The sequence below is a fragment of the Octopus bimaculoides genome, chromosome 7, assembly GCF_046866305.1.
Source record: "Octopus bimaculoides isolate indiv1 chromosome 7, ASM4686630v1, whole genome shotgun sequence".
In the NCBI taxonomy this organism is placed as follows: Eukaryota; Metazoa; Mollusca; class Cephalopoda; order Octopoda; family Octopodidae; genus Octopus; species Octopus bimaculoides.
The window spans coordinates 90,705,633-90,777,721 of NC_142934.1; the positions used below are offsets into that span (position 1 = coordinate 90,705,633).

The 72,089-nt window shown below is 38.7% G+C and overlaps 1 protein-coding gene across 1 annotated transcript; it reads right to left on the reverse strand.

Annotated features, from left to right (window-relative positions):
* Positions 1–11,628: 11,628 nt before the first annotated feature.
* LOC106870570 (palmitoyltransferase ZDHHC6) lies at positions 11,629–41,713 on the reverse strand. The gene is made up of 9 exons (XM_014916696.3): positions 40,904–41,713; positions 33,541–33,632; positions 32,500–32,656; positions 27,396–27,527; positions 20,436–20,489; positions 19,281–19,442; positions 18,134–18,321; positions 17,037–17,077; positions 11,629–14,011 (listed from the first exon to the last, which is right to left on the reverse strand). Exons 1-9 carry the CDS (start codon positions 41,282–41,284, stop codon positions 13,893–13,895), a joined length of 1,326 nt encoding a protein of 441 aa, XP_014772182.1. The 5' UTR covers positions 41,285–41,713; the 3' UTR covers positions 11,629–13,892.
* Positions 41,714–72,089: the final 30,376 nt, after the last annotated feature.

Below are 72,089 nucleotides of genomic sequence, written 5' to 3' on the forward strand. Positions count from 1 at the left end.
CAGCATCAATCCCCACCAGCGTCTACACGACTTTCTATGTACACCAAACTAAACCACCGCGGCACATCTGTCTCTTCGATTCTGTTAGGTGACTTAGCTTCACCACGATAATAAACAGACAAGAGAAATTCAGCCTGCGATAAACGCCTGTCCTCAAGGCCCTGGCATCAAAGCCAAAACACAACTAGTGATAAGCTCTGCCAAACGACGAACGACGAACATCTGTATAACAAGAATCACGGCCCGGCATCGATGCCACGACATCACAACTAGTGATCAGCTCTGCCACACTCACAGCCTCAACTCACTTCTTTCACATACAGACTCATACTATTGTGTACTAAAGAACTGGTATAATTGCTCACGTGTTATTGACTCTCTTTCCATCTGCTGTAATAACTCACATACACACACATGTATCACTCACATACATACTTTTCTTTGTACGACGGCCTGTCTTTGATTATGTTCTTATATGTCGCATTCACATCCTCACACAGACGTACATCTTTAACGCCATAATAAATATCTCTGTTATTCATCTTATACGGTTGTGGTCTTTCATTACTGGTCATCTATGTTATCGTCGTATAACATTCTGTATATCATCATTTGATATATAATTTTGTGTTCGACCGTGTGACACGTTTAAATAAAAGGAGTCCTCTGTTTTTCCATTCGTCACCATTTCTCCTTTTTTTAGTTCGCACGGTCGTTCCTTACATATATATATATATATATATATATATATATACGTGAGTATTGTAGTTCGCTTGAAGCATTGTGTATTGTTTGTAAAGAATAAAGTGTTTGAGTGGCACAACAATGCACCATAATAATGGCTGACGTGACGCTGCATATTATTTCAGAGAATTTGCGTATGTGCTCATGTCGTTGGCGGTGTAGTCGGTGAATGATTTTTTCTGATAACGTAATACATACATACGTTCGTCATCAGAAAAAATCATTCACCATCTACACCGCCAGTTACGCAAATTCTCTGAAATAATATGCAGCGTCACGTCAACCATTATTATGGTGCATTGTTGTGCCATTCAAAACACCTTATTCTTTACAAACAATACACAATGCTTCAAGCGAACTACAATACTCTCCTATCTCTACGCTTGGGTCAGGCCGAGTTCGCAACCGCTAGGGAGTTAATCAAGCTATCTGAGAAACGTGCTAAAATCGGATGCCAAATAAACTTTCTTAAATGCTGCCTAAAAGACAACATAATTCCCAACACCATCAGGAACATACATCCATCCTCGAGTTTCTGCAGCCTTACCCTTCGACGATCACTGTTGTTGCTGTTATTGTTGTTGTTGTTGTTGTTGTTGTTGTTTCTTTGGATTGAGGTTCTCAGTTTGGATTTATTAAGTTTCACTACGAATTGCTTTTTGCCTTTGTCGTATTGTTGTAAAACCCGATTAAAGTGCTTGGAGTTTAAACTCACCATTATAAGAACTTGATCTTACTCATCAAGTGAGTCTTCATCCACTGCACTCGTAAATTACCATTTTTCTGCGAACTAAACTAAGCACGAGCAACGCTCTACTATTTCTTCTTTTTTTTTCAACCACAACACAAAGACTTGCTGGAGAATTTATCGTTGTAACTTCTCTTACTTCAGAACACATCTTTATCTGATTATGTACAAATACCCCATCCCCGTTCCTCCACAAACACACACACACTTTAAAACTAATTTAGCAATGCCATGGAGAAAACGAAATATCGATTCAAGGTTTGAATTTAGATAAGGATCTGAAGAAGATTCCATAATTTTTCACCTCAGATATTCTGAGATTTCCATCAATCAGTAACGGAACCTTGATAAAAAAAAAATTTTTTTAAAACCTTCATTAATTAATTTCTTCGTTCAATAGTTTAATGTGTATTATTGGTAATGGTCTTCAATCAAAATGATGCGGTCTGATATTTCCTTTCAGAAGAATATTAACCTAAGAACCTCTTCATTTCCTAAATTGTCCTGGCACTTCAATTTCGCGAATTAACTTTGAGTGATTAGCATCCATTACGTCCACAAAAAAGCAAGCCATAATTTTTTACACCTTTTTTTTTCCCCCATTTAGCAACAATAACCCTCAAAACATCTATTTTTATCAGTTTCCATTATTGCATTAAACTTTTCCAAATTCCAATGAGTGGTCCATCAAATCATTTTTGTTAAAGATAATGCTTCTTTTTCATTTTGGTTTATTCAAATCCCATTGATAAATTCTAATGTATAACCTGATTGCCGGTGGCCGTGTGTTAACCTTATCGTTAACATGTTGAGTTTCCCATTGATCAGTAGAGTGTTTTAGGCCATTTTCATAACTATTCGTGGTATCTTCATTTTCAGTTTCTTCGATTACTTCGACCTGAAAATAATTTTTTTTTTTTTTTTTTCCACATTTAAGGCAAATGTTACTAAATACAAAATGTCTCGATTGTGTTTGCGTATATCCACAAAAATGATATTTAGAACCAGGGTTATATCCACAAAAGTGACATTAAGAAGCAAAGTTATATTTTCCTATCAATAGCATGACACACTTTTAGCCTCGAGATCATTCTTACTTTTTCTGTCATCTGAAATTTAGGAATTATTTCAAGTTGGTGAATGAATTCAGTGTATTTGTTAAGCTTCCTTCTACCTGTCTCATGATCTTCAAATGCTGTTATACGATGTTCACATAACTTACATATCGTCTCGAAGTTTCATTTGAATCAGATTTTGTTACTAGTTACTAACAGAAGAAGAATTTACGCCCTGCCCTCCTCTTAAAAAAAAAGACTTTGCTTTGGCAGTCCCTTTCTATAGCGGCATCTTTAAGGAGGAATCTACATGCATCACGACTCCATCCAAAAATCTTCACAGACCAGGAATAGCTTCATAAAATAATCTGCTTCGCAGCTCTTTTCTTTAAACGTTAAGACAAAAAGTTATTAATATGGATCAGCCTTTTATTAGGTTTACGAGGAAGCCTAAAACTGTTAGTTTCTAGGTCTAAGGTATTGTCTATGAAGTTGACCCGAATTAGGAGGTCCGTATTTATAATCTACACGCTGGAGAAATGTAATTACATCCTTCTTGAGTCTACCCAGCTTAATCTCGTTCATAGTACAGGTAACAGTAAGCCCGTCGTCTCTATATATAGCCCCACAAACCTTTTATTACCCTTCAGAACCACAATGTCAGTTTTACGAAAGATTTTATAACCCTACTAAAACTGAAACAACCATAATTAGCAAACACATTTCAGACCCTGTGTTACTTACAATTAGGAATGTTATAAACTCCCCTTAGTAGAACTTCCGCAAGTCTGTTTCTAACCGGTTTAAGAACATTTAGGATAAACGGAGCTGCAAGTTCCTCTAGTTTGATGTAGTCAATTTTTACCCGTCAATAAAAATCAATAAACATAGAAACAAAGGTAAATATACATATATATGTGAATTTGTGTGTTTATAGATGTGTTTTTTCTTTGCTGCCCACAAGGGGCTGCACACAGAGGGGACAAACAAGGACAGACAAACGGATTAAGTCGGTTATATCGACCCCAGTGCGTAACTGGTACTTAATTTATCGACCCCGAAAGGATGAAAGGCAAAGTCGACCTCGGCGGAATTTGAACTCAGAACGCAGTGGCAGACGAAATACCGCTAAGCATTTCACCCGGCGTGCTAACGTTTCTGCCAGCTCGCCGCCGTGTGTATAGATGTGTATGTGTGTGTGTGTGTGTGTGTGTGTGTGTGTGTGTGTGTGTGTGTGTGTATCATGCTTAATGTATATACACCACTGATAGGCCAGTTTCTGTAGTATTTATTCTGAGATAACATCTCTTATGAACTTGTGTTAAAAACACAACAAATACCAGAGGAAGGCGAAAATTCGTCCCAGTAGCGACCATCGAGTGAGTGTGCCCGATGTATATCGGCGTTTTGGGATGCTTTTCAAAGGTTTGTACTCGCAACCAGCGATATATTTGGAGGAGAATTCGTCGCTTCTGATATAGGAAAAAGATGTTGTGAACAGCCACTCGGATGATTCAAAAGTCGGTATACGCAATTGAGCAAGTATTTCTTTAAAATAACCGATTTTAATCAGCCGGTCGGATAATAAGACATAAAGTAATATAAGGATGATCCACAGAGCGAGGAATGACGTTTACTTATCTATCGAAAAAGTAAATTGTCTCTTCCTGTTGTTTCCGTGAATACTCCGGAAAATATCTGGATAATTTACAGACTGGGCACAAAATAGGCACATGTAAAGGGACTAAGCATAATAATAAGGAGTTCAACCCCAGGAATAGTCACAATATTTCATACTTCCATGGGGGAACTAAAATGCATAGAAATAATCATACCAACATTAATTAGGACAACAAATTAAGGAGAAATAGAGTACGCGATAGAAATATTGGTTTCAAATTTCGGCACCGGACCAGCAATTTCAGGAGAGTGGGACTAGTTGGTTACATCAACCCCAGTTTTCAACTGGTACTTATTTTATCGACCCCGAAAGTATGAAAGGCAAAGTCGACCTCGGCGGAATTTGAACTCAGAACGTAAAACGGATGAAATGCCAATAAGCATTTTGTCCGGCGTGCTAACGATTATGTCAAGTCGCCGCCCTCATGCAATAGAAATATTACATGGTATAGTGTTACACACGGAATTCATGTAACCACAGACAACCCAGTGATTTTCTTTAAGGCGTTAGACAAATATTTCCTCCTAACAGGATACAATAAGTCAGATAACAGACATACCGAGAAATTTCCATGTTCCACTACATCTAATTTAGCGGATACTTAACTTTAAAAAGAGTGTGAGTGCATTTCTTTATTCTGCATGCATAGAGCAATCTGGGTCAACCTTTAATGAACACATCTACCAGATGCGGATAACGGAGATAATAATATTTTACTATTTTTGTCTGAATAATAACAATAACACTAATAGAATAAATAAAGCTTCTTGTGCTACATGTCTAACAGAATCTGTAACTGTAGAAACCTTGGCAAATACCACCCCGCCTAGATAACTAGAAAATTAGGTTTGTGCCCTCTTAAGTTTATGCAAGATTTTCTAGATCGTTTACTTTAAGCATACTAACAATATTTCTTCTCTAGAAGTTAAATATCCCTTGGGTAACCAATGCCTAACGAAGAATATAACATATAAGTGCTCGGTCAAAACACATGGGAATCTCGATTGTTGCATAGGCGTTTCCGTAACACAATTCAAGGCCAGGTTATATAATCATGTTTACTCTTTTAAATACAAAAGAAAACTGCACGTCGTTGGCCAAGTTCGTCTGGGACCTCAAGGGAAGAAATACAGATTATTCTATTTCGTGGTCTATTATACAGAGTGCTGTTCCTTAGACGCTGTAACTTATGCTTAGTGGAGATGCTTGAATTACTCAGTTGTAAGTCCAGTCTTATTAACTGACGTAACGAGTTATTAATTCGTTGTTCTCACTTATTTAAAAAAACAGCCTTAAAATAGTCACACAAACTCCTACATAATTATCGTACCAGGGTAAAAATAGAATTAATCGCTACGTTACTTTATTAGGTATTCTCTCTCTCTTTCTTTTTAATTAACTTTTTATGTAATATACCAAGTACTCTTTTCCTAATTAATTTTTAATCTTTAATCTAATTCTTAACTATTGAACCCAATGCAGTTCAGTTTAATTTTTCATTTAATTAATTTAGTTTAGCCATCGATTTCTCGAATGAAAGGGAGATAAGGATAATTAAGTAATAAATTCAACACACACTGACTACACACCCAATTGACCTTCCTCTGATCCTTTTCTTCTGGATATATATATATAGCCATGATAGATCGTTGACCAGGGACTACTCAATTTTTTTCTCCGTGTTTTTCTCCTTGTTTTCTCCGTATTCTTTCTGTTAAAGAGCGTAGCTCGAAACGTTAAAGACTTTCTGTATTCCCGAGTGTCAAACTAATACATCCTTTTGTTATTTACACCACCTGTCCTCGTCTGTTGTTGTTTTTTTTCGTACATTCTCCCATATATATATATATATATATATATATATATATATATATATATATATATATATATATATATATATATATATATATTAAATTCAAATTACGATGAACGTAAACAAACAAACGAAGTTTGCTTTTAGAAGCGCTGTGATGTCTTAGAAAGTCACAGAAGTGATTTTAAATTCTCAAACGCAGGATAATGCTAATAATATAGCCTGAACAGGATAAGCTACCCCTATTTTGCAGAAAAATGTGTAGGCAGCCAGCTATGAGACTCAAACTCACACCTCACTGGATATGCTAACCATCTGTATTGACCTTATTTACCTATCTCTTTTCTTTACAGAATTTGAATGCCCAGGAGTGTTTAGGTAATGATTGTCTTTTTTTCTATTATTAAGAAGGTTGTCTCAGCTATAAGGATTTCCAGTACTTCACTGAAGCATAAACAGCAACTATGTCCCACCTTTTTGTAGAGATCTGCAGTAGATAGTATAGACCACTGTAATTCATAGTCTATATTTCTTACACAAATAAGGAAGCAAATCTGAAATGTTTAAAACAAAATCATTGCTAACAAATAACAGACACAAATAATATACAGAAGAAAATAACAGATAGAAGGGAATAAAATAGAAATAACAAATGCCAAAAGATGTTAATGAGAAATGTTTTACTGTTTTATTTCAAAATGCTGACAGTAATTTAAAGTATTTAGTATGATAATTAATTATAACAGGATTTAAAAATTAACTCTGGGATGAATTAAACCAAAATAACATGATTGGGTTAACTGATTATTAATTGAGTAATCAATTAATAGATTGATTGTTGCCATAACAAACAATATGTACAATTTTATAAATCCTATATATTTTTATATATAAAATGTGTTTTATCTATTTTATTTGTTGCTTCCTCACATGTGGAAACAGCAAGAGGCGCAAATAACATGTGGGTTTCTATCGAATGGAATCTGCTATTATATTTGATTCCCAGTCCTAATTATTTTTTTACCTATTATGGCTAATGCCATTAGGAGAGGCAGGAATGTCAAAACTCTTATTCACTCATCACCTGAAATCAATAACATTAACCATTTTCAAAGATGTCTCAACAAAAAATTGAAAAAAAATTCTATTGATTGCATTCATTTATATAACATCTGTTTATTGCATAAGTCCGTGCTTCATGATTCAAGATGATTGGTTCCTAAACTGTTGGATATGCTAAGTTGTAATAATTTTGTTTCTACCAAGACAATAAAAATTCCAATTAGACACAAGTCTAGAAAACTATGGAGAGGAGTTAAGGTACCATATTAGACATTTTTCTAAGAACAAAATCACCCCTGGTTCTGTATACAGTGCTGGGCCTACATAACATGCTTTAACCCTTCAGCATTCAGGTAACTCTGCCAAAGATAATGCTTATTTTTGTATTTTGTTTTGAATTAATCATGCATTATCTCATAGCTTTGAGATTTTGATGAAGTGATAGTTTATTTTTACAGTGGAATTATAGGCTAAGTGTGAGAGGCCAGATCCGGCCAGTTTGAGCATAAGACTGAATATTTTGGCCAGATATAGCTGGTTTAAATGGTAAAGGGTTAATTTCCTGAACATGCATTGCTGAAACTGGAGTGTGCCTTGTATGCCCAGGTACCTTTTATGCCACCAACTAATGTACTTAAATCAATCCCAGGATCTAGTTGGTACTTTATTGTAGTCAGAAGAATGAAAGGCAAAGTTCAACTTGGTGGGGTTTGAACAAAAAAAGCAAAATAAACACAACTAAAATCCTGCAAGACATTTGTCAGACGCACCAACAATTCTGCTAATTCATCAACTGAAAAAAATCAGTAAAGAATGTGATATGCGATATCTTTTATCAGTTATTGAAACTATATCAAACACTCAATTACAGAGAGCTTATATATTAATTTTCATCCCAGGCAATTTCATGGATGAAATACAGATTTCTTTTAACTAGATTTAGGTGCAACACCAACTTTCTGGATACTGATGGGTCAGAACCTTTTAGAATCCTGACTAATTAACACTAATGAACAGGTAACTGTATTTTACTTAATTATTAAAGTAAACTTAATATTTGTTTAATTTAGAGTGTGTTGGCCAAGGTAACCATGACTGGTTAAAAAAAAAATCAGTCTTGGAAACCAATGTTGTATCTGTAAGTAATGGAGCCATTGTTAGTAATGGAGAATTATCATGAACTGAACAGATCAATACAAAATATAAATATTGATCTTTTAACTGAATAGATCCAGTCTTGATTTATTGACAATGGAGGAATGAAAAACAAAGCCAACATTGGCTGGATTTAATCCCAAAACATAAAAAGGACAAATTGAAATTCTTTAAAACATTGAGACTGATGCTCTGTCAGATTTGCCATTTACGCAACTATTCTTAAAACAAATATGTCTGATATCAGCACCAGAACAAGATATTTTGGAGGTGAACATGGTTGATTTAATCAATCTCATCACTAAAAACGGACACGTTTTACTGAACCCGAAAAAATGAACAGCAAATCTGACCTCAACAGAATCAGAGCTCAGAATGGAAAATTACAAATGATAAACAAATTTGCTTGAAATGGTACCAGTTCTATATTTTGCTGCTCTCTACTTGGTTCTAAATATGGAAACTAATTAGTGACAGAAGAATCACCAAAGTCTCAATTCTATTTGAGGAGACAGAGAGAGAGAAAGAAAAGCATTAGTAGTATGTCTATTTAAGGAGAGAAATTTCAACAGATTAAGTGCCAGGCTATTCTAAGTGCCAGGTTAGCCTAAGTGCCAATCTAGCCTAAGTGCCAAGCTAACCTAAAAGCAGACATAAATGCACTGAAGATGATGATGATAATGATGATGATGTTGATGATACTTTGCAAAAGTGTGAGATCTCAGAATTTTAGAAAGAAGAAGAAAAGAAATAACTTTTTGTGATGCAGATGACATTTTGTTTTGTTTTTTTCCAAAGACCATTAGCAATATAAAGGGAAAAAAAAAAAAAAATTTTTTTAATTATTATGCCATTAAATGATGATGATGATGATGAAGGTTAATGATCCCACAAGAAAATCCTTATCAACTAATACAAATTACACTTTCTACTTAATGAATTTAACAGATGTTGTTGTTGTTGGTTTAAATAATACAGCTACTGGAATAAACACAGAGTTGCCACCTCATTTTCTCTCTGCCCCCCCCCCCACCAACCACTTTATTCTCTTATGTTATCAACCTGTTGACATCACAGACGAATCTCTTCACAACCTTACAGAGAACATATTTTTTCCAGGTTGTGTTAATTAAACGGGGGGGGGGGGAGAGTAGGAGGGGTTAAAATTAAGGATCTCGCTTAAATAAATATTATAACTTTTTGGACAGGGCACAAAATGAGAATTTAATAAACAAAACAGTTTTAAAATTCCTTTTTAAATTCCTTTAATAATTTAATGAATCAGAAATGTAAGAAATCAAATATTACATTAGATAATTAAACAAGTGATAATTAATTAGTCTATATTTCTTCCTTATACAGAATTAACCTCCAGCTTAAACACACTTGATAGGTATCATAATTTAAAATCAGCCCCTAAAGGGGATTTGAAAGTGACTCACCCTCCATCCCTTTTTAAAGAGGATCTATGAACACCCTCCAATCCAGAATTAAAATTAACCCCTAAAAATAAGTCACCTTATAGATGAAAGAATTAGAAACCCATTTCTCCCCCAAATTAAATTCAGCCCCAATGATATGTTTGTTTTTTTTTAATTGGAGTGAAAAGCTGAAGGTAATTACAGGTAAGATATATTTTGCAATAATGATTTTTTTCCTAAAATGTAAATTCCTTTGATAGGAAAGAAAGACAGGTGTATATAGTAGCCCTTTACACTGTCGTATCCTAAAAGAAAATCAGGGGTCTACCACTACTCACATAATACCCCCTTTTTAGACATCTCCTCGTTTATCACCAGTGACACCCCCTAATGACACATACAGGGTAAGTGTGACGTTCCTCTTTCTAAAAGACACCCATGCTACATCCGAGACACAAATAACAAACATTCCACCCTGATACACACCCAGCCAAACCAATATTTCATTCCTCATAGACATGTATGCATATGCATACTTGACTATAGACACACACATGCACAAATACATACACACAAGCATATTATTTCATCATATATATATATATATATATATGGATAGATAGATAGATAGATAGATAGATAGATAGATAGATTCCAGAAAAGAAACAGTATATCACACAAACATTTGTACCACATAGACACACACACACACACACACACACATTCCAGAGTCTGAACTTTCTCCCACATCAGAAATATTTTTCTGAATCTTCTACTTCTGAATACACCAGAAAGACCAGTATTTCATTTTACACACACACACACACACACACACAAGCACACACAGACACACACACACGCATGCGTGCACACACACACACACACACACACAAACAAACAGAACAGGGAATCTTAGTCGTTAGTTGTGTCACTACAAAATCTCCCTTCAAATCCTACAATTTTATTGGAATGACACACATTGAATAATGCAGTCTAATCCTGAATGTAAAAAGAAAAAAAAACAGGATGGTCATGGCTGGAATACTTTGATCATAGCTTTGCTTGATCAGGGATGATCTGGGGCCAAGTAACAATAGAAATCAACACACAGACACACCCAGTTCCCCATTTGACATACAAATGCCAGGAGAAATTTAATCCTTCCTTTTATGAGACACCAGTTCCACACACACACACACACCAACTTCTATACATGTGACAGACCAATGTCACATCCTCCCTCCCTCCCCCTCTCTCTCCCCACCTGACCTCCAGATCAAAGACGGATCATTATACCAAACACAGGATTAAGCCATGTCCAACTTAGAATCCAGATTCAGCAGTAAATGGAATAATCAATAATCAATAATCAATCATCAATAATAAATGATAATAATAAAAAAAAGAGAAAATTTTATTAATATGTTAACAATGATGAGAAGTTCAATCTTTGGTACATGGTCCCAGATTTTGTGGGAGGAATGAAGTCAATATAACTGACCCCACTACCTTGAACTTTTTTACCTGTTTTTAATCAACCTCAGGAGGGTGAAAGCTAAATAATGACCTGATGGGATTTGAACTCAGAATATAGAGAGTCAAATCTAAAAATTGTTTTATCAATTTAGTCAGGGGCTTTGCTACATCTGTCCCCTTAAAAAAAAAAAGTTATAATAATAATAATGATTTCAAATTTTGGCACAAGGCCAGCAATTGTGAGGCGGGGTAAATCAATTACCCCAGTATTCAACTGGTATTTATTTTATCGATCCCAAAAGGATGAAAGGCAAAGTTGACCGTAGCAGGATTTGAGGTCAACATTTAAAGAACTGGAAGAGATGCTACAAGACATTTTGTCTGGTGGGCTAATGATTCTTCCTGCTTTCCATTCTTAATAATAATAATAATAATAATAATAATAATAATAATAATAATAATAATAATAATGGTGATGATGATAATGATAATTTTAATAATTTTTAAAGGAAACATTATTTTATGAAAAACTATCACAGAGATCAGAACCAGTAAATTCTTTACAAAGTTCAACAATTGTTATTACAGATTCTTCAAATATATAAAAACTTAGACTCTAAATTCGAAAAGTCTAAAATTCTTCAACAGTAAAAATTGGATTTATCATAATTATGTTCCATTTCAGAATTTGCTTTGTTTTCTTTTTTCTTTTATTGTTTTTCAATTTTCTTCTGGAAATATTTGTGAGAAGAAGAAATTTTTTGAAGATTTAACAGCATCAGAGCAATAACTCCAGAAGATTCTGTTCCTGCTTCTTGGAACAGTAAAAACCACTCCAGCACTGTGAGTTCACAAGTGATTTATAGTCATGGAATAGCCATAGGAGCAGGGACGTTCCCAGAAAAGACTAAAATGTTTGTAAAATGTTAAAAACCCTTGTAGACCACAGAGCCTTTAAAAGTGGCTTCCATTGTGGCTTAGCTGTGTGGTATTAAGCTGATGAGAGATAAATTTACCTCAGGATAAGATACAGGTCTTTTGCATTCTGAGATAATGAAATCAGATTGGTACCTATGTAGGTGACAGCTCGGTGAAGTGAGGCGTGCAGAATTAAGTGTATGGTTGAAATACTCCAGAAAACATCTGCAGCAGATCAGAATTCTATATCCTCTTGACAGTCCATAACCATTCAGCTCTTTCGGTTCCACAAACATATGACAGCTGTTTATGACTAAAGGATATAACAGAAAGCCATTAATAATCCATGTTTAAAGATGGATGAGAGTTCGGCTAATCCTTTACGGACCACAAGAATCCATAGAATTGGCAAACACTAAGTGAATGAAACATCAATTCCTTCTTGGATCAGATGCTGGAGTATTGCAGGAACCTTTTCTGACTGAATTGAGCATCGTAGACCAAACATTAACACCTATAATATTTCTTTCTACTACAGGCACAAAGCCTGAATTTGAGGGGAGGGGGCTAGCCAATTACATCACCCCTAATATACAACTGGTACTTATTTTAATGACCCCCAAAAGGATGAAAGACAAAACCAGCCTTGACAGAATTTGAACTCAGAACACAACGCCAGAAGAAATACCACAAAGTATTTTGTGTGACAAGTGAAGGATTCTGCCAGCTCACCATGTTTAAGATCTGTAATGCTGCCACTGCCATAACTCTCAACAGTCAATTCCACCCAACCCTCAAAGGATTCAACAAGTTTCTGTAATATAGTCTACAACGGTAAACCATAGGGAAAGTCTGCCTTCAGTTAAACCATTGATGAAGAAGCATGAAAAACAAAAAATCAACAACAGAGAGAGAGAGAGAGAGAGAGAGAGAGAGAGAGAGAAAGAAAGAGAGAGAGAGAGAGGGGGGGGACGAAAATGATGATAGACACTTCGGCTAAATGGAGAAATGAGAACCACTCAATGACTCGCAGACCAGTAGCAGAGTTAGCAAAGATAATTCCTGCCTGTGGTAGAATAACAATAACAATTTGTTGAGCAATTAATATCCACTGATTACATCAACTGACATGTCAGGAGACCATGCTCTGCCCGATTATTAATTGATCACATTAATCGTTCGTCTGTAAGGGAAGCCAAAACAATTCTCTTTGGTTGAACTCTGTGTGTGTCTGTGTGTGCGCTCATGCGCACGCGTGCGTGTTTCTCAACTATAAATGTTCAGAATTTTTTTTTTCTTTTCATAATTCTAACAAATGTTAGAGATCAAAAAACAGGATTCGGCTGATAGCCCAAAAAATATCCAAAAAAATAAAAAAATAAAAAATTATCAGCAGAATTGTCAGCAGAAATATGCAAAAAAAAAAATGCAGAGTGTAATCTTCAACCCTCTTTTGAGATTGGATTACTCTGTAAGAAGCAGTTTAACTTCCACTTCGGACATTTGTGGTCGCCTGCTGGTGTAATAACACCAAATATCTATTGTGAATGAATATCAAGTATCTTATTTAAATAATGTGTTAATATTCAATGAATATTGTACATTCAAATTGTAATTGTATGTTTGAATAAGAAAAATACCAAATATTCATTTCAGCTTTTTGTCTGTGTCAGTCCTGTAAATGACTCCTTTAGAAAATACCACTGAAGACAAAACATTTTGAAAAAAGAAAAAACCATCCTTAGATTTTTCATTAAAACAGGATTGTGATGTGGCATCACATTGCATTTTCTTCTAGATGGAGACAATGGAACTAAGTTTAGTTTTTTTTTTTTTCATTTTCATCTTCAATTTCTGACTTGATGTCTTGTGACATTTCCTTTGTGTTACGTTCACGAGCACAACATCGAGGGAACCATCCTCTCACCCGAGGCTGATCTGAAAGCAAAGAACAATGCTACAAATTAGAAGAAAAAAAGGTAGACCGTTTCAAGGCTGCATGAACAGCTCTTCATACATCTTTGGATAGCACAAACAATATTTTCTATCAATTGTGCAAACATGAACAACAACAACAGAAATAATTTTAACAATGTTTTTAAGGGCAACTCAAAGGTCCCGTGCAGAAAACATGCTTGTCTCTGAGACAAACCTGCTTTAATCTATCCTGATGATAGATTTTCTTGCTATCTTGATCATCATCATCTTCACCATTTAAAAACCATTTTCCATACTGGCAAGGTTTGGATAGCTTGACAGGAGTTGAGGAGCCAGAGGACAACACCAAGCCCCAGTGTCTGTTTTGGCGTGATCTCTACAGCTGGATGCTCTTCCAAGAGTCAACCACTTTACAGATTGGACTGGGTGCTTTTTTATATGGCAATGACACTAGTAAGGTCACCAACTAACTTGCAAGACAAGACACACCTCAACTGAGAGTGATCAAATCCTTTACCAAGCACAACCCAGAAAAAACAAAGTAACACTATTTCTTTTTTAAAATCATACAAAAAAGTTCTTCACATCTGTTCAAATTCCCACATTTTGGGGGCTCATTATTTTTTTTTTCCACCCAGCTTAGATAGGGTTTTTTTCATCAACACTTAGATTTGGGGCTAAAAGCATTATTAACAATTTCTGCAAAAAGAAAAAGTCAGCTTACTTTTAAATTCTGGTAATTGGATAAACCTCTAAAACAGTGACTTACTCTGAGATAAAACTTCCAATAGTTATCATATTTGATGGCCTATAAGACACACCCTTTTTATCCAAAAATGGCTTAAAAAATCCCCGTGTCCAATGCACTCAATGTGGGCTCAAAACTTGCCTACATGTGCTGCCATCTATTGATGAACAATCGCCTACAGAATGTTTATGTGGAATGTGGATGCAATAAATTGCATATAATTAGTGGTAATAACATAAAGTTATACAGGTAAGTGGAGGAATTAAAGCATTATTTTAGTGGTAATTTATTTTACAAAACTAAAGCCTAGGCTGGGATGCGTCCTATGCACTCGTGCGTCTTATAAGCCATGAAATACAGTATTAACTGCACTCACCTTCCTTAATCTAGTAGAAAATAGTGTTTACTTTACAAATTGCTGTAGTTTATTTTAATCTGTATGTTAAAATTATACTAGACGCAGGAGTGGCTGTGTGGTAAGTAGCTTGTTTATTAACCACATGGTTCCGGGTTCAGTCCCACTGCGTGGCACCTTGGGCAAGTGTCTTCTACTATAGCCTCGGGCCGACCAAAGCCTTGTGAGTGGATTTGGTAGAAGGAAACTGAAAGAAGCCCGTCATATATATGTATATATATATATATATATATATATATATATATATATATATATATATGTGTGTGTGTGTGTGTGTGTGTGTGTTTGAGTGTCTGTGTTTGTCCCCCTATCATCGCTTGACAACCGATGCTTGTGTGTTTACGTCCCCGTAACTTAGCAGTTTGGCAAAAGAGACCGATAGAATAAGTACTAGGCTTACAAAGAATAGGTCCTGGGGTCGATTTGCTCGACTAAAGGCGGTGCTCCAGCATGGTCACAGTCAAATGACTGAAACAAGTAAAAGAGTATAGATTCAGGTATAAGAACAAAGTCATCAGCATTGAGAAGCTCCCATGGGCAACTAGTTTTAAATTCTTCTGTTATGGCCTACAGGACTATGATAAATAAGAGGGAACTGAGAGTTATCTTTGATGAATTCCCGTCTGTGCTCTAAATTCGTTACTGTACCAATGCTGACTTTTACCTTGCTGATAGCATCTCTGTCCATGGCTTGGACAGTTCTCACCAGCCACTCATTTACTCCGCGCTTCCAGTCGACTATAATGCTGCTACACCAATCATTGGATATGATTCCTTCCTGGATGACCCAAGGAACTATAATGGGTGACTAGGCCGCGTCCTACTTTGCCAGATATTTTAAGTATCTTGGCAGTAATTTCTGATGGTTCAGCAGCTTTCCCCATCTTCATATCCTTAATTGCTTTATCTTTCAGGCTGCTGTCAACTCAACTGTACCCTTTGTTGGATCCACATTGTCGGGTCCACTCTTCTTTTCTTATGCATTCCCCACCTTTAGCATCCTTTCATAGTAGCACTTCCATGTCTCCTTCTTTTCAGATTCACTAACAGCAAGTGTACCATCATACATTTCAACACATTCCTCTCTTACAACATCATGGTTTTCTCTGATACACTGTCTTCTAGCTACTTAGTTCTGTAGTGGTCTAGGTAGTTAAATAGTTGAATGATCTCCCTTACAAGAAGGATTATAGAGTAACTTCCCTTTACTAAGTTTCTCAAAGCATCTGTGTCATGTGATGTGATTCTTAATTATTCAAGAAGCTTAGTGTTTCTCTTGGAAGTTTCTAGAATGTCTAGTGTTCCATTAATAAAAACAGCTTGCTAACCCTGCTCTTCGCTTCTTAGTCTATTAGACTTAGAGCCATTCACATCACAGCTATGGCCATCTATTTCTCTACGCCACATGGCTGAAAGCCACCACTTAGCTGTTATTTCTTTATTTCCTACATCTGAACTTTCTTGCATAGATTACTTCATTCAACTAAATTCTACATTTCGATTCCATGTATCATCACCGACCAGTAAATAAAATATATTTTTATGTAGTAAATATATAAGTCTTGAATTTATTCTTCATCTCTGTATGAACTCTTGTAATAATATACACACAGCCACATCAACACCTGGTACTGACTATATATATATATATAACCACTACAGTTCTCTGCTACCCCACCCCACTCTCCCAGTTCTTCCAGACCCATTTCTTTGCTCTTATGATATTGTCTGCTTCACTGTTCCATCACCATGTCATCCTGGATCTGATAGCAAGTTGGCACCAGCCACAAATTTGGCCTGTGACTCTTGGTAGAAACAAAAGCAATAAATCAAGTTTTATTAAGAAAGAAATTCCAATTTACCTGTATCCTCTTTGTTGACTTTTGTTCCATATAACCAATATCTGAAACAATTAGAATTTATCAAAGATTATTCATGTCAGATGATAAGAATTAATATTCCTTAGTTCCACCATAACACACTGAGATATTAAAGTACAACTAAAAACCTTGTCAACATATTCCGGAGCATGAGACATTCTGGCACAGTCATTTTAGTACCACCGAAATGGCATCACTGATTTCTCTCAGTGTTTTAGCATCTAGTTATTCATGTATGTACGTGTAAAGTCTCTCTCACTCTCTCTGTATGTGTATATTTCTGTATGTGCATGCATGCATGTATGTGTATGTTTGCCTCCAGCACCCAAAGGCACTGTCACCAAAACAATGACTATCCATTCAGCCATGCCAAATCGCTAGCGCCCAAACAGCAGTGCCAAACTGTCTCATTCCAATATATTGTGTATCTAAGGCAAATCAGCTTTGCAGCTTTTTCCAATCTATAACCTTCCTAAGGTCAATCATTTTACATGGCACATGTGGGGTCACCAGAAACTTGTAAGATAAGACCACTCAACTGAGATGTGTGGGAGGTATGTGAGGAAGGTGGCTTTATCCCAGGTGATGAGAAGTTACAGTATGTTAGAGGGACAGGAACAAATGTTTTGCCGTAGGAAAGATACATGACTACCTCCAATACATATATAATATAATATAGATGCAGTTTCCAAGTTCAATCCCACTGCATGGCACCTTGGGCAAGTGTTTTTCTTTTTTTTTTTGGTGGGACTGACCAAATCTTTGTGAGTGGATTTGGTAAACAGAAACTGAAAAAAGCCCTTCTACACGTGTGTGTGTGTGTGTGTGTGTGTGTGTGCATGTATTTGACCCCCATTACAGCTCTTGACAACTGATGTTGGTTTGCTTACATCCCCATAACTTAGCAGTTCAGCGTAAGACACCAACAGAATAAATACCAGGTTTTGAAAAAAAAGGTGCTGGGGTCAATTTGTTTGACTAAAAAGTCTTCAAGGTGGTGCCCCAGAATGGCCAGAGTCTAACAACTGAAACAAGAAGGTAAAAGAGAATATTACACAATCCACAAAGTCATACAATACCTTCTGCCACGACTAACTTCAACGACATCTCCAACACTAAGAGGAATTCTGGCTTCGTCACTACAAGGAATATTGTAAACCACACGGCATCCTTTGCTGAATGGGAACCAATAACCAGAGTAATTTTGGACAATGTCCAGCAGAACAACACGTTCTTTCTTTTGAGCCTTTTGAATGAGTTGCTCCACCTGATCAGAAGATAAGAACAAAATGGAGGCACAATATTTAATGGATGTCACTGGCAAAGACAACTTTCACCCTTTAACATTCAGATTTCTCTCTCAAATGTAACATTTATTTACATTGCTTTTAATTAATCACGCAGTATCTCGTAGCTTCAAAAGTTTCACAATGTGACTTTTATACATTATTTACATTTGACGGATATTTGTCCTCATCTTGTTTGTTGTTAACACAACGTTTCGTCTGATATATCCTCCAGCCTTCATCAGGTGTCTTGGGGAAATTTCGAACCTGGGTTATCATTCCTAAGGTATTTTTCAATATTATTATTATTATTATTATTATTATTATTATTATTATTATTATTATTCAGATTTGGAATTGAACTACGCCATATGCCCTCTACTTTATGTGTGTGTGTGTGTGTGTGTGTGTGTGTGTGTGCTTGTATGTATAAATGTGTGTGTGTGTGTGTGCATGCATGCTTGATGTATAAATATGCATGTGTGTGTTTTTGTGTGTGTATGCATGCTTGTATGCATAAATGTGTATGTGTGTGTATGCATACTTGTATCTATAAATGTGTGTGTGTATGTGTGTGTGCCCTTATCTTGATGTAATGTTTCTAAACAAGCATAATCATCATACAAGTGAGGTTGTTTGTTTCCAGTCTTCCATGAAAAGCAAGTCTGGTCATGGGAGGGGGGGGGATATTACCTTGCTTGGAAACAGGTGGGGGGGTTGGCAACAGGAAGGACATCCAGCCTCAACAAATTCCATCTGACCCATGCAAGCACAGAAAAGTGGATGTTAAAATGACGATGATGACGATGATGGCATTCAACTGTTTCCAGTAACTTCAATAAACATAACAGTAAAAAGGTAACACCAGCAGCAGCACCAGTGGCAACAACAACAACAGCAACAACAAGAATAATACGTAAAGAGGACCAGAATGCCTTACCGTTAACGTGTATTGATTGCAGGAATCGATGACAGGCCAAGTGATGCCATTCGACTTGATTTCATCAGTCGACCAGAAAACAAGTTTCAGATTGTTTTTCCATCCTAAATTATATGGGTAGATGAATTCGGATTCAGACGGATCCCTTTCACGAGATTTTGCCTGAGAAGAGGAGAACCAATGACATGAGTCAGACAAGAGCCAGAAAAATCAATTTGTCAAAAATATCTCAGTACATATGAGTTTAAAAGGAATGAATTATCCAGGTGGTTACCATGGTAACTCTCGATTTACCCAACAATTTATGTTGTATGACAAACTATAAAATTAAAAGAGAAATTTGATGATGTACCAGTCTCCGTGTTCTTTATAATTCTTTGAAATATATTTACACACAGACCTTCAACCTGTACCTCTTTTGATAAGTGCCAACACACAAAACTCTCGAACCTTGAGTCACTCCGTTGTTTCCGCTAAATGTTAACAAATATATATTACAAAGTTGTAAAAACGGCACCGTAGAAAAAAGACCATTTGCACCGAAAGCATATAGAAAGTTTGTTTACATATAAAAAAACAAACACAAACTATTATAGTTCTTAAATTTGACATAAATGGGGAGGCTGATTCGCTGGTGTAAAGGTAATACACTTAGTCATGTTAACAAAGGGATGTGGGTTCGACTCCCACACAAACAGGAAAGCTTTCTTTTTTCTATCGAAGGCTTACATGCCCCATTATTAGACTATTTTCCTTAGTCATTGCACGGTGATCGCCATAAGAGGCAGTTTCAGCTGGTTGGTATCAAAATGGTTAAGAGTACACTTGTCTGTGGAGCTTTCAGCCACTTTTATATTAATTTCACGAATAGACTGTTCTGCTGAGCAAATCAACTGGAACACTTGTCATCATAACCAAAAGAGAGCCAGAGACAATCCCTCAATGGGCTTCAGTACAGTTTCCGTCAGTCCAATTCACGCCCAAAGTATGAGCCGACCCAAGGAAAACAGAAAATGAGATTTGCCTGAATGCCACACAGTGAGATCAAACCCGGGTCCTTGGGGTTATGAAGCAAACTTCCAACAACAGAGTCACACCTGTCTCTGTAATTTACCATTCCTCTGATTTACTAATTCTTCAAAACTTATTACTTACCTTTTCAATAATCCAAGACTCAATGGCAGTTTCATTCTTCAGAACTTCATGAAACTGTGGAAAGGAAATGTTCAAAAATTAATAATGTGGTACATAAAAAGCACCATTCAAGCGTGGTTGTTGCCAGTGCTGCCTGACTGACCCTCGTGCCGGTGGCACCTAAAAAGCACCCACTACACTCTTGGAATGGTTCACATTAGGAGGAGCATCCAACTGTAGAAACATTGCCAGACCAGACTGGAGCCTGGTGCAGCCTTCTGGTTTGCCAGTCCTCAGTCAAACTGTCCAACCCATGCCAGCATGGAAAACAGACGTTAAACGAAGATGAAGATGAATTTGAATTAATGGTGTTCCCTGTGGGTAAGCCTCAATACATTTCCCACACTATCTACTTCTCTCTCTCTCTCTCTCTCTCTCTCTCCCTGAGTGTCTCTCTCTCTCCCACCTTCCTCTCCTTCCTTGTCCTACTGAGATGGCCCAAGTACCTCCTCTATACTGAGACAACTATCCCTGTCCCTCTGTCAGCCTCTGACCCCATGCCAGGCACACACAGCCACTACCCTCAGTTCCACTCCCTCTATCAACCAAAAGGTCTTTGTCCTGCAAGCAGGACAAAGATGGTAGACATTCAGGGTGGGGAAAGGGTGGGGAATAAGGGAGGAAAGGAAGGGGTGGGTGGGTGCTTTCATGAGTGGAGGAAGAGAGAGTAATAGAGAATTGGGAATGGGGGTAGAGGGGGTATGGAGAGAGGGTAAGGTGGCAGAGGAAGGATAGATCAGAAGGTTGGTGGGGGTGTAAGGGGAGAGGAAAGAGATGCAGAGATGATACATAAGGGTGGCTACAGTGAGTGGGGTGGGGTGGGGCGTGAGGGTATCATCATCATCATCATCATCGTTTAACGTCCGCTTTCCATGCTAGCATGGGTTGGACGATTTGACTGAGGACTGGTGAAACCGGATGGCAACACCAGGCTCCAGTCTGATTTGGCAGAGTTTCTACAGCTGGATGCCCTTCCTAACGCCAACCACTCAGAGACTGTAGTGGGTGCTTTTACGTGTCACCCGCATGAAAACGGCCACGCTCGAAATGGTGTCTTTTATGTGCCACCCGCACAAGCCAGTCCAGGGGCACTGGAAACGATCTCGCTCGAAAATCCTACAGGAGCCAGTCAGGCGGTACTGGCAACGGCCATGCTCAAAATGGTGCATCTCATGTGCCACCCGCACAAGAACCAGTCCAGGGGCACTGGCAACGATCTTACTTGGCTTGCCGGGTCTTCTCACGCACAGCACATTTCCAAAGGTCTCGGTCAGTAGTCATCGCCTCGGTGAGGCCCAATGTACGAAGGTCTTGCCTCACCACCTCAGCCCAGGTCTTCCTGGGCCTACCTCTTCCACGGGTTCCCTCAACTGTTAGGGTGTGGCACTTTTTCACGCAGCTATCCTCCTCCATTCTCACCACATGTCCATACCAGCGCAATCGTCTCTCTTGCACGCCACAACTGATGCTTCTAATGTTCAGCTTTTCTCTCAAGATACTTACACTCTGACGGGTATTCACATTGACATTACACATCCAACGGAGCATACTGGCTTCATTCCTTGCGAGCTTACGTATGTCCTCAGCAGTTACAGCCCATGTTTCACTGCCATGTAGCATGGTTGTTCGTACGCATGCGTCATACAGTCTGCCTTTTACTCTGAGTGAGAGTCCCTTTGTCGCCAGCAGGGGTAAGAGCTCTCTAAACTTTGCCCAGGCTATTCTTATTCTAGCAGCTACACTTTCAGCGCACCCACCCCCACTACTAACTTGGTCGCCCAGATAGCGGAAGCTATCGACTACCTCTAGTTTTTCACCCTGGAATGAGATAGAAGTTGTTTCCTGTTTGTTTGCAGTCTTTATTGCACCTGAACATCTGCCACAAACAAAAACTAACTTGCTAGTTAACCTGCCTTTGATGTTGCTGCACCTCTTATGTGTCCATAGCTTGCACCGGGTACATCTTATAGAGTTACTACCTACTCCTTTTCTACATACTGAGCAGGGCCATCTACCTGAAGGGGTTTGTGTTTTATCTACCTTCCTACTTATTAGGATTTTGGTTTTAGCTAGGTTGACTCTAAGGCCCTTCAATTCTAGACCTTGCTTCCACACCTGAAACTTCTCCTCTAGTTCTGATAGTGACTCCGCAATTAGGGCAAGGTCATCAGCATAGAGGAGCTCCCAGGGGCAACCTGTCTTGAACTCCTCTGTGATTGCCTGGAGGACTATGGTAAATAAGAGGGGGCTGAGGACGGAACCTTGGTGGACCCCTACCTCTACCCGGAATTCATTGCTGTACTCATTTCCAACCCTCACCTTACTGGCAGCATCTCTGTACATGGCTCGCACAGCTCTCACTAACCATTCTTCTATCCCAAGTTTCCTCATTGACCACCAGATAAGGGATCGGGGGACCCTGTCAAAGGCTTTCTCCATGTCAACGAAAGCCAGGTACAGAGGTTTATCCTTAGCTAGGTATTTCTCCTGCAACTGTCTCACTAGAAATAAGGCATCAGTAGTGCTTTTACCTGGCACGAACCCAAACTGCATCTCATCTAAATTGATTCGCTCCCTAATTAGTTGGGCTATGACCCTCTCTGTAACTTTCATAACCTGATCTAACAGCTTGATGCCTCTGTAATTATTTGTATCTAAAGCGTCACCTTTACCTTTGTAGCAGTTGACTATGATGCTGCTACACCAGTCATTGGGTATGACTCCTTCGTGTATCACCTGGTTCGTAATACGGGTGACTAGGCTATAGCCAACACTGCCAGATATTTTGAGCTGCCAGATATTTTGAGCTATATATATATATAAGAAGGGGCTTGGGAAGGAAAGCAGATGCATGAGAAATAACATGGAATATGGCTGAGGAGAGAGATAACTGAAGGCAGAGGAGGAAGGAGGTGGTTGGTGAAAATAATGCGGGTGGGGAGGGGAGGAGGTAAGTGGAGGTGCAAAGAAAGGGGAAGGAGAGAGAAGGCACCCGGTATTTAGTACAAGTCATCATGAACAACACACAGGAGAGTTTCTTTTATCTTCATTATTGCTCTCAACTAGTCTTCTCTATGGAAAGGGCCATAGCTATTAGTTCATCAATGAACTAGAAGCTTACACACACACACACACACACACACACACACACACACAGAGAGTTTAGTCAACCTTTCTCACTGGCCAACAGTATGACAGAAACAGTAACTTAACCACCTCTGCTGTAGCTGGGCTGTTTCCAGGAGCAAGTACCTAGCTTCCTCCCAACACACATAACACCTCTCCACCCAGGGACACACCATGAAAGAAAAACAAGTCAATACATTCACAGCATTATGGAGCTTCAGAGGATGCCAGATATTGGTTAAATATAACTGGACATATCTGCTTTAGGATCCCTCTCTCTGGATTATCTGTAAGGGGTTTACTTCTTTAGCCCCTTTTTTAAAATGCCCACTAAATTACAGCCCTCAACTATGGTTTTTTTCATAATGAGAAGCACAACACAGAACAAGAAGCATACATATACATGCACACACTCACACACAGACACACACAAATGTACCATATACGTCCAAGTGTATGCATGAAGTACACTCTGTGAAGTGGATGGTCCTTGACCCATCTTGACGACTATAAGTGCAAATAGAAACTTTTGTGGGTGTGAGTGCAAATAGCTCAACATTATAAACACACAAATATATATAGAAGAGTTGTGTCCCACCCACATGTAGCAACACACTTTTCACCCACTCTACCCTAAGAAACTGAACTACATCTCCTCTTCTAAATTGCATCTTTCTCTTCCTCACATAAATTCCTCTTCATAAATTATGATTGTTTTCCAATCCCCTTTCTTGCCCTCATTGCTATGCTCACTGTATTACTGCTCCACACACCCCACCACTCACACCCTGTTTTTCTAACCACATTCTACGCCCATATTCTTGTTACTTGTGAGTATACCCTAGCACTACACCATCTCTCTCTCATACTTTTGCTGCTTCCTACACACACACTCTCTCTCCCCTTCTCTTGTTTTCCCTCTGACCAGGTAACCAAATATCTCCTTTACATCAGCACACTTCTTGTTTCTCACCTCTTTCTTGTACCTCTCTCTCTCTCTTTCTCTCACTCATGTACCTCCTCCTCTATAGCCAGACACCTATTTCTGTCTCTCTATTTCCCTGTTACACTCTCACCTTTCATCATTTGATACTGGATCACCTCCTTTAATGACTCCCCTATGTTGTGGCAAGACACCTGCTTCTGTCTCTCTGTCTCTTTGTCACACTCTAACCTTTCATCCTCTGACACAAGCTCCCCTCCTCAAATGTCCCTTCCCCTCTCATAATTCCTTGTCTTGTGAGTTACTTGGTGACCTTGTCAGTGCTGGTGCCACGTAATTGGGCATCCAGTCCACACTGTAAAGTGGTTGACATCTGGAAGGGCATCCAGCTGTATAAACCCTGCCAAAACTAACTTCACCTGTGCTAGTAACACATAAAAAGCACTGAGTCCACTCTACAGAGTAGTTGGTGTTAGGAAGGGCATCCAGCCGTAAAATCCCTGCCAAAACAGACACAGTAGCCTTGGGTAGATTTTTTAAACGAGGGCCAGCTCCTATCAACTGTCCCCACCAGGCATGCATGGAAGATGGACATAAGATGATGATGATGATATATATGTATGTATGTATGTATATATACGGAAGATATGAGGAATTTAGGTCAAGGTAACCCAAACTAACAAGTATGCATTCTGATTGCTCAAAAGGGTGTGTCACCAAAATTCCATTCAGAGCAGTGGCTGAAGTTGCGGTCATGAGAATGTCCTGTTTGAAAACAACTGGCAATTGGCAGTTTCCCATTGAATCAGTAATTATCGGTCAAAGTAACAAGGAAGGCAAACAATTAGTCACGGCAGAACTATGACATTTAAATTCATTTAATTCAATCTACTATAATAATACTCTTGTCACTTTCTTCATCACAATATTATAGAAAAGAAGGCTTATTTTTATCCTCATAGCATTTTTTGGTAATAAAGTTATTATCTATTATTAGGAAACAACTTCTATCTCATTCCAGGGTGAAAAACTAGAGGTAGTCGATAGCTTCCGCTATCTGGGCGACCAAGTTAGTAGTGGGGGTGGGTGCGCTGAAAGTGTAGCTGCTAGAATAAGAATAGCCTGGGCAAAGTTTAGAGAGCTCTTACCCCTGCTGGCGACAAAGGGACTCTCACTCAGAGTAAAAGGCAGACTGTATGACGCATGCGTACGAACAGCCATGCTACATGGCAGTGAAACATGGGCTGTAACTGCTGAGGACATACGTAAGCTCGCAAGGAATGAAGCCAGTATGCTCCGTTGGATGTGTAATGTCAATGTGAATACCTGTCAGAGTGTAAGTATCTTGAGAGAAAAGCTGAACATTAGAAGCATCAGTTGTGGTGTGCAAGAGAGACGATTGGTCTGGTATGGACATGTGAGAATGGATGAGGATAGCTGCGTGAAAAAGTGCCACACCATAACAGTTGAGGGAACCCGTGGAAGAGGTAGGCCCAGGAAGACCTGGGCTGAGGTGGTGAGGCAAGACCTTCGTACATTGGGCCTCACCGAGGCGATGACTACTGACCGAGACCTTTGGAAATGTGCTGTGCGTGAGAAGACCCGGCAAGCCAAGTAAGATCGTTGCCAGTGCCCCTGGACTGGCTCTTGTGCGGGTGGCACATGAGATGCACCATTTTGAGCGTGGCCGTTGCCAGTACCGCCTGACTGGCTCCTGTAGGATTTTCGAGTGAGATCGTTTCCAGTGCCCCTGGACTGGCTTGTGCGGGTGGCACATAAAAGACACCATTTCGAGCGTGGCCGTTTTCATGCGGGTGACACGTAAAAGCACCCACTACACTCTCTGAGTGGTTGGCGTTAGGAAGGGCATCCAGCTGTAGAAACTCTGCCAAATTAGATTGGAGCCTGGTGTTGCCATCCGGTTTCACCAGTCCTCAGTCAAATCATCCAACCCATGCTAGCATGGAAAGTGGACGTTAAACAATGATGATGATGATGATGATGATATGTCTGCTTTTTAATAAACATGACTTTGTCCTCAAATAGCTGACACACCCTGTGTATGAGTGCATATGTGTGTGTGCATATATATATATTTAGTTACTCAACTGTACAAAAATTATGTCAGGTATATAATGATGTGATGTCAGTCAGATAATAAAAGAGGAAAATACTTGAAAAGATCTGACTTGCTTTTCTATTAAACTGAACATTTTATGAATCTGGGTCTGTTTAGTTGTTAACAGCTTCAAGAAATACTATTTTAAGAAATAAAAGAAACAAACCTAGCCACAACAATAAGGGCTACATATATGCATACATAGAAATATACATACATGCATACATACAAACACACACACATACATATACACACACATACATACATATATACACACTAACATACATGCATTCACACATACCTACATACATAGATGCATACACACACACATACATGCATACCCATACATACAAACATACACACATACATACATACATACATACATACATACATACACACACACACACATACACACATATACACATACATACGTACATACATACATACACACATACATACATACAGGGTGGCCCAAAAGTAGGTTTACAGTTATCACGTAGGCACTTTAAATTTCTTTTAAAATATTTTATTACATTTAAATTTCTATCTTACAAACTGAAAAGGGAGCTTGACAAAATTAACTAAATTAACATAGAATAATGACTTCATATTTTTTTATAATTAAGATCTAAACTATTAATATATGGATGCGAAAGACACAGTTGAATAACTGTCAACCTACTTTTGGGCCACCCTGCTGCCTATGAATACATAAGCCAGAGTCGTTTCTTACCTGAATACAAAACAACATTCCGACAGCAACAATAACTCCAACAGCAAGTCCAATTGAAAAAACAACAATAATGAACCCAAGAATGCTCAGCTGTACCATTGGTTCACCATTCATGTGATAAAGGTAATATGGCTGTAAAGAAAGAAGAGAAGAAAATGATTCACCTTTACTACCACAAACAATATTATTATTATTATTATATTTCATTGTGCAATATGGGTAGAAAAGACCGGTTTAGTTGGGCATTTTTTGCTCCATCCTGTTAACTGCCAATCCTTAACAAAAGACTTCAGACAAAAGTACCTTTTATAGAATATCAGCTATTCCAAAGAGGGCAGGTTTTTTTTTTTAACACTTGCATACAATTATTATTAATATTATTAAGGCAGCCAGCTGGTAGAAACGTTAGCATGCTGGGAAAAATGCTTAGCGGCATTTCATCTCTCTGTATATTCTGAATTCAAGTTCCGCCGAGGTTGATGTTACCTTTCATCCTTTCAGAGTTGATGAAATAAGGGCCAGGTGATCACTAATACTTATTTTAGTGACCCCCAAAAGGATGAAAAGCAAAATTGACCTCAGTGGAATTTGCTGGCCTTGTGCCAAAATTTGAAACCATTATCATTATTATTATTATTAATATAAAAGGTAGGCAAGCTGACAGAATCATTAGCACACTGGACGAAATGCTTAGTGGTATTTCTTTTGACTCTCCATGTTCTGAGTTCAAATTCCACTGAGGTTGACTTTGCCTTTCATCCTTTCAGACCAATAAGATAGAGTATCAGTCAACTACTGGAGTCAATGGCATTGATCCCAGTACTTTTAACCCTTTTGTTACCATATTTCTGTTGAGATGTTCTGTGTTTCTTTCAATTCTAAATATAACAAAGAATTTAGTAAAATAACTTAAATTGTGACTAAGGTTTGGTGGAAGATTTTAATTCAGAACTTCTGAAAACAAGACATTTGTACTTAGAGCCAGAGCTGGTTTCAGCCTGGATGGTATCAAAAAGGTTAAAATTTTAATCATAAATTTTGAATACTTGATTTTTTATCAACTGAATGAAGCCAGGATGCAAGTGTTGGTGTGTGTGTGTGTGTGTGTGTGTGTGTGTGTGTGTGTGTGTGTGTGTGTGTGTGTATGTATATATATAGATTTTAGCAGACTTCTCTTTCTGTATGTGTGCGTGTGTACACACACACACACACACACACACAGAAAAATAGATATCAGTAATTCTCTAACGACTCTCCAGTTGTCCTACAATAAGTAATTCAATACTCCTCAAACAATCCTTCGAACGTTCATCTAGCAATCTTTCAACAGACTTTCTAATGATGATGGTGATAAAGATGGTGACAGTGATGATGATGATGCTGACGATGACTGATGAAAAAGATGGTGATGGTGATGATGATGACAATGATGATGGTGATGATGACAATGATAATGATGACAATGACGGTGATGATGATGACAATGATGATGATGATGACAATGATGATGATGATAATGATACTGATGATAATGATGGTGATGATGACGATGATGAAGGCATGTAACAATAGTCTTTTGACTGTCATTCTAAGAATCTCCAGCAGACTTGTAAGTTTTCTAAGAGACACACTCTTGTAATCAAATCTTAACAGCATGTCTAATAAACCTTCCACTAATTATTACACCTGAAACCAATTATTATATAATTAGAATGATTGTTCACATAAAAAGGACCAGCTGTGCTGGTGCCACATAAAAGGCACCTGTGCCAGTACCATATAAAAAAGGGGACTGATGCCTATGTCACATAGAGAGCAGATGTGCCAGCGTCACATAAAAAGCACTCACGATGGGGCCACGTAAGAGTCACCCACTACACTCTGTAAAGTGGTTGGCATGTTAGGAAGGGCATCCAGCTGTAGAAAGCATGCCAAAGTAGACAATTGGAGCCGGGTGTAGTTCTCTGGTTTGCCAGCGCCTGTTAAATTGTACAACCCATGCCAGCATGGAGAACAGATGATGATGATGACGGAGAGGATGATGACAATGATAAGATGGTAATGGTGATGACGGAGAGGAGGATGATGATGATGATGATGACGAAGATGGTGATGATGACAATGATGATGATGATGGTGATGATGATGATAAAGATGGTGATGACGACGATGATGACAATGATGATGATGGTGATGATGATGATGATGATAATGATGATAAAGATGGTGATGATGATGATCATGATGGTGATCATGATGATGGCGATAATGGTGATGATGATGATGATGGTAGTTTATTTTTTATTAGCTAAATTACTGTGAGCTTGATATAAATCAATAACACAGGACTCAGTGAGTTTGTATTGCTATTGTTGACATTGATGTGGCAAGTGTTGGCTAAGTTTACCTTGCAATGTGTGTTAAACACAGTACTTGACAAACACGGAGACAATAAACAGTCAAAGACAGGAGTAGAGGAGGAGGAGGAATGAAATGGACAAGGTGAGAAAGAGAGAGGAAGAGAAAGAAAGAGAGAAGATAAAAATGAATGAGAGGAAAAGGGAGAGGGGAAGAAAAGAGAAGAGAGAAAGAAAGAAGTAGGGAGTGGAAGGAAGAAAGAGAGTAAAGAAGAAATGTGTGATGTGTGAATGTGTTGAATTTAATATGCCAATGGTAACAGGATCCTTGTGTAGTTAAGTGCATAAGCACTTTGTTTCAGAACCCAGCAGATATTAATAGGGCAGACACACCCAATATTGAGGTGTGTGTCTGCATGTATGATGGCATCAGGGCTTGTTTGTGCCATGAGTCAGGGGGAAAATTTCTTTAGACAAATCTTCCTCGCTAAAACTTTGGCTTTTCCCTAATTTTGTCAAATATTTCTGTTGAATATATAAATTACAGAGGTGCAGATATGGCTGTGGAGTGAAGATGTGTGTGTGTGTGTGTGTGTGTGCGTGTGTAGTGTGTGTAGTGGTTCAAAATTATGCAAGAAACGAGAAACAAAAGGAGACAGGTGAGGAAACAATAAACAAGGTGTATTACTTTGACACTCAGGCAAAATGAAAGAAGTCTTTGACATTTCCCACCTGTGCTCTTCTACAGAGAGGAACAAGGAGAGAAAGCAGATGGGAAGAATAAGAAAAAAATAAAGAGAATATATATATATATATATATATATAGTGAGAATTTACAAAAAAAGCAAAAAATGAAGACAGATGGTGTAGACAACAAACATGTGTATTAGTTTGACGCTCAGGAAGGTGAGAAAGCCTTTTATGTTTCCAGCCTACACTCTTCAACAGAAAGGAACACAGAAATAAACAAAGAGAGAAAATAGAAAAGGTTGAGTGGCTAGCGATCTATCATGGCGAATACTGGACAGAGGGGTCACACAGGAGAGCTAGGAAGGGGAGATAATAAAGTAGCGGTGATCTCAAAACGAAGGTGCGTGTGCGTGTGTATGTGAGAACATGTATGTGCGGGGTGGTGCATGTGGGAGGGGGCTGGTGACATTGACATGTGTGTGTATGTATGTGTAGGTGTGTGTATGTATGTGTAGGTGTGTGGATGATGGTGTAGGTGCTGGGAAGTGGTCAGTGCTAGTGTGTGCAGGGTGGGGAGGGGTGGGGTGGGGTGGTGTGGTATGGTGGTGTGTGGTGTGTGTGTGTGTGTGTGGTGGCTTGTGGTGTGGTGTGGTGGGGTTGGGGTGTGGGGGAGGTGTGAGTGGAGGAAGCAAGGGTAGGGTCTAAGGGATGGGGTGGGGTGGGATGTATAGGGATGGTGGGGTTGGAATGTATATGGGTGGGGTAACGAGGGAGGGGGTGATGATGGGGAGAGGGTGGAAGGGAGAAGGTGTGTAGGATTGAAGAGAGGAAATAGGTGCCAGAACAAGAGAGGAGAGGTGGGTGGGAGGAAGTAGGTGTGAGAGGAAGAGAGGAGAGAGGAGGAGAGTTAGATGAAGAGGGAAGGAGAGTTGAGCCCATGTGGCGCAAAGGAGCGAAGAGAGAAAATTAATCCCTGCTCACAGCGAAGATGGGAGTCCGGATGGCCCCTGTGCAAAGACAATCCAAACACAGACAAGTGTTTTAAAGAGTGACCGGTAGAGCGGAAATGGTGCAAGTCTGGGGTGTCGTTGCCAAATCAGATGTCTTGGAGGTATTCTGCGAACCAGTTAGCCAAGTGGCGTCCCGTTTGACCAATTTATAGAGAAGGACAGAGAGAGCAGGAGATGCAGATGACATTGCTAGAAGTGCAGGTGAAGGAGTCAGTGATATGATAGGGTTGATGATGGGTGCCTGTGAGGAGGGTGGTGTTGGAGAGGTAAGGGCAAGTGCAGTAGTGTGGGCAGGAGCAGGGGAACAAGCCAGGTTGGGAGGTTGGGTTAGGGAAGAAGCTGTGGACCAAGAGGTCTCGTAGGTTGTGGGTTCATATATATATACACACACAATAGGCTGTCACACACTTTCTGATGACAGGCTTTAGAGTACACTTGATTAACTCATATCACAAAAGAAGCACCATTACTGAACCCTTTCGCATTTAAAGAGGCTACATCAGGCCCAAATATTCTACAGTAGAAAGGAAGGACCTACAGTAGAAAGGAAGGATCTACAGTAGAAAGGAAGGATCTACAGTAGAAGGGAAGGAGCTAAAACAGAGAAAGGAAGGACCTACAGTAGAAAGGAAGGATCTACAGTAGAAGGAAAGGAGCTACAACAGAGAAAGAAAGGAGCTACAGTAGAAAGGAAGGATCTACAGTAGAAGGGGAGGAGCTACAACAGAGAAAGAAAGGAGCTACAGTAGAAAGGAAGGAGCTACAGTAGAAAGGAAGGAGCTACAGTAGAAGGGAAGGAGCTACAACAGAGAAAGAAAGGAGCTACAGTAGAAAGGAAGGAGCTACAGTAGAAAGGAAGGAGCTACAGTAGAAAGGAAGGATCTACAGTAGAAGGGAAGGAGCTACAACAGAGAAAGAAAGGAGCTACAGTAGAAAGGAAGGAGCTACAGTAGAAAGGAAGGAGCTACAGTAGAAAGGAAGGAGCTACAGTAGAAAGGAAGGAATTACAGTAGTTGTAAGAGGGTAAGAATAACTGAAGTGACTTACATTATTGAGCAGTTGAATGAGGGAACCAATCAATATAAAAGCACCATGAATGCAACCACATGGAGCGAAGAAAAGAAAATAGATAAAGTTGGCATGATTGAGGTAGCCACAGCAGGTGTTAATCCAGGGACAATGATGATCCATTTTCATTACACACCTGCAATTAGAAACAATTAATATAACAAAAACTTCATAAAGATGTTAAGTTTATATATTCGTTTTGTAAGATTCTTGATGTGAAATCGTGTGTTGAAACAGATATTTATTGTATTTGGGGATGGTCATGTTGCCAGTTTAGCCAATAAAAACACACACACTATTTGGTGTTCACTTGTTTCAGCTTTTTTCTTTTTATATTAATTGTATTTCGGCCAGAGTTCTTTCATCACACCTCTGTGACCTCATCAATGGTCCTTTGCTTTCTTCTTTCTTTTTTATGTGTGTCTCTCCTTACTAATGATCTGCCATTTTGTAGATCATTTTGCAGATCATTAGAAAGGAGAGACATAAAAAAGAAAGAAGAAAGCAAAGGACCACTGATGAGGTCACAGAGGTGTGATGAAAGAACTCTGACCGAAATACAATTAACTTAAAATAAATCTGAAGCAAATTAACACCAAATATATAGTGCATGTGTTTTTATTGGCTAAACTAGGAACATGACCATTCTCAAATAAATTAATAAAGATGACATAAAATCAAATAGATAATTAGTGATAGCATTAGAGTAATAGCATGGCCACATGGGAGGAATCTACCCAGGGAGACACCCTTATGAGGGTAGCACTTTCGGGTCTGCTATATAAACTTGTAAATAGGGGTGAACTGGGGGGGGGGGGGAGGCAGCAAACTGAAGGGTCGCTCCTGATGCATTAATTAAATATCAGCTTCAGTTTCTTTTAAAATCGGATAATTTTTGACAACATGGGTATACTAGTGTGCATGTGAGTGTATTGCAGGGGGGGGGGGGCATAAATGCATGAATGTATTTTGATTGGAATTGGTGACAATTTAAAGAAGACTGAAACAATATTTGATTACCTTTTACACTTCCGGCAATGGTGAGATCGAGGTGCTTTGTGACCCTTACATTCTACACAATATTGTAAAAATTTCTCCTCACCAGCAACTTTCTGAAAAACAAAATATTTTGGAATATTAATAAGAGAACATTACTGTACCTATAACATTATATATAAAGAAGGTGCATGGCTCACTGGTTAGAGCATCGGGCTGGCAATCATGAGGTAGTGAGTTTGATTCCTGGACCGGGCTGTGTGTTGTGTTCTTGAGCAAGACACTTTATCTCACATTGCTCCAGTTCACTCAACTGTAGACGTGAGTTGCGACATCACTGGTGGCAAGCTCTATCAGCTTTTGCCTCTCCCTTGGGTAACATTGGCAGCATAGAGAGGACGGTATGAATATGGCAACCCAGGGTAAGCACAACAGACCAGATATTGTTCTAACTCAGTGCTACTCAAAGTGGTGGTACCGGCAGCTGATGGCGCTGGTCTGCGAGCCATCAGCTGCCAGTACATAGTGAGATTCCAGAAAGGAAAGAAACATTATAAAATGCTTATGTAATATTGTATTATTTGTTTACAAAATAAATATAAGATAAAAAAAATTGTCAACTTTTATTATATTCATTATATATATTGTTTCCGGTATAAACTAATGTTACTAAGAAATATTACCGGCCCCTGGCACATTGGGAAACAAAAACCAGCCGGTATGCCACATCAGATAGTTTGAGAAGCACTAGTCTAAGAGACAAAAAGCAAAATCCTGCAGTGCTGAAGAGATCGGCAACTGGGAAGAGGTGAAAGTCTCATAAAAAAGGTGGGAAAAGGAACCGTATATGGAGGATTGATGAGAAATCCACAGCCCTTTATGTCCAGGCTGAACAGTATTCATTTGTTTCTATTGTCAGAGATGCACTGGGTTATGTAATAACAGATCTGGCTCCTGTACTGGTGGCATGTAAAAAGCACCATCCAAATGTAATTGATGCCAGGCCCACCTGACTGGCTCTTGTCCCGGTGGCATGTAAAAAGCATCCACTACACTCTCGGAGTGGTTAGCGTTAGGAAAGGCATCCAGCTGTAGAAACTCTGCCAGATCAGATTGGAGCTTGGTGCAGCCGCTGGCTCTTCAGACCTCAGTCAAACCATCTAACCCATGCTAGCATGGAAAACGGACCTTAAACGATGATGATAATGATGATGATGATGATGATGATGATGATGATGATGATGATGAGATCTGCATAAAAACCTAGGAAAACTGGAATTCTCCAAAAAAGAATCAAACAAACTTATTTGTATTCTCTAAATACAATTAAGGTCACAGTGAAAGTTTCTAAAACATTCCAGGGATTCTCCATTTGAGGTTCCAAGAAGCAACTGCATGCATACAATCACATATATGGAATATATACACACATAAACAATAATGAAACACACACACACACACACATTTGTGTACTGAAGTGACTTGGACACCCACTGCATGAGTGCTGATTTATCCACACACACACACACACACCAATTAGGAATATATGCACAATGGCAACGATGACAATGGTATATAAGGGAAGAATTCTTCATTGTATTTATTTGAAATGGTTTCACTGCACTTGCTTTGGGGAAAGGCATGATTATCACAACATGTGAAGCTAAATCACCATTGATAAGCAGTGCTGGTTCTGCACAATAAAGCATAAAGTACAGGAACAAATGTTCCTGTTTGATTCTATTTGGCGTATTTAGATGAAATAGATAAATCAATGCAATAGGAGGAATGCGAGCAGAACAGAAAGCAAAGCGGCTGAGAGAGAGAGAGACAGAGAGAGAGAGAACCATAAAGAGAGAAGGTATTGTTGCCCTTGATAGAAACGTCAGACTCATCTTCGTTTGAGATTAGTTTAGGCTGATTTCATTGATTACCAATCAGGCTAAACTAGTAACTAGTAATCATGGTTTGGTGCTAACATATTTAAATGCTGTGACCCAAGAAATTTTAATATAATTAAAATTGCACTCATATTGATGAGGGGAGAAAAATCATTAGTTTAATGATTGATTCTGGGGTTAGAATATCAGGGTAGATAACTCAAAAATGTTGAGTAATTAAAATTAATTAGAAATAAAATATGCATAATGTAATTAATGAAGGGCAATGAGATATTGCTTGTTTTTCTTTTTTATCTTTTACTTGTTTCAGTCACTGGATTGTGGCCATGGTGGAGCATTGCTTTGAAAGGTTTTTGTCAAACAAATCAACCTCAGGAAATATTTTTTAAGTCTAGTGCCTATTCTGTCTGTTTCTTTTGCCAAATCGTTATGTGAACATAAACAAACCAACACCAGTTGTCAAGCAGAGTTGATGGGACAATGACAATGACACACACATTTAATATGATGGGCTTCTACACAATTTCCATCTACAAAATTTACATATAGGATATGGGTCAACCCAAGGCAATAGTAAAAGGCACTTGGCCCGAGGTGTTACGTAGTGGCGGGGGGACTGAACCCAGAACTATGTGGCATGGTTTCTACAGCTGGATGTCCTTCCTAATGCCAACCACTTCACAGAATTTACTGGGCGCCTTTTATGTGCCACCAGCACTAGTGAGGTTACCAGATAATTTGCAAAATTTTTTTTATCTTAATTTGCAAAACCACAAAGCCAAACCTGGGCCTACTGATAGTAAGTGGAACAATCTTTCTTTTTTTCTTTTGGTTTGGACGTATTTTAAGTTATCATTCCATTCGGTTTCAATCAATAGAAACAGCTCTATATCTCTTAAATCATTTCTGCCTGGTTGCATTGTTGAAGGTTGTACATCACTGAAAAGGTCTAATAACAATGAAACATGTCCAGAAACAGGGAAATAAACATTCACACATACAGATGCAGTATGGTTGGACAGGTGAGAAAATTGTTTAGCAATCACAAGGTTCCAAGTTCGATTTCAATACGTGATATCTTGGACAAGTGTCTTTTACAATTGTCTTGAATTGACTCAAGAATTGGAAATAAAATTGATCCAATCGAAACTGTACTGACAGCTGTCAACAAGATTGTAGCAGTAATTCACACGTCCAGCCTCATCACACACACTTTGGTTCTACAACAACAACAACAACAACAGCAGCAGCAACAACAATCTGATCTGGCAAGGTTTCTACAGCTGGATGCCCTTCCTAACGCCAATCACTGTGAGTGTAGTGGGTGCTTTTTACTCGCCACCGGCACAAGAGCCAGTCAGGCGGCACGGGCATCAACCACATTCGGATGGTACTTTTTATGTGCCACTGGCACAGGAGTCAGTCAGGGCGGGGGGAATAAACACTAACCTAATAATCATTTAATGCCTGTCTTTTATTTTCTACTTGTTTCAGTTTTTAGACTGTGGCCATGCTGAAGCAATATCTTAAAGAATTCTTAATCCAATGAACTGAGCCCAGTACTGTTTTTTAAAGCTTGGTACTTATTCTATCAGTCTCTCTTTTCCAAACTGCTAAGTTACAAGGACATAAACAAACCAACACCATTCGTCAAACAGTAGTAAAAAGACAAACACATCACCACACACACATATATATATATATATATGACAGGCTTCTTTTAAGTTTCCATCTGCCAAACCCACTTAGAATACTTTGGTTGACCCAAGGCTATAGTAAAAGACACTTGCCAAAGTTGCCACACAGTAGGACTGAACCCGGAACCATGTAGTTGGGAAGCAAACTTCTTACCACACAGCCATGCCTGAAACATGTTTTATATATACACACACCAACAGATCTTCTACAAGTTTTTTGTTGTCTACCAAACTTCACTTCGAAGATGTTCATAGACCAAAGACTAACTCTTGTATAAGACATAATATGTTAAAGACCGACCCGAATGAGAGCAAATAATTGCAAAGCAAACATCTTCACCATTTATAAATGAAAAAATGTCTGTTAATTAAATAACCAATCGTTGGAGTAATTAACTAACTTCAAATTTTTCACTCATTGAAGAAGGGAGCTTTTGTTCTGACTGTCTTCCATATTTGGTTGTGTCGACCATATGCCAATGTTCACAGGAATCCAGCTGGAGTTTTATTATTCAAAAACAAAACAATTTCGTTTCTGTCTGTCTGCAAACAATACTTTTACAAACGTCCAATTCTCAAAGTTGTCTTGGAAGATAATTGAGAAATCTACTTCAAATCTCACTAAAACAGATTTGGCTCAATTGTTTCATGATAAATAAACCCATCCATTATGTACACTAGCCAGAACCTGTAAATCATCATCATCATCATCATCATTTAAAATATCCTCTTTTCCAGGCTTGCATGGGTTGGGTGGAGTTTATAGAGACAGATTAGCTACAGTTTGATGCTCTTCCTGTCACCAACCCTCACACGTTCGCAAGCAAGGTAATATTTCCCCATGGTCAAACATGCTTTGCATAGAATATTGGAAATGAATGACATGCTTTTACAACAATCATGTGATGTCAAGACAAGGAGGCACAAATACACACACACCACACACACACACATACACAATGAGCTTCTTTCAATTTCCTGTCGCAAGGTTTCAGTCAGCCCAGGGCCAAAGATGCGACACGTGGGACTGAACCTGGAACCATGATGTGGTTGGGAAGCAAACTTCTTAACCATACATATGAACCAGAAATAGAATTTAGCTAAAAGTGACATTTAAACATTAAACAATTTAATGAAATGACTAAAACGGATGCTTGTAAACCATTTATTCCTAATTTCAAATAACAATTGAAAAGTAAACCTTGAAGATAGGGTGTTGGGACCAAGGTTCACTCGGTGTTCAGGAAGCTTGAACTAGCTGAAAAGGAGAAAAGATGTTGCCAGAAAATTGTCAGGAGCTGCTAAGAAAGCAAGCCATTACATCTGTTTCAAGAGAGAGGATAAATGGTGCAACAACATTGAGCATTGAGGATGACAGAAACATTTGGCTCAGAGTCCACAACATCTGATTCAACAAAGCTCATGTTGCTGTGTGGAAGATTTGTCACCTGCATCACTCAATGGCCCTGGAGGCAGCTCCGGTGTCATGATGGAAAGGGGCCAAAACACCTACAGACTGCTTCACTGCCTGATGAGACATTCACTCATGCATTCAGAGAGGGAACAGCAATATCCTTAATACACAAGCTTTCACACTAAATGTAGTCAGTTTATCTCTTTCAGGTCCAGCAAGCATTCAATTCCTTTCTTCAAGCCATTAACAGTCACACATGATTGGCCATCTTCATTTACAAACATCAATAATGATTTACAGGAATCTTAAATGTTCAACTTCAAAGCACTAAGAAGCACCAAAATGCTGTCTGTGTCGATAGCAATGAGGCTATGTAACCCAAATCAGTCTTGACTTCTGCTCTCTGACTCTTCACTCGACCATTTCTTCCCTCTCTTCGAAAATCTGAGTAGCCATGTGGCTCCTCTGCAGCAAGAAACTACATTGATACATGAATTAGGCACTAAACACGTCCAACCCTTACCAGCATGGAAGGCAGACACTTAACGATGATGACGATGATGATGATGATGCAGTGAACGGTACATAACAACACACTGAGAACAGAAATAACGCAGAATTGAAACTGGTAAATGATAGCAACACAAGCAATTCCATTGTAGTATGGAAAACTGGAAATATCTTTGACCTCTTCCTTGTTTCAGTCACTGGACTGCAGCCATGTTGGGGCATCGCCTTCGAGGGTTTAGTTGAACAAATCAACCCCAGGATTTATCAGTTTCTATAGGTCTCTTTTGCTGAACAACTGTTACAAGGATGTGAACAAACCAACACTGGTGGTAAAGCAATGGTGGGAAAACAAACAGAAATGCAAGGAAACTGTGGAAACTTCTCTCTCTTTCTTTCTATATATGGGTGTATATATACATATATGTGTGTGTGTGTGTGTGTGTGTGTGTATTGTTTGTAGAAAAACATAAATCTGGAAAAGAAGCACCCTCTAAGATGTAGAGCAGGCCAACAAGTTTGGCATCTGATGATACGCCATAAAGCCAAACCCCTTATGGACAGGAAACCCAGGGTAACCCCATAAACCAGAGTCCCCCATTATGATATATATATATGTGTGTGTGTGTGTGTGTACAATGGGCTTCAGAGCTATAGTAGAAGACATTTGTCCAAGATACCATGCAGTAGGATTGAACCCGAAACCACGTGATTGCAAAGTGAGCTTCTTAACCACACAGCCACACCTGCACGTCACTGAAATTTATATTAAGCAACGTTTATAGGTAGTTTTTTTTTTCTTTTACTTTCTTTTTATGCATTTATCTTCTGACACTAAGAATTTGAAGATCAATAAAACGCTTGAGAAACATGAAAATATAAATCAGACCACATAAGTTTCATGTTACAGATGAGGGGAAATGTGACGCCTTTCTTTAAAAAGTTGGGTTTTGTTACAATCAGCTGAAACATTTTCCCATCATGTCTGTTCTTTTTCAGGTGGACGTTGGCCTTTAAGCCAGGAGGAAGTAGGGAGGCTTTACCAGAAGGACGGATGAAATTGCCAGTCACGTAAAACCCGTGAGACCGTCGTTTGTGCTAAGAAGAAATCTCTAATTTTGCAAATTAATAAGTATACAGGCGATCGCCCCGGTTTGGAACTAATATAAAATCAGTTTTTTTTTTTGTTGTTTTTTTTTCATATAGATTTCTAAGGGTTTTATATACCACCCTAACTCTACACAGCTACATCTTGCTAGAAGAAACAGATAAATTGTCCTTAAATAACACTATACAGTCTTAAAAAGGTAGGACAAATTAGACGATACATTCTTAAATATACAACAAGACGGTATGTATGACGGCGAGAATACCTTTGATTATATCATAAGTCTACTCGATCAGGTCCGGCCAAGGGTTGAATAATGATTTATCTGTGTTATAGCTGTGTTATAAATGAAAGTTAAATATAACAACGAAATTACTTTTTTTAAGAAATGTGGATAAAATAAGAAGAAAGAGATAATTAGCCAAAACTACTTTTGTGAATAGAATTCCAAAACATAATTAAAGTATAGTGGCAACATATTTCTGTGGATTAAAAAAAAAAATCGAATACCTTTTTTCATTCTATATGTTTACATTTACCAGATGTCGTCTGTTTGGACAAACAAAAATATCTATAAAATTTCTCAACTGCCAGTTGGGAAAATATAAGTTAGAACAGACAATTTATAACATGAATCTAAATTATAATTTGATAATTAACATCAACTCATTAAACCAACAACTGTCTATGTCTCCCACTTATAAAGCGTAAAGTAAATTGTGGCTCAGAGATAGAAAAAAAACTGAAGTGAAAAACTTACAGGTTTCCATCCATGAGGGACATATCCGGGACCGTTTATAACAGCCATAAAATAATTATAGAGTGTTAAGATGTCCCAAATTATAAATATTGATAAATTAAGAAGTCCACCAGCTGTACTTATCGGCCACCAGATCAACGTACAGGTTAGAGACATGAATGAAATCAGAAATATTATCGTCAGGGCTAAACATGGTCCCCAATGAAATAATCGACAGCAGTTTTTAAAAGGGTTCACAGTTTTCTGTTTTGTTTTATTTTCTAGTTCGGTTGTGGTTGAAGCTGATGATGGTTCTGTTGCGGCAGCTGTTGTTGTTGTTGTTGTGGGAGCCATATTATAAATACGAGAGAAAAATTTATCATATATATAATACATATACATACAGATGGTCTTCTGTTTGTTTGTATGTTTGTTCGATTTGCATCAAGTTAAGATGTTTCGCTGTCCAGTGCCAGTGTTTGTCTGAGTAGCAACGAAACGAGAGGCGCAATGAAGCCGCACCGTTTGTTTCTAAGGACATCAAACAGACAGGAAAGTCAAGTAGTGAAACCTGGCAAAACAACCAACAACATCATTCAGCTGTTGAGGCTGCTGCCAACACAATTCCTTCTGCTCACGATTGTTGTCTTCCCAAACTGTTCCACAAGAACTTCCCATGTGGTGAGCTTCCTCCTTCCCTTCCTCTTTGCATCTGTTCCTGTCAGAGCCGAATATTTGTCAGTGACAGAGAAAGAAAGAGACAAAAAAATGCCAGAGAGAGAGAGGCGGGGCAATAGTGTTTCCTGCAGAGACTTGTCACAGTTTTGAATCAATGACTGGAGCTCTCTTCTTTAGGAGGTACAATAATTAAACACAATCAACAGAGGTTAAATAATTCAGGGGAAATAACTAAGGTAATAGTTCAACAGAGTAATCCCCCACTTAGATAATGTTAATCCACCTCTATTTCCACTGTAAAATTATAATAATAATGAAATTATTGTATACAGTGCTCAGGTGCACTACAACTTGTCAAAAGTGCGTATAAAGCAAATGCAGTAATGTACAAATGTCTGGAAAGTGAATAGTGTTATTTCTTTACTACCCACAAGGGGCTACACACACAGGGGACAAACAAGGACAGACAAACGGATTAAGTCAATTATACCGACCCCAGTGCGTAACTGGTACTTATTTAATCGACCCCGAAAGGATGAAAGGCAAAGTCGACCTCGGCGGAATTTGAACTCAGAACGTAGCGGCAGACGAAATACCTATTTCTTTACTGCCCACAAGGGGCTACACACAGAGGGGACAAACAAGGACAGACAAACGGATTAAGTCGATTATATCGACTCCAGTACGTAACTGGTACTTAATTTATCGACCCCGAAAGGATGAAAGGCAAAGTCGACCGCGGCGGAATTTGAACTCAGAACGCAGTGGCAGACGAAATACCGCTAAGCATTTCGCCCGGCGTGCTAACGTTTCTGAATAGTGAATAGTGTATGAGTCAGATACATGCTTGCGTGTGTATGGAGGGGAGAAAATCAGGTGTAGTGTTGGCGAATCTCAGGAAGCATGGAAGTTTTGAAAGATGCAGTGCTCTAAATAAAGCGGACAATAAAAGGATGCAATGTCGAAACAAAGCAGACAATAAAACATTTATAACTCTTTATATTTATTTATACTAATGATGGTTTTATTAATGAAATGGCCGAGATATGGTTGTAATTGAATTTAGACAAAAGTAACTGTTTTCTCAGTATCTAGCTAGCTAGATAGAATTTTCTATTTTTGTAGCGGCGAGCTAGCAGAAACGTTAGCACGCCGGGCGAAATGCTTAGCGGTATTTCGTCTGTCTTTACGTTCCAAGTTCAAATTCCGCCGAGGCTTTGCCTATCATCCTTTCGGGGTCGATAAATTAAGTACCAGTTGCGTACTGGGTCGATCTAATCGACTGGCTCCTTCCCTCAAAATTTTGGGCCTTGTGCCTAGAGTAGAAAAGAATCTTTTTTGTATATTTTTGTCAAGAAAATTAACTTAGAATTGCGTGTAGAGGCTGGAACGGCTAGATTTTAGAATAAAGTTATAAGCACCAATTTATTGATAGATAAACCCACACTTTCATTAATTATTCAATTGCTGGGTATTTTAGTAATTAGTATAATATTGTCACTTCTTTTGATGTGTTAACTCGGCTAAAAGAAGAAACTTCAGCCAGCTGCAAGATTTCATATCACCCAGTTAGGTAGGGATGTAACGAATGAAAAACTAAAGAATATGGAATTTCAAAAGGTGACATCATTTCGAAAACATAGCAATTAATTTCACAGAACATTATTAATTTTCATATTTAATAGAAAATTGTGATTTTTCTTAACAGACAAGAATGACATTTTTGTTCCGGTTTTATTGAAATTTAGTCAAGTTTGAGAAGACTATACTACGTTAATGAGGTTTAATAAGACTAAAACATGTCCGCAGCTGTGCCATCTGACAAAAGTCATATTTCGAACTAAGCATAAAGAATAATCCTTTAAGCAAACGGTTAAAAATTTGGGGGAAGGGGTAGGGTCGGTTACACCAACTCCATTCTTTTACTTGTCTCGGGTCATTTGACTGTGGCCATGCTGGAGCACCACCTTTTATTCGAGCAAATCAAGCCCAGGACTTATTCTTTGTAAGCCTAGTACTTATTCTATCGGTCTCTTTTCCGAACCGCTTATTTACGGAGATGTAAACACACCAGCATCGGTTGTCATGTGATGTTGGGGGGGGGGAGACAAACACAGACACACAAACATATATACACACATACATATATATATATATATATATATATATATATATATATATATATATATATATATATATATATATATATATACATATATACGACGGGCTTCTTTCAGTTTCCGCCTACCAAACCCACTCACAAGGCTTTGGTCGGCCCGAGGCTATAGTGGAAGACACTTGCCCAAGGTGCCACGCAGTGGGAATGAACCCGGAACCATGTGGTTCACGATGAAAAGCAAAGTCAGCCTCGACGGAATTTGATCTCAAAATGAAAAACTAGAAGTGCTTGAACGCGTTTAGTACGGCGAGGGAACAATTCTGTTACCTTCCCACCTTAAATGTAAATATTGATAATTTTTTGTGAAATTAATAAAAGTTCTTTAAATTATCTCCCCTTTTCTTTAAACGTCGCCAACGATCTTCTTTCTTCACCAAAAAGGGAATTTTTAATTGATCCAGAAATGTTTACAACCAAAAGGGAATTTTAATTCATCTAGAAGTTTTTACATTTGCCATTTGGTACATCGCTACATGCTCAACTATATTCATTAGCCTTTTCTCCTCACACAATTAATATCGAGGAGCGATAAAGTCTGGCAATTGATTAGTTCGATTGGCGCTAACTTTAATAAAAGACAAGATGTGACATGCTAGGTAAGTGAGGTTGAATTGGTGAAGTGTCGAATAAGGATGCTATGCATTATTGAGTTACGTCCCTTTATGTTCAGCGTTCAACTGCAACTGGGATCGACTTTGCATATTTTCAGCAGTTAAATAAATAAGTCAAATAGTGATGTTGATACGGTCAACACCCGAACATGTGTGGTTTATGTACATGCTGAGCTGCGTTGAACGGGGCTCCCACCTCAGACGACGAGGAATTTGACGGAGGATGACAAACAATGAGAAGTAACATGCCGGAGTAGTCAGATCAAGGTTTCAGTTCCTGGTTGAGAAATCAGTGTGTATTCATTACATTTGTGATAGATTCAACAAAAGCAATAAATGGTCCCTAGACCCAGATGTCCTTTCATACATTTCTCCTGACGATCATGTCACTTGTTTCTTTTTCCTTGCAGAAGCCGCGCTATGGCTCTGGTGTGCTTTTCTCTTACATTGGTTAATCAAACCACTTTTGTTGTGTCTTGTTAGGGTCACTTGTTTCGACACACGAATTCACATCAAGAATCTTGCAAACCAAATTCAAAAACGAAGAATAAACCACTCTTTGAGCATTACCTTAATCAGCGACTTCTCTTATTCACCTACCATTTGGAACTAAAACAGATTTGTCTCCCTTGTACTAATTGTTTGAACCCCGCTACCACCACCACCACAAAATTAGCCCCGGATAAAAGGTATTTCTATCAAAACCACCCCGTGTTGATGTATTTCTAGGACTACATTAAATAATGTGTCCTACTTTTTTAAAACCGTAAGAATGTGAATTGAGAGTACGTAGCTGCTATTGCGACTAGGTCGTGCGATAACGTTTTTCTAGATGGTGACTACGCTCGTATATTCTTAAAGTTGAGTTACATACTCCTAATTACACACACACACACACACACACACACACACACACACACAGAGAGTCATATATACACGCACCACACACACACACACACACACACATTCGCCATTCACACACCACATGCACACATGCTACTTACTGGCGCACACATCCCACATGCAGACACACATACACAGAATCACCATTCACACACCGTGCACGCATGCTATTTGCTGGCGCACACACTCCACGTGCAGACACACACACATTCACCATTCACACACACACACACACACACACACACACACACAGTCATATATACACGCACCACACACACACACACACACACACATTCGCCATTCACACACCACATGCACACATGCTACTTACTGGCGCACACATCCCACATGCAGACACACATACACAGAATCACCATTCACACACCGTGCACGCATGCTATTTGCTGGCGCACACACTCCACATGCAGACACACACACATTCACCATTCACACACACACACACACACACACACACACACACACACACACACACACACAAGCGCACGCATAAACACCCACACATTCACATACGCACCGAAATAAATTATGCTTAAGTGGTTTTTGTCAGATTAGAGATTACTGGAAACGAGTGAATGCCTTATTATACACCCAGTTCACCAAATACACTCCCAAAACCACACAACTGTGAACCCCCACTCTACCTCCTCACCATATACAATTACGCCAAGACTTTTACGTGGTCACTCGGTCTGCTAGAAAATGCAGCTAAGTTCCTTTAAACCAGTAGTCCTCAGTCATTTTTTCCTTGAGGACCCCTTTGGTTTCTATTTTCCTTGGATGGACCCTCAGAACCATTCAATGTTCTTGTATTCTTTTATTCTTTTATTTGGTTTCAGTCATTTGACTGCGGCCATTTCTAAGCCTAGTACTTATTCTATTGGTCTCCTTTTGCCGAACCGCTAGTTAACGGGGACAGAAAGACATCAGCATCGGTTGTCAAGCGATGGTGCAGGGGTACAAACACAGACACACAAACACACACACACACATATATATATATATATATATATATATATATATATATATATATATATATATATATATATATATATATATATATATATATATATATATATATAGGAGTGGCTGTGTGGTAAGTAGCTGGTTTACCAACCACATGGTTCCGGGTTTTTCCACTACATGGCACCTTGGGCAAGTGTCTTCTACTATAGCCTCGGGCCGACCAAAGTCTTGTGAGTGAATTTGGTAGACGGAAACTGAAAGAAGCCCGTCGTGTATATATATATATGTGTGTGTGTGTGTGTATTTGTGTTTGTCCCCCAACATCGCTTGACAACCGATGTTGGTGTGTTTATGTCCCCGTAACATAGCGGTTCGGCAAAAGAGACCGATAGAATAAGTACTAGGCTTACAAAGAATAAGTCCTGGGGTTGATTTGCTCGACTAAAAGTGGTGCTCCAGCATGGCCGCAGTCAAATAACTGAAACAAGTAAAAGAGTAATATATACGACGGGCTTCTTTCATTTTCGTCTACCAAATCCACGCACAAGGCTTTCGTCGGCTCGAGGAGACACTTGCCCAAGGTGCCACGCAGTGGGACTGAACACGGAACTACGTGGTTCGTAAGCAAGCTACTTACCACAAAGCCACTCCTGCGTCTGTTTTCGAAAATCTGAAATTTATATAATTAAATATCATTAGCAACAAAATCTTATATTGACCCCTGCCCTCCATCCCAAGGGTCATACGGACTCACGAGGGCTATAAGGACATCGGTTGAGAACCACTACTTTGAATTATACCCAGCCGTCTTAAAAATAAAGGGCGCTCAGTGTTGTGACTGCTTTCATGAATAAATTCACATCAAGACTCAATTGTAGAAAAAGCAAATCATTGCTGCTGCTTGGCAAAGTTGTTTATTCTATCAAGCCCGGAAATATGAGAAGTGAAGTTGCCTTCAGCGTACTTTGAACTCAGTATGCAAGGAGTAATAACAGGTGTTTTGTCGGACGTTCAAACGATTAGGCTAAAGCATAGTGGTTGGGGCGTGGTCCACCTTGGGTGAGGTCCGCTTTGGGTGAGGTCCGCCTTCGGCGACACTTTAACAGCTGGTTGGTACTTTTGGGTCTGTAAATGTAGTTAGGGTGTACGGGAAGCAAAAAATTCAGGGTCCGGATGCGAATTTTCTTTCCCACGAGAGTTCCGGACCCCAGTAATGAACTCATTTGTATTCAGCTAAGCAGAGCTCACCTCGACCTTGTTGTCAAGTTAACACACTCCACCAAGTAAACTCAAGATGAAGAACGGTGTTGTAAGTTGACCGAGCGCCAAGTTATGCCTGATTTCAGGAGACAAGTAATTAGATTTGCATCTATACCTATTATCGGATTTTGCTAGGGACCCATATGGTGAAGATATGGATGGGGAAAATGTGGGTAGAGGGTGATGTGCTAGCAATCCTCTCCCTTTACTGCTTTACCAAGTGAACAACAACACAAATAACTACGCAGAAGCAGCCATGGTTGGAAAAAGGACCAGAACAACAAGCATTCTTAAAAGAGAAAAGAAGCATGGTCATTCCTTGCCCAAGCGGCCTTATCTTATCGCCCATCACTTGTTATGCGCTCATAGATTAATTTGATCGTTGAGTTCTGATTGGCTTTATGTAAATGAGTGCATAACTGGGGTCCGGAACTCTCGTGGGGGGAAAAATTTCGCGGCCCGGGTGGCACACATTCTAGCTGCGTTATTGGGACAATGTAACCCTGGATATGCAAAAAAAGATTAGATAGTCCCGGCTGGAACGCCTCTGATCAAAGGCCTTCTCAATCAGACCTCATCGTATGCACACACAATCACACAGATACAATCACAACCACACAACCACACACACACACACACACATACAATTAATCAGACGTGCATATACATTTACAGAGTTACAAATATATTCAAATAAACACTAAATGAAGAACGTCTGATGTATTTAGGAACGATATTAATAACAAATGTTCAGCTCAATTTTCCTTTTTTCTAGTTCATTTATTTGCATTCCATTTATTTTGACTCTAAATTACTCAGCAGCAGAAAGGCATGCAGTGTGTTGCAATGGGGAAAATAGGCCATGTCAATAGGAAAGACAAAAACAAAATTCCTTGCTTGTTAGAGAAAATGTAAAACATATGTTTTAGGTTAATTTGTTCTTGGTTAATTTTGAGGGAAAAAAAATTCAAATTATTTTGTCTTTTAATGGTTTGTTAATGGGTCACCATGTTTAGTTGGTCTGGTTATTACAATGTTGCTTGAAAACAATATTAGGTAGGTTGTATGTGAAGGTGAGATTGACTGCACTAATAACAATAATAATGGTTTCAAATTTTGGCACGAGGCCATCAATTTCGGGAGTCGATTACATCGACCCCAGTGCTCAGCTGGTACTTATTTTATTGGCCCTGAAAGGATGAAAGGCAAAATCGACCTCGGCAGAATTTAAACCCAGAATGCAAAGACGAACGAAATGCCGCTAAGCATTTTGTCCAGCGTTTTAACGATTCTGCCAGCTCGAGGCACAAGGCCCGACATTTTGGGGAAGGGGGTTAGTTGATTACATTGACCCCCCCCCCCCCCCGGACTTAACTGATACTTAAGTCATCGACCACGAAAGGATGAAAGGTAAAGTCGACCTCGGGGGAATTTGAACCCAGAACGTGAAGCATTTTATCCTGTGTGCTAACGATTCAGCCAGCTCAGAACCATTTGCATTTACATATGTACAACGACTGAATAAAACAGCATACATCAGATAGGGACTCAGGTAGTTAAAAGTTGTCATTGTATTAATTATACACGAAAAACGTGTTCGTGGTTATTAAGAACAGAATGAGTAGAGTGAGAACACCTTGTCACAAAACTGAGGTTGTTCTGTTTAGAAGTCCAATATCCCAGTTTTTATAATATTCAATCAAACATCTAGAACCTTCGACAGAACCCCTTGCCAGGGAAATTCATAAGACCTTCTTTAAGTCAACCGCTTATTTGGTTACATACTCGCCGATCTAATTGATCGACCAATAGTCACGTGGGCGTTAATGCCTTTTATGGTGACACAGTTAATTCCTTGTAACTGTTCGTGTCTTTTATGGCAGCATAGTCAGGCCATGGTCCTGAACTGGGGATCTGAACGAAACGGTTGAATTTATTTTTAATCCTTAGAAATTTCTTGCGCTATCCCTTTTTATAGTTTTATTTGATGCGTCCCTTTAATTCATCTGAAATATGGAGGACGAAGAGTAAATCTAGAGAGGGTGCTTGGTCGGGAAAAATGTTTGGAATCATTGATTTGGAACAAGTCAGCTCCATGGAACTCATCTCTCTCTAAGCCACGGAAGATTTGAACCGAGAATTATAATTTCATAGGGATATTCGTTTCTTTTTGACAAGACACTGTGATTATGGGTCAGTAGCGTAGCTAGGCGGGAGGTGGTCGTGGTTGGGGTGGTCCACCCCGGGCGATGCTTTTATGAATGCGACACTTTGGGAGTCTGCTGTACAAGCCTTATAGGCTTGGGGGGGGGGGTCCAGGGGGTGCGGCAAATTCAACGGCTGCCCTGGGTGGTACACGCTCTAGCTATGCCACTGACATTACAACTTTTGAATTAAGTCTTTGAATTTAAAATATTCTTCTAAGAAAAACTGTCAGAACCTCTCGCGAAAATTCAAGTTTGCTCCCAACCCTTCAGCTAAGTTTCTAGAAAAAAGAAAATGAATAAAAACCTTTGTAGTGTTTAGATGTCACCATCGTAGGCTTGTTTTCATCGTCTTTTAGTGACTTTATGGTTGAACTTGTCCGTTAGAGGCTGGGGCTTCATAAGGCTTTTGGGGGACGGTGATAAATTCCAAATGCAAGCAGTAAGTCAAGTTATAAAACGGTTTATCCCAGAATAGATTCCACATCGCAGACCCACATTGCAAGGAGCTTCAAACCAGTTATGATCCTTGCACAAGACTGGTAAATCAATAAGTAAACTTCTTTAAACAATTTATAGTTTATGAATGAAGCTGAGGTACTTTATGATTTAATTAGAGGAAGATAGACAACGACCTTGACCTTTTTTACCCGGTGCCCTGCACTGTTAGGAGCAAAAGGTGGGGAGGAATTGAGATTTGTTGGTTTGCTGCGCTGGGAAGCAGTGCATTGGAATATCGAATTCTTGCATCAGTGGTTTCCTGTCAGATTGCATTATCGCTGAACAGCAGTCTGTCAGCTCTGATGCGCTCCCGGGTTCCGTTTTGTTCCTTATACTCTTCTTCTTATGCATCAACGACCTATTTATCCCCACCTCTGACAACACTCATCCCAACATAAAACGCGATATCACTCTTTATTCCTTCCTGACTCTTCACATCCAAGAACCATCCTCAAGAAACATCATGCCGAATTTGCATCAACTCCCCACATAGGAAATCCCCGAATCGTCATCATCATCATCATCATCATCATCATCATCATCATCATCGCCATCACGACCACCACCACTATCATCATCATCATCATCATCATCATCATCATCATCATCATTTTCATCAACACCATCATCATCATCATCATCATCATCATCATCATCATCATCATCATCATCATCATCATCAAACCCCCGAACATTAATTTCTTTTGTCCATAGAGCCGATTATCCGGTTTCCATGGCGTTATGGTCTTAGGTAATACAATCTACCTAAGACTACATTTTCCGGGGAAGCTCCTACTTTTCAAAGATGGCTGTGGATGATTTGGCTATTATTTTAAAGAGGTCGAGCGACTGAGCAGAGGCTCCTTATTATGTTAACAATGCGGTATGATCAGTCAGAGAATTAGTTGTAGAAATTATACTTAGATTATTAACGCTCTTGAGAAAGGCATGAATACCATCACACCATGCGCTCGGTATGACTTTAAACTGCGTCCGGTAATGGGGCCTTGGTTCGGAAGTTCCAGGGTTTTGAGCAGCTTGGAATCACCTCTTAGCCACTATTGTCCTCAGGTTTTCACTGACCCGCATTAGTAGCCACTATCAGGATCCAAGCTCTGGGTTAATTAGCATACCATTGGATTGTCTCCAAAAGAAGGTCCCTGACAGCCACCCCAAAAGACCCAAAGAAAGATCAGGCCCTTCAGCTCTTTAACAGCTCATCTAACAGAAGGTTACTCTATACAAATCTTACGTCCTGATAACTAGGGGGCTTGTGACACTTATTGTATCAGGTCAAGACAAGTCTGAAGGACTGGCTCTGCACAAGACATACTCACTAAAACGATAAACCCCTGGTATCTTGTGGGGTAATTTACTGAACGTTTAAAAATGGCTAAGGGGTAAACCCTTACAGAAAATCTGGACCCTAGGGCAGATGTATATAGTTATACTTAACTAATATTAGGCACCCTCCCGTGGATTCAGCAAACATATTGACTTGTCTTTCCTTTGTAATGTATCTATGAGTGGAGAGGTGTTGTGTGTTTGGAGGCTAAGTACTTGCTTTTGGAAACAGCTCAAGAGCAACGTAGTTTGTTAAGTTACTGTCTCTACTATACCATTGACCAATGGCGAAAAAGGACAAACGGATCATTTTTGATTCCGTATAAATCCAATCCCTTATGTTTGTGTACGAAATCAGTAGCCCTATACGGATGTTAACCATATCCCGCGAGGAGTGTCGGCAAACCGCAAATATATACAACAGTTAAAACGAGAGACAAATCGTAACCTCCTTTCCTAAAAAAATGTTTCATAACAAATTAATCTTTGATATCAGCTCAGATAGATAGATATATATACATCGTACAAATTTCAGGGTTGCTAAGCATAATTTTAAAAAGTCACAAATTAGTATTTGTTACCAGGAATTAATGGAATTGATAAGACATTAGCAATTTTACAGCCACTGTCATATCCATCTGGTTTTTACTCTTACGTAAGAAACAAAATTCCTGGAATAAACTAATCACCGAATTTAGATTGGTCAGTTCAATATAACTTTCTTTCTTCTACGAAAACTCTTTTATGCTTATCCTAAAACCTTTCCCTATACAAAAACTGAAGGACTGCTGCAATAAGTGTGTGAATCTGAGAGGGGAATAGGTTGACTAAAATCATAATTAACTGATCCTCCTGTATTTTCTTTATCCAAAGCCAGGAACCTCTCAGCACTCCTTGTTGTGTGTGTGTGTGTGTGTGTGTGTGCGTGTGTGTGTGTGTGTGTGTGTGTGTGTGTGTGTGTGTGTGTGTGTGTGTTGTGTGTGTGTCATTATTCAGTTTATTTCAAGATTTCTTGCCAACATAGTAAGAACTGGTTTCTAACCTAGATCCAAGGTTGCTTCATTGGAATTTCAGCATCAACAACAGGGTTTTTTGTATGTATGTATGTATGTATGTATGTATGTATGTATGTATGTATGTGCAGATTTGTATGTATGTATGTATGTATTCTCATGCATATAATTGCATATCTAGACATGCCCATTTATATTTCAATAATAGCCTTTTGGAAACTTTTACAGATTTTTACAGTTCCAGTGATGGATTGGATCTGTAGTCTTGGAATTAGCCTTCTCCTTTCTAGCTTTGAGAAGCCTAATTTCTCAAGATTGGTATTTAGGCAGTGTGTTACATATCCCAGTGCCCCAATAATTACAGATATAAGCCTGAACTTGTAATCTAGATAGAGTAACTACAGATTTCTCAATAGTTCAGCATAGGTGTTCTTTTTTCATTGATCTTAAGCTTTATGTTAACATCCTCTGGGCAGCTAGGAAGTAACCATTTATCAAACAAGCAATGATAATCACACACACAAACATTTCAAAATTAAACAGACATCATCATTTTCGAAAGATTTATTTCTAGAAATAAAATAATATTTGGTGCGGCCTGTTTGGGCCTCGTATTAACGAATAGTATCCGCACTGATAAAACCGTATAACAAGGGCTGTCTATTTACTTTTGGGGCGTCTGTGTATTGTTATTTGTTTGAATCAGAAATTTAATTTTAAGGGAAAAGCGCAAACTTTATTTTCATTTTTTTCTTATCGGATCAACTTTATAAGCCAAATGTAAACTACTAAATCTTCCCGACAGAAAAGAACAAAAATACCATCGTAATAGATTAGCGTCTTATTCAAGGACTAGTTTCATGGTTGTGGTGTATAAAATTTATATTTCAGTTTAAACACGCACACGCACACACACACACACACACACACACACACACACACACACACACACACGTACACACACATTTATACATGTATTTGCACCCTACACTGTTTGACAACCGAAGTCGGTTTGTTCACCTTCCTATAACATAGTGTCTGAATTCCAATGCAAAACAAAAGAAATTATAAAAAACCATGTTTCTGGAGGTTGGAGGCCAGTCTTTCTCTGTTAGAGAGAAATTTGTAAAACAGAACCAGAGAATGTACATTCTTGTGAAAATATGAACATAGGCGCAGGAGCGGCTGTGTGGTAAGTAGCTTGCTTACCAACCACATGGTTCCGGGTTCAGTCTCACTGCATGGCACCTTGGGCAAGTGTCTTCTACTATAGCCTCGGGCCGACCAAAGCCTTGTGAGTGGATTTGGTAGACGGAAACTGAAAGAAGCCCGTCGTTTGACCGTTGACTGGACACTATTCAATTTTTTTTCTCCGTGTTTTTCTCCTTGTCTCCGTATTCTTTCTGTTGAAGAGCGTAGCTCGAAACGTCAAAGACTTTCCGTATTCCCGAGCGTCATACTAATACATCCTTTTGTTATTTACACCACCTATCCTCGTCTGTTGTTTTTTCGTATATTCTCCCTGAATATACATATGTATGTGTATGTATATGGTTGTGTATCTGTGTTTGTACCCCCCAACATCGCTTGACAATCGATGCTGGTGTGTGTACGTCCCTGTAACTTAGCGGTTCGGCAAAGAGACCGATAGAATAAGTACTAGGCATACAAAGAATAAGTCTTGGGGTCGATTAGCCCGACTAAAGGCGGTGCTCCAGCATGGCCACAGTCAAATGACTGAAACGAGTAAAAGAGAGTAAAAGAGTATTCAAAGAAGGAAAATATTCTTAGAAATAATATCAAAGCGGAAATAAATAAAATAATTATATTTTTGTGCCTCCAGTACAAAAGGACTTAAAAACGTGATCCCTTTAAGCGTCGTTTCGTCATAACCAATCAGAAGAACTAATAAGTACCTGAGCTTAATAGAAATGATTTGGTTAATTCCCTGTGGCGGCGAATCTAGCGGAAGATATCTTGGAGATTAAAGTTTCGATATGTCATGAAGAGAAGAAGATCGGAAATACAATTCAAGCAGAAGAAATCGTTGACATGATCTGGTTGATGGAATCAAAACATCAAGCATCAGTAACTTGATCTTACAGCAACGGCAACGACGGCCAAAGCTTCGTTCTCTTTTCTCTTCTCTACACTTTTAATCTTTTCTTTTTATTGTTATTATCTTCTTTTTTTACTTCCCAGCTTGTTTCAATCGTGGGACTGCAGCCATACTGAAGCACCATCTTGGAGGGTTTTAATCAAACAAATCAAACCCAGAACTTTGTTTTTCTTTGTTTGATTTAATCTGCTGCTTACTTTATCGATCGTGAAGGCGCAATGGCCCAGTGGTTAGGGCAGCGAACTCGCGGTCATAGGATTGCGATTTCGATTCCCAGACCGGGCGTTGTGAATGTTCCACCTAAAACTCCACGAGGCTCTATCAGGGGATGGTGGCGAACCCTGCTGTACTCTTTCACCACAACTTTCTCTCACTCTTACTTCTTGTTTCTGTTGTGCCTGTAATTCAAAGGGTCAGCCATGTCACATTGTGTCACTCTGAATATCCCCGAGAACTACGTTAAGTGTACACGTGTCTGCGGAGTGCTCAGCCACTTGCACGTTAATTTCACGAGCAGGCTGTTCCGTCGAGCGGATCAATAGGAACCTTCATCGTCGTAAGCGACGGAGTGCCAACAACAACAAACTTTATCGATCTCTTTGCCGGAATGTAAGATTACAGGGGACGCAAAGAAACTAACAAACGCGCACACGCACACATGTATGATTGGTTCCCACGGTTCCGTCTACCAAATTCACACTCTGTGTTAGAAGACACTCGCCTAAGATGTTGCGGAGAGGAACTGAACCCGAAACCAGGTGATTGGGAATCAACCTTCTCATCCAGACAGCCTTGAACATTTTACAAATACATACCCAGGCATAAACATACATATAATCTTCATACAGTTTATTAGTAATTCTCGTGAGTGTGTGTGTGTGTGTGTGTGTATACGTGTGTGTGTGTGTATACGTGTGTGTGTGTGTATATATATATATATATATATATATATATATATAAAAGATATATATATATATATATATATATATATATATATATATATATATATATATATATATATATATATATATATATATATATATATATATATATATATATATATATATATATATATATATATATATATATATATATATATATATATATATATATATATATATATATATATATATATATATATATATATATATATATATATATATATATATATATATATATATATATATATATATATATATATATATATATATATATAAAGGCGGCGAGCTGGCAGAAACGTTAGCACGCCGGGCGAAATGCTTAGCGGTATTTCGTCCGTCTTTATGTTCTGAGTTCAAATTCTGCCGCGGTCAACTTTGCCTTTCATCCTTTCAAGGTCGATAAATTAAGTACCAGTTGTGTACTGAGGTCACTCTAATCGACTGGCCCCACCTCCCCCAAAATTTCGAGCCTTGTGTCTAGAGTAGAAAACAATATAGCGTTCAGTAACACAATCTGTATCCCGTCCTCGCGTTGTTGTTTTTTTGAACCACCATATATATATATATATAGAGAGAGAGAGAGAGAGAGAGAGAGAGAGAGAATTGTAGGTGTATAATTAATTTATTTGTATGATATAACGATGCTGAAATTTTTTATAAAAACAATACAAATAAATTATAAGTTGTAAAACTCTTAAAGAAATGGCAGATGCCAAAAACCTACATATATGTTTCGATTCACGCCCCTAGGTGATACGTAATTCTAAGCATTTGGTCATATGTTAAGAATTGGTGTATATATATATATATATAGTTGGAATTAACAAAAAAAAACAAAAGACGAAGACAGGTGTCTAAACAACAAACAGGTGTATTAGTTTAACGCTCAGGAAGGTGAGAAAGTCTTTTACGTTTCCAGCCTACGCTCTTCAACAGACAGGAACACGAGAAAATAAGCAGGCAATGGGTTAATAAACGTTGTGAAGACGCGTGCCTTATTGGTTAGAGGTATTCGGCTCGCGACTTCTATTCCCGGCAGCGTATTGTGTCCTTGAGCAAGATACTTTATTTCACGTTGCCCCAGTCCACTCGGCTGGCCAAAATGAGTTGTGTCTCTATTTCAAAAGGGCCAACCTTGTCATGTTCTTTGTTCTGCTAAATCTCCAATCTATGGAGAGCTCAGTCCCTTGCACACTAATTTCACGAGCAGGCTGTTCTATTGATCGGATCAACTGGAACACCCGTCGTCGTAACCGACGGAAAACCAGATTACATTAATAATAGTATTTTCTTCTGAAACAAGCGGTTCACACGCAACATGTCTTTATATGTTAATTGGTCTAAGAGCAAGTAGAAACTAAGAGGAGACTAGTGTCTTTTGCTATTGTTTGCTGTTTAGTAATAAATTATGTTTGTCATGGCAACATCGGAATTCATTTCCGTCACCAGACGTCGTCACCGCAATTTTTTCGTTATTGCAATTTGATTAGGAATTATAAACGGATAACATCTCTATGACCTCTTGATATTTTTTCGCTTTTTATACGTAAACTTCTAAATAATGTAAAATGATTTTTATCAAATGTTGGTCCGGACACTTTTTACGGTTTTGTCTTATACGAAGAGCTTACTTTCAAAACCAGATATATGCATCAGAATGTCTTTTGAGTAATTTTTTAAAACAACAACTTAAATAAACAGTAATCCTTTGCCATATTGCGGTTCACCTACCGCGCATTCAGTACATCACAGATTTTTCTGGCTAATATATGTAAATTTATATCGCTGACTCCTCAGTATATCACAAGTTTCTGCAGTCGATAGATATTTATATTTTTTTAGATTTTTAGTATTTCTGTGGGAGGTTTTGGGACATAACACCCGTGATAGTCGAGGGATTACTGTATCTGGTTTTGATTGAAATTCTAAGACTTTTGAGTAGTTGTTTAAAACAACAACTTGAATATACAGTAATCCTTCTCCATATCGCGGTTCACCTATCGCACACTCACTTCAACGCGGTTCACCATTCGCACATTTAATACATTGCGGATTTTTCTGGCTAAGATATGTAAATTTATATCGCGGACTTCTCAGTATATTCGGGTTTCTACGACCGATAAGTATTTATATTTTTTCAGATTTTAATTATTTCGGTGGAAGGTTTTGAAACAACACCCGCGATAGTCGAGGGATTACGGTATCTGATTTTTATTGGAAGACTAAAATTCGCCTACTGTCTACATGGCATCCATCCTAGTTTGACTGGAAAGAATTTCACGTGCGTGAAGTCAGCAGCTTCCAGATTGTGCTTTAATGGTTATCATGGAATCGACCAAATATAGTCCTATACTGGTTTTGAAGAATGCATTATATTCTTCAGTGAAGGCGCATGGCTTACTGGTTACAAATATTCAGCTCGCGATCATGAGTTCGAATCCCAGCAACGCGTTGTGTCCTTGAGCAAGGCACTTTATTTTACGTTGCAATTTTATTAGGAATTTTGAAGGTGTAACAATCCTTTGACCTCTTGGTATTTTTTTTGCTTTTTATACGTAAACTTCAAAATAATGTAAAATGTAAAAAAAAAAATCAAATAAATAAATGAGTGGAAATTGAACCGGTGAGTGTGTTAAAACAGAATGACTCTCCCCAGACACAAAAAAATATATGTTTCAACACACGAATTCACGTAAAGAATCTTGCAAACCAAACCCAAAAACGAAATGTAAAATGATTTTTATCAAATGTTGGTCTGGAATATTTTTTATGGTTTTGAATTATTTATTCTTCAGTTGGTTCCGTCACGAAAATCTGCTCAAGATATTCTCTTTGAAATAGAGTTCACTGCTGTCTTTTACTTGTTTCGCTCATTTGACGGCGGCCATGCTGGAGCACCGCCTTCATTTCTTTTTTAAGCCTGCTACTTATTCTATCGGTCTCTTTTGCCGAGCCATTAAGTTAAAGGGACGTAAACACACCAACACCTATTGCCAACACACCAACACCTATTGATTTTCGAAAATCCCACCAAATCACAAAATAAGGTGGGGGTATGAGCCCTAATTTTCAAATCCCGACAGCAGATATAGCTGGAAGCAGGATAATAATATAGCTGGAAGCAAGATAATAATCTAATTCTATACTTTATCACATTCAAGAATATAAACATGTTTTTAAGTACAAAACACGCGGAGTCAAAAAGAAACACTACCTTTCACCGGAACACCAGTCGGCACTGACGTTCATGCAGTGCTCTCTCTCCCTAGTGTGAAGCTTCCTATCTCAGGCATGTAAGCATACGCACAACAGCCAAACACCGCATCACTGGAACTATGAAGCGCACAGTTCTATACAAGGATTTTTGTATTTCTTTCCTAAACTAGGGGATGGCTACTGAGATTAAGCTTAAGGATTATATAATGTACAAGTATAAAGAAAGAATTAAAGAAAAAAGGACTCGTTATACTGAATGTTATCGATAATATCGAGTGGAAATAGGGGGTACTGCAGTTTCTATACACGAGCCGCCACTGGTTGGAATGTCAAAGACTACACTAATTTCCTTAAGGTCATTTTAATTATAGATTTTTTTCCCCCAAATACAGTTTAAAAATATAAACAGCAAATTTTGCAAAAAGCGATTCTTTTTTTAGATCTCTTTGTTGTCTGCACATTGATTTATAATAACAGCTTTAAAATAGCTAAACTCACGCATCACTGTGATAGCTAGATTATCAATTATTATGTGAGTATCTTGTTATAGGCGCAGGTACGGCTGTGTGCTTAAGAAACTCGCTTTGCAGTCATATGAGAATCGAGTTTAGTCACAGTACGACGGCGGCGTAACCGACGACTATGGCGCGAATCAGCGTTTGTGTTTGAGCGCGTTCATTTTGGTAGATTTCAATGAGTTTGAGCGAGTGAATATGCTTTTGAATCTGTGCATGTATGTTGTTTGTGTGTGTGGTTTGTGGGAAACGTAGATCAGAAGAAAGAATACGAAAAGAGAAAGCAGTCAAAGTGTGCAACAAGAGTGAAAGAAAGAGAAAATAGATGTGAGCGCGAGCGCCTGTGTGTGTACATGGCCAGAGTAGGTCGCGAAATTCATTTTTCCCACGAGAATTCCGGACCCCAGCAATGAATATACAGCTAATCAGAGCTCACATTGACCTTGTTGTCAAGTTAACAAACACACTCTACCAAGTAAACTGAAGACGAAGAATGGTGCTGTAAGTCGACCGATCGCCAAGTTATGCGAAAAGAAGCATGGTCATTCCTAACCAAGTGACCTTATCTTATCGCCCATTACTTGTGCTCATAAATTAGTTTGATAGTTGAGCTCTGATTGGCTGTATGCAAATGAGTTTATAACTGGGGGCCGGAACTCTCGTGGGAAAAAAATTTCGCGGGCCAGTCCCAGGAATTTTTCAAAGGGACGACACAAGGTCAGAAGGGAATACAATTTCAGAAGAAAAGGGCGTAATAGCATTATTTAGAAGGGTGCACTTATTTACTTGAGTGGGGGAGCACGTTCCCCTCAGTCCCCCCCTCCTTGAGTCCGCCTCTGGTGGCTATGTAGATAAGAAGCTCGCTTTGCAACCACATGGTTTTAGGTTCAGTTCCACTTTAGTACCAGACCGACCAATGCCTTGTGAGTGAATCTAGTAAACGGAAACTGTGTGGAATCCCGTCGCATATATATAGTGGGGTGTATGTGTATGACCCTCCACCCACCACCACCGATTGACAACTTGTATTGATTTGCTCGACGAAACCCTTCAAGGCGGTGCCCTGGCACTGTCACAGTCCAATGTTGACTGATACAAGTAAAAGAGAAAAAAAAACAGAAAGAAGACAAGGGGTTGTCTGGTAATAAGCTTGCTTACCAACCACATGGTCCCGGGTTCAGTCCCACTGCGTGACACCTTGGGCAAGTGTCTTCTACTACAGCCTCGGGCCGACCAAAGCCTTGTGAGTGGATTTGGTAGATGGAAACTGAAAGAAGCCCATCGTGTGTGTGTGTGTGTGTGTGTGTGTGTGTGTGTGTGTACGTGTGTGTGTTTGTGTATGTGTTTGTGTGTGCGTGTGTTGTCCCCCCCCCACTATCGCTTGACAACCGATGTTGGTGTGTTTACGTCCGCGAAGCCTAATAGTTTGGCAAAGAAGACCGATAGAATAAGTACTAGGCTTACAAAGAATAAGTTCTGGGGTCGATTTTCTCGACTAAAGGCGGTGCTCCAGCATGGCCGTAGTCAAAATGACTGAAACTAGTTAAATAGTAAAAGAACACATGTATACACACACAGAGGTAGATAGATAGATAGATAGATAGATAGATAGATAGATAGATAGATAGATAGATAGATAGATAGATAGTTGGATAGATAGATAGATAGATAGATAGATAGATAGATAGAGTATATATATATATATATATATATAACAAGGGAGAGTGATCGGAGATTCAAGCAAGCTAGATAAAGACGTCTGGGAAGGAGTGTGGCGGGGGAGAAATGAGGAGAAATCGGAGATGAAAGTTGTCAGTCAGTAAGAGAGAGGGAGAGAGAGTCAGGAAGAGTGAGAGGGGGAGAAGTGAGGTAAAATATTAGATTCTTTAAAAACGTTTTAAAAGATTGCATGTAAAAAAAAATATGAATAAACTTTGTGTTTTATTGGTGATTCCTTAACAAATTTATCTTTTTTAAATTTACATTTATGTTCACTTTCTGTCATTCGATGCAAAATAGTTAAAATCTTTTCTCTATTTTAAGCCGTTTCCGTGTGGAAAGTAAAAGCATTTTACGTGTAAAACTAAAAACAGGTCGGGAATACTCCACTGTGAAGGAATTTATCGACTGCGATGACTGAAACGAAAAGGAATTCCAAAAGCCATCAGGAATGCAGAAATTCTTCGAAGCAGGAAATTCGATTTCCGGATAAAGTGACGACATTTCGAATGTATTCTTCTTCTCGCTTGCAAAATACCGGTGCAGTCAGTGTTACAACATATTAGACGTATGATAAACGTTTATAAACGGTTATTGTTACAAGAGAAGAGGAAGGAGAGAGAGAGAGAGAGAGAGAGAGAGAGAGAGAGAGAGAGAGAGAGAGAGAGAGAGAGAGAGGGAGAGAGAGAGAAAGAGAGAGAGAGAGCGAGAAAGAGAGAGAGAGAGAGAGAAAGAGAGAGAGAGAGAGAGAGAGAGAGAGAGAGAGAGAGAGAGAGAGAGAGAGAGAGAGAGAGAGAGAGAGGGGGGATAAGAAAAGCGATATCGTATGCCATTCATTGTTAGAAAATTTACTCTGAAACATAAGAGATTTGTTTAGTGCAAATTTAGGGAGTCTTTAACTGACTGAAAAAAACTTCGTTCGGTAGAAGAAAGGTAATGCGTGTTATTTGCTTCTTAGGCAATCCTTCAGTATTAGTACACAACCTTCTCTTATGACCATAGATAAAGAGGCGAGGCTCAAAAAGAGGTTGAATCCTTCTTACTATAGGTACAAGGCCTGGAATTTGGAGGAAGGGGCCAGTCGATTAGCTCGACTCCAGTACGTAACTGGTACTTAATTTATCGACCCTGAAAGGATGAAAAGCAAAGTCGACCCCGGCGGAATTTGAACTTAGAACGTAGCAACGGGAGAAATACTGCTAAGCACTTCGTCCGGCGTGCTAACGATTCTGCCAGCTCGCCGCCTTGAAAAAGAGGGTGAATGACGTTGTCTTTTCACACCGACACTCTTTAAACCAATATTGAGCACCGAGTTCAAATTTTGCTGAAGCCGATTATGTCTTTCGTAGTCAGTAGCATAGCTGGAGGAAGGGAGTGATAGGAGGGTAGCCTACTCCCAGCGACGCTTTTATGAGAGCTGCACTTTTGGGTCAGCTGTATAAGCCTGTATGTGCCCCTCCCTGGGGGGATCAGATGGAAGCAAACACCTCTAGCTACCTCGCTGTCCGGAGTGAATAAAATAAAATACCAGTTATGTGCTGAGGTCGTTTTAATCCAGCGTTTTTCATTGCAGACAGGGGTGGATGCTATGAGGGATTGAAAAGGGTTGCGCTAATTGTCTGAATTAATAAAATTAAGATTTTTTTGTAACTTTTAAACATGTTAACTTCACGACGAAGGAAGAACTGAATGCTGTAAAGTCTTTTATATGAAGTAACTATTCCCTGCTAATTTTGTATTCTCATAAATAAAGCGTGGGGCGGGGGTGGAGCCAAAAGGGCAAAATATTTCATTAAGTTTTTGGTAAGGAATCAAGCCTATATTTTTTAGTTTGAGGACCACTGATTTAATCGACGAAATACTTCCTGCAAATTTAAGACATTATTTTCAATATTAGAAATCAGTTGTAAGCTGAAAAACTTGGTGTTGTTTCGGTTTTGCATTTGTTTTGCAAGATTTTTAATGTGAACTCGTAAGTTGAAAGATATTTTGCTGTATCTCGGGAGGGTCATTATGCCAATAAACACACACACACACACACACACACACACACACACTGGTTCTATTTCACTTCTTTTTATTTTTAGTCAATTGGTTAACTATTTAATCAATTAACTAATCGATTGTTTGAGTAATCATTTGGTTAATCAATCAATCAGCTTGGCTTCGCAAAGTCTTTTCGCTACCATTCATGACCTCTTCAATGACATGCCCTCTTTACTCCAGATTAACTTCAGGTTTGTCTCAGACTTTGAGAAACATAGCTGATCGGTTGATTAACCGAATGATCAATCAGACAATCGGTTAGCTAACTGGTTAAATCGTTAATCAATTAACCAATAATAACGAAATGAAATAGAACCAGCGCGTGTGTTTATTATTGGCATAATGACCCTCCCGAGGCGCACGAAACTTAGTTAATGTGCTTTAATAGTTAGTTTGCTTTATGTAGGTAGTTATGAACTAAGCTTAAATCCCGCCAAGGTTAACTTTACTTTTAACCCTTCCGAAATCGATAATGAAGAACAAATCAAATAATAGAGTTACTTTTATCGTTTATACCTCTCCACCCCCGTGTTTGTAGCCTTGTACCTATGTAAAAAAAATCATTAACACCGTAGGGACAGTGGACGGTAGAATTTTAAGCACGGTGAACAAAGTATCATGCAAGTAGTCAGGGATCTCTCATCACGGGTTGATGAGACCAGCTATAGGTACCATGTAAACTAATAGTACCTGTTTCATGGTCGAGTGGTCGGCGACTAAACCGGTTCCGCCACTTGCTACTATCGTGAGGATGGTGTCTAAATACAAGACCTGTGAAAGGATGGATTAGCTCCTTGTGGGCTAACGGCCATCCCATGAGGGAAAGCAATGGTAAACGGTCCCAGTATCTCAGCCAAGAAAACACTAAGAGAAACTGAGCACGAAGTAACGCCATTGCTTCATCCGATTGGAGAACTCACGCTTAATCGGGAAGACTTTTGTTGAGGTGTCATCAACGCGCTGCAAAAAAACATACGATACATGACGACGGTGAAATATCTAATGACGTCCATTTACCTTCTACGTTCGAACCTCACTGAGAACGCAGAGGGTAAATGGACGTAATTAAATTACTTCATCGTCGTCATTAATCGCATGCCTTTTTTCCGCTCTCGCTAAAATTTCGTCAGCCAAATATTGATATAAACTACTCCATTCCCACTGAAGGTTTGTGAGGAGACAAATTTGTATAATGGCTGTTTTCAAATAATAGTTACAGTGTAAACCAATAATGGCCATCTTTATCTACAACTTAAGATTGCCTTTTGGCATTAATGCTGCTTCTGTTGCTGTTAATTGGAGGCGCAATGGCCCAGTGGTTAGGGCAGCGGACTCGCAGTCATAGGATCGTGGTTTCGATTCCCAGACCGGGCGTTGTGAGTGTTTATTGACCTAAAGCTCCACGAGGCTCCGGCAGGGGATGGTGGCGAACCCTGCTGTACTCTGTCACCACAACTTTCTCTCACTCTTTCTTCCTGTTTCTGTTGTGCCTGTAATTCAGAGGGTCAGCCTTATCACACTCTGTATCACGCTGAATATCCCCGAGAACTACGTTAAGGGTACACGTGTCTGTGGAGAGCTCAGCCACTTGCACGTTAATTTCACGAGCAGGCTGTTCTGTTGATCGGATCAACTGGAACCCTCGACGTCGGAAGCGACGGAGTGCCAACAACAACATTGCTGTAAATTATTTTTTAAACACGACGCCAGTGCCTGAATAGATACTGCTTTTCTATATATCGTTGAAGGGAGATTTTGCTGTTATGTCGCTGTTGGGGGTCTGTCCCTGAGGAGTCCCAAACAAGTTGAAATCGCGTGATGTGGCAGTTCCGGTGGTCTTAGCAGACAGTTCTCGTCTGTCAACGATATAATCACGAGTTATATTATGCAGCACGAGTCCATATGAGAGATCCTCTCAAGGTAAATAACAACAAATTCTGTGTTCTAACGCAACATCCATTTTAAGTTGGAGATCATGATCGCCTTTTGGCATTAAAAATGCTTCTATCACTATTGGTTATTTTTCGAACTAATAATATCTCCTTGCTATTCCAGGTCTCCCAACTAGCATTCATTATGATATTTTATTATTTTTACTATAGATTTATCATATATCAATTTTCACATTCTACTTTCCATAATCGAGAAACTGGAAGAAAAGATTTGTGAGGTTTTAACTTCCACAATATGTCAGACTATTTTTAGTATTGAGGAATACTCTCTTTTTTTATATTCTTATGTTCAGACTCAAGTTACATGTTTACACATTTTCTTTCTCTCTCTCTCTCTCTCTCTCTCTCTCCCTCTCTCTCTCTCTCTCTCTCCTTCTCTCTCTCTCTCTCTCTCTCTCACGCACACACACGCACACACACATACACATACACACATACACACACACATACACACACACACACACTTTATATGTATGAATAATAAAAGAATGAACAAGGGGTAGATTTTGTTGAAATTATGTTTTGCACGCTTCCATAGAATTTATTTGTTCATAAATGTATTGCATAAGAGGAATTATATAACCAAACCATTTTGTCAGTCATTTAACACTTGTCAAGTAAAATTGATCAGCAGATCAACGGTTCAAAATGCCTGACGAAATGGTTTGGCTACAAAAATTCATATTACTAATTTCATATTATGTAATACATTTATGAACAAATAAATAGCCATGCTATAGAAACGTGCGTATCATAAACAAAATCTACACGCTATTCATATTCTTTTATATTTTCACGACGTTTGTAGAACGTTTGTTTCAACATACATTTGATTTACGGAGTACATACCATTTAACTAGTTAATATTGCATTGCTTGTTATACTACCTGGATGATAGATTGAATACCAGTAATATCATTGGTATTCCTTCTGAGTTCTCTGTTAGACAAATACATGCAGGAGTGTTGGAGTTAATTGCTCTGCTCGTTGCACTAAAGCATACATACATACATACATACATACATACATATATACATACATACATGCATGCATATCCACGCTCATTCACTCACACACACAAACACAAGCACACACGTATACACACGTACATACACTCACTTATACACACATACGGTCATATACAAACACCTGAGCTCTGTGATAATCTCATTATTATCGTAGACACATATACACTCACACACAAACACGCACATACTTCCACATACACACACATATTCACAAACGCACAAATACACACTCACGCATGCTCCACTAGCAAGAAAGCACATATACACACACAAACACATACGTTCAGTCACACAGAAACATGCACATACACACACATACACAGGCTTTTACACACGTTCGCACAAACATACAAGTACACATACACTCACACACATACGTACATTACACATAAACACGTATACACACAGGCACACACTCTTACACACACATACACAGGCTTTCACACACGTTCACAAACATACAAATACACATACACTCACACATATACGTACATTACGCATAAACACGTATACACACTGGCACACACACACACACACACACACACACACACACACACACACACACACACACACACATCTATCTGTACCCCATAGAAGTTCTTGATTCTGTTTTGTCTATATTTTCACCATTGATTAGAAAGAAGAAGAAACAAAACGACTCCTGCTGTCTTCTCTCAAATCTCATCTCTTTCAACTTCCATGTTTCCCACCAATTTCTTTTTTTTTTATTTAGTATCGATATCTCACAATTTTTTACCAGTTATTTTTCAAGTCTTTCTGTGTCAAAATCCTAATTGCTTTTTTTCTTTCTTACCTTTTTTATATCAGTAAGGCATGTCTTTATTTTTTCACTTTTTATTATAATTTTTGCTGAGTAATATATTTATTTATTTTTTTATGTAAAGTAGTAAATATATTTTTTAATTATGGTGTCCGTCACCTCCGCCATCAACACATACAGCCTCCAGCACTATCAATATGGCCAATAGGAGCATTTCCACCGCCTTCACCACCACCACCACCACCACCATCATTGCCACCGCCTTCTCTATCATCACCACTAGCATCACCCCCCCTCATCACCATCATCATCATCACCAGCACCACTATCACCACCATCACCATCACCATCACTTATAACATCCCCATCATTGTCATCACAGTCATCACCATCATCACCATCAATGGAGCCTTTGCAGAGTCGACGAGAGAAGCCTTTCTAAGTGGTCGCCCGGCCTGCTAAAAATAGCAGCCGGATTTCCTAAAAGTACTCTACTATCTTAAAAACAAACAAAAAAAACAACATGGAAAGATATATTAGACAATGTATTCCTAGACAACCCTGAAAAGACAGGATGGTCACGGCTGGAACATCTTAATCACAGGCTTTCTCAATCAGGATTGGCGCCAGAGCTGTACAATAACAACAGCAACATAACCACCACCACCACCACCACCATCGTTTCTAATAGTACTGCCTCCAACAGCAACACCATTCCCACGGTTACTATAAACGACTGTTGTTATTAGTACACAGACTAATGTCATCACGACCACACCACTTTGTGTCATAAGTATCAATCACACACAACCGCCATGACTAACTGCAACGACCATTCTTGTCGATGTGAGACAGATAAGTTCGTCTGACGCTGCTGTCTTGTCCCTCTTCGCCACCACCACCCCTCTCTCTCTCTCTCTCTCTCTCTCTCTCTCTGCTCTTTCTCTCTCTTACTATTCTCATCGTCGTCGTCATAATCACTACCACTATTATCCTCAACACTAGCGCTTTCACCACCACCGCCACCACGATCATCATAATCATCGTCTTCACCACCACCCCCACAACTATAACCACCATCATCACCACCACCACCACCACCGCTATCATCATCATCATCATCCTCACCACCACCACCACCACCACCGTGGTTATCATGGTCGTTGTCGTCGTCGTCGTCGCCATTTGTCATTCCAATCGATCTGTTATAATATTCCCTTCGCACGCTCTGCCAAATCGCTGTTTCATTTTTCCTCATCGCTCGGAAAGAACTCTGACTCAAAACTAGTTTCCTCGCAGCGTTATTGCTAGCAAAATATTTTAAGCATGCAGCTCTTAAAAACACCTACCGACCGACCCTTTCATGATGCGCGCGCGTGCGTGCGTGTTTATGCGTACGGGTTTGTGTGTGTGTGTAGTGTTTACGCGTACGGGTTTGTGTGTGTGCGTGTGTCTATGTGTCTGTATGTGTGTGTGTGTGTGTGTGTGTGTGTCTGTCTGTGTGTGTATGTGGTCGTGTTTACACGTTCGGGTTTGTGTGTATGTGTGTCTGTTTGTCTGTGTGTGTATGTTCGTGTTTATGCGTGCGGGTCTGTGTGTGTGCAAGTGTATTTGTGCGTTCGTGTGTGCGAGGCTTTGTGTTTCTATGTGCGCGTGTGTACGTGTATGTATGCGTGTTTGTCTGTGTGTGTGTGTATGTTTCTATGTGTTTTGCGTGTGCGCGTGACTTCTCTGAGTTTTCCAAATATCTAATTAGTAGACATAAAATTATTGTTGATGTTTCTGCTGTTTTGCCTCCCAGAAAGAATAGGCAAATTACCTTCAGATCGCAGCAAATACATAAAATAAATATAAAATGTTAAAAAATAAATAAATAAATAAATGAAACATTGTTAACTGCTTCAGCTCATGAAAAGTAATTCACTTCAGCCAGGAAGTATTTAATTTCTTAGATAGAATTTTGATAGCGGAAACGATGTACTTATATTAATAATGTCTCAGGCCTCTTCTTTCAGCACATTTTCTTTCCTTTCCTACTCGTAAGGTCTTCTTTCACATTCACTTTCTCATAAGACAAGTCTTTAAAAAAAAATAACAAAGAGAGCTCTTAAATAATCCGAAAGGAGAGAGTTGAGTAATTTTATATGTTTTATGTTCAAAGGCCCTTCATCGGAAGTGAACGGTTTCGAAATGTGTGTATATGTAGATCGTACCACATTGATTATCAACTCTTTGCTTTGTTAGACGCTTTCCTTCTTCATTGTTTATTTTACTGCCGTCTCACTGCTTGAAAAGCAAACTACAACGCTCTTCAAGTGTTTTCGAAACTTTATGATGTCACGCATTTTGTAGCAGGCAAGGATTCGATTGAGCCTAAGAGAATTCGAGCTGTTGACCTCAAAATTTAGGAGAGAAAGTAACTAAACTAAATACTGCAGTGATCTTTCGGTTTAGATATTTTAAAATAAGCTGAAAGAAACTGATTTTTCGTCAATAAAATTATTGATCGCTAAATCCACAAGTTTTTTTTTTTTATTACTGTCTCTCTGTTTATTTCCTCGTGTTCCTTTCTGCTGAAGAGCGTAGGCTCGAAACGTAAAAGACTTTCTCACTTTCCCGAGCGTCAAACTAATACACCTGCTTGTTGTTTATACACTTGTCTTCGTCTTCTGTTTTTCCTCTAAATTTCAACTATATACATATATAAATATATATATATATATATATATATATATATATATATATATATATATATATATATATATATATATATATATATATATATATATATATATATATATAGTATTGTGTCTGGGGAGAGTAAAAACGATACACACACACACACACACACACACACACACACACACACACACACACACACACATACACACTTCGTTTTTGTATCTTGTTTGCAAGATTCTTTATGTGAATTTGTGTGTTGAAACAAATTTTGCTGTGTCTGGGGAGAGTTATACTTCCTATATAAGTAACACACTCACCGGTTCAATTTCCACTCTTTTTTTTTTTTGCACCTTCCAAAATTTTCGTTGCTTTTGCAGCCTTATCTACGGATGTTGTGCAGGCATGGCTGTGTGGTAAGAAACTTTGGCATACACACATGTGTACCATCGCTGACTGTGTTTACTCATAATTTCCAGAAAGATGGCTATTTTTAACGAAATTTCTTACACATGTTTCAGATGGTGGAGATTCCGATTATATCGGAATTTGTTGTGAAAACGTTTTTCCGAGGGTTGGAAGAGGAGTTTCAGAAAATTCACTCGAGTTGGCTTTGTTTCCTCATAACTTTTCGAAAAATGGATATTTTTTAATGAAATTTTCTATAAGCACCTTTCAAATGGTGTAGACTACGGTTATATCAAAATTTAATATTAGCAATAAAAAAAAACTTGGTAAGCTCGCACACATACATACCTAAACGTAAAAAAAAAATGAAACTTGAAATTTCGAAAACAAATTGTGATGTGTGTCAGTATATATATGTGCGAGCCTGCCAAGTATTATTTATTTACTTCATTTTTTTTTCTCTTTTTTGCATATGAAATTCCACTATAATCGTAATATGCACCATCTGTAAGATGTTTATACAAACTTTCATTAAAGTTACCCATTTTTCAGAAAGTTATGAGGAACTCAAGTAAATTTTCACATACTTTCCTCACCACCTTCGGAAAAATTTTGTCACACCAAATTCCGATATATTCAGAATCTGTATCATCGGAAGCCTTTTGTAAGAAAAAAATGCTTTAAAAAATACCCGTTTTTCTGAAAATTATGACAAAACAAAGTCGGGATGGGGCACATTTGTATAAGTATACAAAAGCTTGCTTCCTAACCACAAGGTTCTGGGTTCAGTCCCACTGGTGGGTAGAACCTTGAGTGAGTGTCTTCTTCTATAGCCTCGGGCCGACCAAAGCCATGCGAGTGGATTTCGTAAACAGAAACTGAAAAGAAGCTCGTATTTATATACAGAGTGCGGTGAACAAACTGTCGTCTAAATTACGCCTAAATGAAAATAACACTGACATCTTATTTCAAGAGATATATTTACCAAAATTGCATAAAAATATCGTGAAATACTAAAGAGTAAATTTATTCAATAAAATCGCCATTCGCTTCAACTACATATATATATATATATATATATATATATATATATATATATATATATATATATATATTTATATAAATAAGGATAAGTATAATTTTAAATAATTTTAAATAATTTTATATATATATATATATATATATATACAAACATACATACACACACACACATACATATATACATGTATAGACATATAGATACATACATACTACATACGTACGTACGTACGTACATACATACATACATACATACATACATACTACATACGTACGTAGTACATACATACGTACATACGTACGTACATACATACGTACATACATACATACGTACGTACATACATACGTACGTACATACATACGTACATACGTACGTACATACATACATACGTACGTACATACATACGTACGTACATACATACATACGTACGTTCGTACATACATACATACATACATACATACATACATACATACATACATACATACATACATACATACATGCATGCATGCATACATATAAACTGCTACAAGACAGTATGTGTGTCAAGTCAGAAAAAGACCCATTGTGACGTAGCTAGAGTGTGTGCCGCCCGAGGCTTCCCCCTCCCTCCTCTCCTCAAAAAATACAATAAACAACCCCCCCAAAAAGTACATTCCAAAAGTGCCGCCCCATAAAAGCGTCGCCTGGGACGGACCTCCCTCTCACCCACGCCGCTACTTTTCTGCTTCCAGTCCGATAAGTTGTTAATATCCTAACCTCAAAACGAAAAAGAATGGAATTCTTCACGTAAGAAATAGCAAAAATGATATACAATTGAGTTCATTTAGTTTAAGGTGGTTTGTTTGGAACGTTCGTAAGTAAATGGCATTGCAAAACTTCGTCTATTGCAATGCCATTAACTTATTTCATTTTCAAATAACTGTCACGCATTGTACGAGAAAATGTTTTATTATTTTGTTAACTGTTTTCTCCTTTGTTCTCAGCATGCTAAAATGCAGACGTTACAAGAATGGTGGCGGGAAAATATTCTTTTCTACTCCAGGCACAAGACCCGAAATTTTGGTGGGAGGGGGCCAGTCGATTAGAT

Coding starts and splice junctions, on each gene's coding strand:
- LOC106870570 (XM_014916696.3), bottom strand. CDS start 41,284: ATGTATATGTATTATATATATGATAAATTTTTCTCTCGTATTTATAAT. Junction 33,633..40,903: donor TCCCTCATGGATGGAAACCT/GTAAGTTTTTCA, acceptor TTTGTTTTTCAG/AAAGTTGCTGGTGAGGAGAA. Junction 18,322..19,280: donor GCAATCAATACACGTTAACG/GTAAGGCATTCT, acceptor TCTTCTGATCAG/GTGGAGCAACTCATTCAAAA.